Source organism: Molossus molossus, unplaced genomic scaffold (genome assembly GCF_014108415.1).
Source record: "Molossus molossus isolate mMolMol1 unplaced genomic scaffold, mMolMol1.p scaffold_m16_p_12, whole genome shotgun sequence".
In the NCBI taxonomy this organism is placed as follows: Eukaryota; Metazoa; Chordata; class Mammalia; order Chiroptera; family Molossidae; genus Molossus; species Molossus molossus.
In genome coordinates, this window is record NW_023425347.1 from 86,671,525 (window position 1) to 86,728,861 (window position 57,337).

Sequence of the window (57,337 nt, forward strand, 5' to 3'; positions counted from 1 at the left end):
TAACCGCTGAGCCAAACCAGCCAGGGCTATGCCAGTCATTTTATTATTCAGTCTATGAAAAGTGTTTGACAGAGATTGCATCTCTGACCCCTTGCAATCCATCCCTGTGGGGCTATTCAGCCACCAAGTGGGAACCACTGGGTTAGAGCTGAACTGTGATGTGAAAACAGGAAGGGATGCTCAACACATCCTTAAAGTGTTTCCAAAACCAAAACCAAAACAAACAAAAGGTCAGCAACAAAAAGTCCTTGTAGAGTTGCCACAGGTGGGTAGAAGCTGGTGGGCGGCTCCCCCTTGTCAGGTCTCACAGGCCACCAAGCCTGCCTGCCCGGTTTCCTATTTGTGGCAACTTCAAATGTAGCACCTTCCTGTCATCTCTTGCACCCGCTGGGCCTCAGCCACAGGCAGAGGCTGCCCGCTTGCCCATCTCCATCTCCGTCCTTCCCCAGCCAGAGGGGACGTCTGCAGAGCCAGGTGAAGAGCCCCATGCAGGAGGCCCCTCCTTTTAGGGTATTTGCTTTGAGATGCGGGGCAGGGTTGGGAGAAGTTGGGAAAAAGGAAAAGTGTCAGGGTCCCCAGGAGCACTTGGGGTAAAGAGAGAAGGGTAGTGATTGAGGGAAGGGGAAGAGCCTTGGGGCATGCGCTGAGCTGAGGTGGTCCCCATGCCTTGTGGCCTTCAATGAAAGGTGGCAGAGAAGCGAGGTGCTGACAGAGCAGACAGCTGAGCACTCAGGGCATCTTCCTGGCAGGCTGGTCAGGGGATCTGAGGGACTCTAAGCCCATTCTCTCAGACTGACCCCGAGAGAGCTAAGTGGGGCAGCCTGGGTGGCAGGACACGGGCTTCTTTAGCTGCCCAGAAGAGCTGTGTGGATGAGTAGGATAAAGGGACTTTGCTTGGTGAGCAGTCCCCCTTGGTGGGGAGCCTGTGGTTGGTAGAGTCATGGAGTCATGAGTCCCTCCCAGCATGGAAGAGAGTGGCCTCTCAATTCCCTTTGGCCCCGAGGAGTCTGGAATATTCCCTCAGATCTCTGAGCTCCTTTGGGAATAACCTTCATGAAGACCTTCCTCTCTCCTCTCTTTCTCAGGGATGGGAATCAGGCCAGCTCTGCTCCTCAGCTCCGAATGGCTGGTCTCCGTTCAACCCTCTTCTTGCACCTACCAGGAGCACATCATTGGCTTCTAAATGTCAGCACCAAGAGTCCTGACACATCAGCCAGTCCAACCCGCCCATTTTGCAGATAGGGAAACTGAGACCAGGAGGGCAGTGATTGGCTCAAGGTCACATGGTAATTTAATGGGAGAACCAGTCCTTGAAGTCATGCTATTTGGAGGAACTTTGCTGTTCACCTGTGATTGGCTTGTCTTCTGAGCAGGTGGTGGTGGCATAAAGGGGGACCTCCTCCAGAATTGGGTTGGTGCCACAAGACCAAGCCCCTGAGGAGCACAGGGAGCATCCTGTCCCTCAGCCTGGACTTACAGCCCTGCCAAGAAGACCGGGTAAGGTGGAATCCCAGGCCCATCTTTGAGGCCAGCCTGCTTATGGAAGGAGGAGATGTTAGGAGGAAGTGGGGAGGTATCTGAAGAGGCCTAGATTCCCATCATCCCCTGGTCCTGAGCACCCTTACCCTAGCACACCATGGGGATGGGCCCTTGAAGTGCCAGAGAACCTCTCCTGTGCCCTAGGGACAGAGTCTCCTGTGGGCCATGAGAAAGGAACAGGGCCACGCAGGAGGCTTGGTTGTACGATCACGGCCTTGGCCTTCGGGCCCATCTTGTGGGGTTTATAGTCTTTTTTTTTTGTTTAATCCTCACCCTAGGACATTATTTTTGCATTTATCTTCAGATAGAGTGGGAGGAAGAGAGAGAGAGAGAGAGAAACATCAATGTGAGAGAGAGACATCGACTGGCCGCCACCCACACAACCCCAACTGGGGCCAGGGACAAACTGCAACTGAGGTACGTGCCCTTAGTGGGAACCGAACCTGGGACTCTCTGGTCCGCAGGCTGACGTTCTAACCACTGAGCAAACTGGCCAGGGTGGGTTTATAGTCTTAATGAGGATTTTCTCCAAGTTCACACTGGCTCCGTTCAAAACAGAGTAGATGGTCTGAGACATAGTGGTACCAGGGTGAGTAGGGAGGTAGGAGGGAGAATGCTAGGTAAGGGATTCTAGGGGCAGAGGGAAGGTAATCCTGGGGTAGGCATGAAAGTCCCTGGGGAAAGAAATCGTTGAGTGAGGGAAAGGGAAGTCATTTGAATGATGAATATAGTGGGAGTGTGTGATCCTTTACTTCTCCTTCCCCTTTCGAAACCAAACCGTGGTGGGATCATCCCAGGAATACAGGAGTCTCAGCCCCAGCCCCTTGCCCCTGCCCTCCAGGTTTTCCCAACCTACAGGTCACTTCCAGAAACAGTGGACATCCACAGCCCATCCTGTGCCAGTTGTCTGTGCCCCTTGTCTCTGGCACTGACCAGGTCTGCCCTACTGGTCTGTCCCCAGGGCCTGGACTTCTACCTATGTACCCTGCAGCTGGCACCCCCAGGCACAGCCCTGCAGCATCTCAGGAAGGACTCCTCGAGCACGAGTAAGCCTAGGCCATGGGGCTGCACCTTGGTGGGGGCTGGACATGGGGGGTACTGTTAGGCTTTGGGATGGGAGGGGGAGGGGACCCAGTGTCACTGATAAGGACATAGTCTCAGGCACACTTAGCCAGCAAATTTTGGCCTGGAGTTCTGACCTAGGGGTGCAGGGGGCTTTCAGGGAGGGTGACACCTGAGCCAGAGGAGGGGGGCAGTGGTTTTCTCAGCCGTGGGTGTGGGATCTGGAGTAGGTGGGTTGAGGATGGATGTCTGTGTGTTTGAGCTAGAGGAGTCTTTATTATGAGTAAGGAGCACTGATGGGAAGTTGGAGGGAGTCCTGGTGCTGCCTTTAGCTTAAAGACCTTGGGAACATCACTGAGGCCAGTTTCTTCTTTCATAAAAGTCAGCTCTCATTATCCGTATGTTCTAGGCTTGTGTTGTAATACACCATTCCCTTATGCCACTGCCACCTCCTGGAGGGCAGGGACTGTGCTGCTGTGTCATTTATCCCCTACCCCCCACCCCCACAAGAGCACAGAGCAAAACAGCTCAGTCAAGTTCGTTGAGTGAATAAATGAAAATCCAAGCAATCTACCTTTTTTCCCCAACCCCCACTCCCCTTCAAGCCTCCCTACGCTCACAATCTACTTTTTAATATTTTGTCTTTTGAGTATTTTACTCTGTATCGCTCCTGCTTAGCTCCTACTTCACTGGCTGTTGCATCTCAGTCCCCCTTGCTAAGCTCTTCTCCACCTACCTCCTACATAGTCACCTGTTCCAAACTCAGTCCAGAGCCTTCTTCTCTCCCATCTCTCCCTTCCACTCGCCTCCTCTCCCGCTCTCTTTATTTAGAGTAGCACTGAGTGATAGAACTTCCTGCAATAGTGGAAACGTTCTATACCTGTGCAGTCTAACACCACGCCGACTGAGCTTTTTTATTTATTTTATTTTTTTCCTCACTCGTGGACATTTTTCCATTTTTTATTCAGATTGAGTGGGAGGAAGAGAGAGAGAAACATTGACGTGAAAGGGACACATTGAGTGGCTGCCACCTGCATGTCCCAACCAGTACTGGGGATAAACTGCAACCAAGGTACATGCTCTTAGCGGGAACTGAATCAGGGCCTCTCCGGACCGCAGGCCGACGCTCTAACCGCTGAGCCAAACCAGCCAGGGCAATTGAGCTTTTTTAATATGGCTAGTGCCACCCAGGAGCTGGATTTTTTATTGCATTTCTTTCTTTCCTTTTTTTTTTCCTTCTATTTTTATTTTTTCTTTTTCTAAAATTAATTAATTAATTTATTTTTGTTACAGATGTTTCTCCTTTTTCCCCTCTGGTACCTCCCTCCCCCTCCCTCCCTGCCCTGTCCCCAGCTCTGTTGTCCATGTCCATTGTTCATATTGCATTTATTTCAATTAATTTCAAAGTAGACATGTGTTGGGTGCCTATTTTGGACACAGCAACCTAGTGTCATCCTCATGTGATATCACCTGGGCCCCTAGCACCCAAATTTATATCTCCAGCTTGGACCTCTCCTTGAAACTGCAAACCAGTTCATCCAACTGCCCAGTTGACTGCTCCATGTGGATGTCTAACAGGCTTTGAATCATTTTCTCTCCCTAAAATTGTTCGGCACTGCACAAATACTACCTGCTTTTCCTGGCAAGTGCAGTTGCAGACCAGGAAAGTCCAGAGAGGGGAAACCCTTGCCCCCATCGGCCAACAGGTTTGCAGGCTAGAGATCTCTCCCAACTCCAAGTGGGGCAGGTTAGCTAGGGAGCAGGACTTTACCCCAGCCTGTGGAGCCCTGACCAGCTTCCCTTTCCTTCTCAGATCACCAGCCACCAGGGCCATATGCCCGCTCCACTGATGATGAAAGACTCACAGCCAAGTATCCTCTGAGCAGGGACAAGATGGGAAGCCGGCAGGAAAGAGCTGACGAGGGGCCCCCCTGCCCGTCCTCTTCTCCTCACAACAGCTCTTCCCCAACCCCCTGGCAGAACAGAAAGTGCCTCAGCCCCTTGGCTTTCTGCTCCTGTCCCCTACCCACTCCCATCTCCAAAGAACTCCCATTCCGCCTTCACCGGCTCTGTCCTGGGTATCCATTTCTCCTGCCTCCACATTACCTGTTCAGCTATGGGACCCCACCTTCTGCCCAATGTCACCCCCTCTTCATGTTGCCCCAAGACACCTCCTACCCCACCAGGGCTGTGCCCAGCATGCTAATGAGTGTCAGTGATGCTGGGCACTACAGCATCTGGGGGGAGACTCTCTGTCCCTACCCAGGGGCCTCCCAAGCCTCTGGCCAAACCAAACTTTCCCAGGCCTGGATTCCAGGCCCTGGAGCTGCCAGGACCTACTCCCCAGGGCCAGAGCATGCTAGTAGGGTGGCTCCAGCAAAACAGGCCCTACTGGGCAAACGGGCCCCACTGGGCTCCCGGGAAGCCCTGCCTTACCCGCTGAAGAAAGAGAACGGCAAAATCCTGTATGAATGCAACGTGTGCAGCAAGAGTTTCGGGCAGCTCTCCAACCTCAAGGTATGGGCCTCCTGGGCTCCGCTGCCCACCCCCAGCATCCTTCAATGACCTCCCACCCTTCCTGCTTCTAGCATCAAAGACCTTAAAGCCAGAGGGAACTTCTGGGCAGGGTCTAGGCTGTGACCTTGGATGGTTCGTTTGTAGAGAGAAGATACAAGATGGCTACCAAAGTCCTCTCCACCCTAAAAGACTGTCTATAAAATAATCTCATTTAAGTTTAAAATGAAGAAACTGAAGCTCCTTATGGGAAGTTTGCCCAAGGTCACTTTTATTTAATAATGGAGTTAGGCCTTGATCTCAGCCTCTCAGCATCTTGAGCAAAGCCCCTTCCTGAACATTTGTCCTTTCTGGATTCCCAGTTATGCCTCCTCGTGTTTATTTGTTTGAGGTTCAGTAGGGGGACCGGTGGATTTTAGTGAGTTTAGACCACAGAATCTGCAACTAGCCCACAGATCAGTGCCGGAGCCCTTGGTGTCCATCAGGGGGCGACCGTGGGCACACCTGTGTGTGTCAGCAAAGATGGGCAGCTATGCACAAGTTGACACTGCTGAAGTTGAGGATGGGTTATGATTATTGCGGGGAGATCCCTTCTTGATCCTCTAGGGCATGAGTTATTTAAATTTAATGAGCCTCAAACCACCAAAGGAGCTAGTAAACATGCAGATTCTTAGACCCCAGCCCAGAGATTCTTATTCAGCTGGTCAGGGTGGGGCCTGAGAATCTGCAGTTCTAACATACTCCTGCTGATGCTGCTGGTCTGTGGACCACACTTTGAGAAGGGTTGCCCCTTTACCTGGCCTTCTGACCACTGCCATTCCCCGCTCCCTCAGGAGAGCAGAAAGAAGGATTATCCTGCCGAATGGAAGAGAGGCCCTAAGGGGGGCGGGGGGTGACAGAGAGGCAAGCGGATTGAGAGGCCTTGATGCCAAAATGAGATCCTGTGGAGGTGTGGGTACAGATTCAGAGGATCCCAGGCCCTGCTGGGGGGCTTTTATCAGTTGGTATCATTTCTCCCACGTCTGGCTTAGGTCCATCTGCGTGTACACAGTGGGGAGCGCCCGTTTCAGTGTGCCCTGTGCCAGAAGAGCTTCACCCAGTTTGCCCACCTGCAGAAGCACCACCTGGTGCATACGGGGGAGCGGCCCCACAAGTGCCCGGTAAGACCCCCCCCCCCCCGTCCCTTGTACTCCTGCAGGCAGGTGAGGAAGGAGTTGCAGATTCCTGGGGGGATGGCACCTGTAGCCCCCATTCCCAATCCTCCTGAGCAAGTAGAGACTGGACAGGAGGCGAGAGTAGGAATGGGGAGGGAGGTGAAAATAACCCGTCTTAGCCTGAAAGGGCCAGGATGTGATATTGGAGGTCACTCCTGGGGTCTGGAGGGGGGAATAGAGGGACAAATCTATGGAGGGAGGATAATAAAGTTGGGGGATATTGAGGAATGGATACCCATTGCCTTCTTTCCAGCATTGCTGGAGGAGTTAAAGCTATAATGTGTGCAAAGTATACAAACACTGCTTATAAATAACATAAGCTCAATGTTAGCTCTCTCCTGCCTCTCTACATAATGTCCCAGAAGCGGGGAATGGCCCCTTGGGAGGCCAGAAGGGGAGGGACCCTTCCCTGTTTTACAAAAGCAGAAATGAAAGCAGCATAGTGGTTATATGTCTGGGGTACATGGGTTCAAATCCTTGCTCTGCCTCCAACTTGCTGTGTGACCTTTGGCTAGTGGCTTCACTCCTCTGAGCTTCTGCTTTCTCACTGTCATACAGGAGTTGTACTAGTACTTAGTCATGCTTCTCCAGGGTCCTGGGAAAGACTGTGAGACCAATTCCTAGCATGTGGCTGCTCCCAGGAAATGTTCATTATGCCCACTCAAGCTGCAGCCCTACTCATAAAGGTTCCACGTGGTTATCTCATTCAATCTATCATACCGACGAGGTTAAGTATTAATAGTTACATGTTACCAGTAAGAAAAGCAAGGCTCAGAGAGGGGAAGTCACCTATACAAGGTCATGCAGGGAGTAAAAGAACCAGGATACTAACCCACGTTTGCCTGGCTCCAATGTGCCAGACACTGGGGTCCCAGGGTGGAATCCTGGGGCAAGGGGAGCTTCTGAGCCTGCATTAGAGGAGGGTGGGGAGAGAGTAAAGAGGGGGAGCAGGGATCCTGAGCCAGCTGGGTGGGCAGAACTGACTCCAGTGCTCATTTCCATCAGATGTGCCACAAGCGTTTCAGTAGCTCCAGCAACCTCAAGACTCACCTGCGCCTGCACTCAGGGACCCGGACGATCCAGTGCAGCGTCTGCCCAAGTCGCTGCACCCAACACGTTCACTTGAAGTTGCACCATCGGCTGCACACTGCACCGCCCTGTAGCCTAGCTCATACCCACCTGCCTCTGGAGTCTCTCACCTGCCTTGCCCGATGGCACCAAGGGGCACTAAATCTTGTGATGGCGCCATCAGAGAGGCAGATGGGCTGGAGTGCAGACAAGATCAAGGTGTCCTTGGCATCTCAGGGAAAGCAAGGACAGCCAGCCTGAGCAGTGGTGTCAGGGCTGCTCTGGGGAGGGGGCAGGGGCAAAGCAATTAAAGGATTTTCTGTACAACCAGTTGAGGCCTCTTGAGCTTTAACAGTGGAGGGGGAAGCCACCATGTATTTGCCAGACATTACACCTCACCTTGGAGCAGGTCAAGAGACAGGCAGGAAGAGTGCCTGCAGTCATCTACCTCTGGCTTCGGTTTGGGTACTGCTACCTCTTGGGACCAAACCCTTCATCTCATCTCACCAATGGACAGTCCAGCCTTCCAGGACTGCAAGGTGCAGACTGTGCTGCCAAGCAGGGGGCACATTGCCCTCTCATCTGTCCAGACTTCTGTCTGCTGCTTCCCACCACCTTCTTGTCTTAGTTCTTAGGAGGCCATGGTACCCCTCAACTGGTTACTCCCTGCCATGCATAGCCTGTACATGCCAGGACTGAGCCCCTTGTGTGGGTAGACAGGCAGGAACACAGGATGTCACTGTCCATCATGACCCAGAAGCATAATGTCCCATGTGCCAGGACCAGAGGGCAAAGGGCTAAGGAGTTGTTGGGCTCATGGAAGGGGTAGAGACCCTGCAAGGACTACAGGCAAGAAGAACTGGCAAAGAGAGCCTGGGGAACTGAGACTCTCCTGATGGACTTTCTTCCTGAAATCCTAGAGGATCCCCTCAAATGCACAAGGTGTTCCCTGGCTCCACTCGAGAGTTACAGAGGCAGCAACAGGTGGGAAAGGGCACTGCCTGGGAGGCAGAAGGCCCAGGTTACATCACAGTCAACGGTAGCTGTTATTAAATAATAATAGCTGGACAACTTCCAGAAGGGGGCGCAATTCTCAAGCATGTGAGTTGCAGAGCGGTTTCTCCACCAGGGTACTGGGTGAGATTACGGCTGTGTCGTAGGTCTCCAGGACAGAGAGAGAACTCTCATAGGGAGCCCACCATGGCAGAGCAATGAGAGGGTTGGCTTCGGTCCCCACCGGTAAGCAAGGTCCGGGTTCCAAGCCCACCCGGTCACCTCTTTGGCTCCACGCCAGATGCCAACCACTGGGTAAGGCCCCGCCCACTCTCCAAGACCACGCCCCTCGCGCACATACCCCTCCTTCTTGGGGGAAGACCCTTCGCTCAGTCCCGCCTCCTGGCCCCAGCTCATCCCGGCCTCTATTTCCCGGTCCACCTCTGTTAGACCCAGCTCGGGGCTTGCCTGTGTCTGTTGGCTCCTGCGCCTCCACGAGACCTAAAGTAGCGCAAACAGGGTCTCAGGGAAAGGGGCTCAAGCGTAGCGACCTAGGGGCTGGAGCCCGGGGTGGGGGCGACCCCTGCAAAGCGCACTCCCTGCCCCCAAGTATGGGCAGCTGGGTCGTTCCCCCGCCCGCGGGCGGGGCAGCTGTTTGCTCTGGGGGACGGGCCGGAGTGGGCGGTTCTCCGCAAATGAGCGGATCCGGGTGGGCCAGGCGGTCGGGAGCAGTCAGGTGCCCAGACGCCCCGAGCCCGGGGCCTTGCCCTCGCCATGGCAGAGCGGCGCGAGGGCCTGGGGACCCGCCTGGCCCGTCGCCTGGCCAGGTTAGGGGTCCACAGGGAGCGCAGGGGGAAGCGAACCCCGGAGGAGTCCAGAGCCCGAGATAGGTGAGGGATGGAGGAGGCCCGCGTGGGGTGTCCTGGGGTGTGTGTGTGTGCCTTAGAGTGTAGTGGGTATTAAAATAAGCGTATGTGAGTGTCTCGGAGCATTAAAATATGTCGATTTTGGATATGTAAATGTGAAGACGGTCTTTATCAAGTCCCAGCGCTCTTAAAATTTTAAAACAACTTTTGCTATTTCCTCAGTCAGGCTAACTGCCTGCAGACCATGGTTTCTTCTCCGGAGGAGACAGTTTCAAGGCAAAGATAGTCCCTCCTTCCGCCTCTGTGGACTTTGATTCTCACATCACAGGCCAGTTTCCCTCTGGTTTTCGTGTCGCTTTGTCAGAAGTATGACAGGTTCCTGCGTTGTTGTAGGTTGCACTTTACTTGCCCTTAGATGCCACGGAGAGGTTTTCCCTGTCATCCCAGATTGTAATAACAACCAACCTTTATTTGCCACTTGCTTAGTGCTTTACTTGAATTATCTCATTTAATCCTTACACCAGCCCTATGAGACAGGTATTCTGTGATTCACATATGGAAATGGAGGCTCAGAGAGGTAAAGGCACCTATCCAACGTCACCACTGGGAAGTGGCGGGGCTGCAGTACAAGCTCAAGCAGTCTGAATGCAGAGCTCACCCCTGAAGCCCTGGGCGGCTCTGTTGCCTTGAGAGATGGAAGGACTGCAAGCCAGGGGGCCTGAGCTCTGTCCTAACCCTAGGTGCCACTGGCCATCCGACCTTGAACAAATTACTTCTTTCAGAGCCCATTGACCGGTAGCTGATGTTTGAGTGGGAGGAAAATGTCTCTGTGGATGGCCAGGTCAAATGACAGAGGGAATAGTGAAGAGGCTCCTGGGCTCTCTATCCGAAAAGAGGGTGGGGTGTTTGTGTGTCTGTACAGTTACCCAGCAATTTGTTCTGATTTTATCATGACAACTATCTTCAGCTCACCCTGGAAGGAATGGGGGCGTGGTGGGGGCAGAGTGAGGGGAAAGGTTTGTACTGCTTTCTCACCCCAAAGAGAGAGGGGAGGGGAGGGCTTAGCCACCCTATACTGGGAAGCCTGGGTGGCCTGGGGGGAGGTGCCCACACCCTGACAGTACCTTGCCCTACCCCACTGGAAGACACGCCCTCTCCCTTTACCCTGTCTGGCAGGAACCTGCCCTGTAGGCTCAGGTGGCACTGCCCCTCCCTTTCCACACTTGAGAGGAGGTGGGGTTGGGGATGTGGAGGGCAGGGGAGGGACTGCGTAGGCTCCTGCACTAGCATGATGACACATCCCATGTAAGCACTTGGATTCAGTTCTCACCAGCCATGAGAACGGGACTGAAGCATGAGCCTCTGATTCCTGTTGATTTCCTGGGGTGGAGGTCAGAGTGCATAGAGGAGAGAGGCAAGACACATCCTCATCTTGCCCCCCGTTAGCATGGTGATGTCCAACCAGCCTTTGAAGTGGGATGGTCCTAGTGTCTTAATTTCAAGGCTCATTAGCTGTGTGACTATAGGCAAATTATTTCACTCTCTAGGCCTCAGTTACCTTATCTGAAATATGGGGCACTACTATCCACCTTTTAGGATTATTGTGAGGCTTAAAGGAGCACAATACTTAATGCTAAGCCTGGCACAGGGAGGGCTTCAGCAAATGTCGAGCTTTTGAATTATCGGGTACTGTCCTTTTTCTGTATTCTGGCCCCGATAAGGCCTAGTCCTCACCTTCTCACAAGCCCATCCCTGTCTCTTTCTCTGTCTCTGGGGGTGGAGTGGACAGTTGGGGGAGGGAGCAGAGAAGAAGCTGCTGTATAGGCTACCCCCTTTCCCCAGGTTTCAGGAGCTCATGGACCGTGGGCTCAGAGAAGCGGGGGAGGGCCGATGGGTCGGATCTTGGGGTGGGAGAGAAGGCTACCTTTCTCCCTTCCCCCTGTGCTTCCTTTCCAGGCCCTGGGGTGGCCAGAGCTGCCCTGACCTGGCCCAGGGCCAGGGCAGCACCAACGATGTCAGCCTTAAGGTAGGAGAGAATGCAAAGGGGAGGCAAGGAGGAGCCAGAAGGTCAGGGAGGGGCAGACCCTGAAAACCCTGACTCACAAGTCAGGCAACTGGAGTTCTCTAGTCCTCCCTCTGCCACTGATTCACTGGGTGATCCTGGGCAGATCACTCCTCACCTCTGAACCTCAGTTTCTCCATCTGCAAAATGGGGACAATAATGCCTCTCAGGGCTGCTGTGAGAAATGAGGTAATGGATGTAGAACATCCTGCATGGGACCTAGATGCTCAAGAAACATGAGCTTCCTAATGCTGGGCCCCAGGAAGGCATGTAGGGTCTGCACCTGTTCTCAGGACCCCCTTTTCCACACTTCCTGCTTTAGTTTGACCTCCTCCCACCTTTGGTCCTTTTAACCACGTTCTGGCATGAACTCCTGGGGGTGACACTGGGCCAGTGGCTTAACCTCCTGGCCACAGTTTTGCCAGCTGAGGCATGGATTGGGCAATACTGGGTGTCCTCCCCTTGGAGTTGGCTCAAGCAGCCATATGTCTCTGTGGTCCGGAATAATTACTGGTGCTTAATTGAGTACTCGTTATGTGCCGGTGCTCTGCATAGATTATCTCATGAAATCTTCACAGCAATCCCAGAAAGCAGGTACTGTTATCATCGTGCCAGTTTTACACGCGGGGAAACCAAGATGGAGGAGGTATTGCATCTAGGAAGTAGCAGAGCTAGGATTCAAGTCCAAGTTGCCTCCCTCCAGGCCCCCACGTGAATCACTCTCCTCTCTGTCTCTTGAGGTGTTCTGTCCCTGGTGAATGAGAGGCTGCATCTATTCCATAAACTGAGGCATTGGGGATCAAGGGTTCCTATTAGAAGGAATTTTGACCCCAGACTTGTCTCCTCTGTTGCCAAGAGCATAAACCTGTCCTTGAAAACTGGTGATTGGGGCTGAGGGGCAGCGTCCTTATGGTTCTGGGATCCTGGATCCTTTCCCCTCACCTGGGATCCTTTCCCACAGCCAGACTTGGCCCCAGGGGAAAACAGCAGACACAGGTGGAGTTTGTCTCATTTTCAGGGGAACCCTCTTCCCTAACTCCCTCATGTCCCAGGTACAGCTCTATGCCCAGGTGCCTGGGAATCTCAGGTGGGAGGGTCCTGGGGAGGTGGCTGCAGTCTCTGGAAGCCTGCAGCGGGCAGAGGCCATGGGCACTTGTGGCAGGCTTGCCCACGAATTCCCTAATCCTCAGGGCAGCTGATTCCACAGGGCCAGAGACCTGTGAATGCCTGGGAAAGCAGCAGTTGGCCTGAGAGTTGGGCCCTCACGTGTAACCTTACTCATGTCAGTGTCCTCTTGGGGTCTCACTTTCCTCACATGTAGAATGGCAGGGAGAGAGGGAGTTAAATGCTGAAGGGCCTTCCCCAAGCTCTGCCCCTTTGTCCAGCGCTCATGGCCCTGGCAGCCTCTTCTTAGGGCAGCTCTGCTTCTCCGGTGCCAAGGAGGGCAGTCAAGTGTGATTAGAGGTCCTGGAGGGTAGGGGGAAGATGCTGTCACCAGGCCTGTCTCTGCTTTCCCTCAGACCCAAGCCCAGAGCTGCTCAGAATGGGACCTTCACAAAGGGAGCCGTGGTTCCTGGCTTTGGAAGCAACGACACAGCTCAGGAGGACTCGCTCAGCCCCTGGGGCGCCTACAGAGGCCAGCTGTGGGCAGTGCCTCCGACATGGCCAGCTGTACCTCCATGGAGCTGGAGAGCCCAGCACTGGCAGCAGACCCTGCTGGTGCCAGGCACCCCTCAAACCCAGTGCCAGCTCCTGGGCATTTGGAACAGGGAACCCCAGGCTGCACTTGCCCGAAACCCCCACACATGGGCCCAGAGGTCCCTTTGAATCCTGAGCCACCCAGCAATGTGGAAGACATGCTGCCCCGCCCAGCATCCTTCCCCAAGGCAGAGGGGACAAAGGGCGAGACTGCCACCCCAGGGCCAGCACTGCCAGAGCCAGCCCAGATCCTACCAGAGCGTCCTTCTGCCAGGAGGGCCCGCTACCACATCACTGTCATCCTGCAGGGGCGTGGGCAGACACCTGGGGAGGAGGGGGAGGAGCCCAAACTGGCCCAACCAGCTCTCCACCCCTTCTGCCCTGAGGAATTCAGGGACTGGCAGAATCTTCCCCAGCAGCCCCGCCCCATCACGGGGTGCCCAACTGACCCACCCCAGGAGCACGGGCTAAGAGCCCCACCGCAGCAGAAGAGCAAGGCCCAGCAGCAGCAGCTCCAGGCCCATTGGACACCTGGGTCCCCACACAGACGGTGAGTACAGGTGTGTCCCCACATGAGACAGTGGTGGGAGGAAAAACTGGCCTGGCTGCCCTTTCTGGGATCTCGGCCTCATCTCCAGACTTCTTCAACTCCAGGTCCATTCATTCACTCCCTGAGCATGAACTGACTGCCATCCCCTCCCCACCCAACTTGCCTTCCTCCTCCTCCCCTCACCCACAGCCTACCTCCTGGAACCCATTGCTGCTCTTCTCTGTCCACCGGAGGAGGGGGAGATCCTGTCACAGAGAGGATAGGGGAGGGGTCACCTTTTCTTCAGCAACACCCACCACTCCCTGGTTCTGTTCAGGTGACCACAGAACCCACCTGGGAATTGGCACCAGCCAAAGTGTTGGGTGTCCTGGGGCAAGCTGCTTAACCTCTCTGGTCCTTGAGTTGTCGAGTAGATTTGGTAGCTGGAGATGAGGTGGTTACAGAATTATGCTTTGAACTCCAGAGAGTTGGGTTGCCAAAATAGCTGGGATGCTTATTAATAACGCCTCGGTCGCAGCAATAATTACCCTACCAGGCTCTGTGTCAGCGGAACAAGCTGACCACAGGAACAAGCACCGAGATTCCCAAGCCTTGATTTTTGTTTTGAAATGACTCTCCCAAATCTGCTTTAGAGGTGAAAGGATGGGTCCCCTAAAACTCACCTGGGAAGGAATGAACATGGCACCTCTCTAGGACCACCAGGAAAGGGCACTGGGCCTCAAACAGGGCTCTGAAAAGTTCCTAATGACCATGGTGGTGGCTGTCATTTATGGTTTGTTTCCTAAACATAATCCTATTTCTTCCTCAAAACAGCCCCATGGAGCAGGGCTATTCCTGCTCTGCACTCCCATGCCGCAATTACAGTAGGGAAACTAAGGCTCAGAGAGGTTACATCACTTGCCCAAAGCAAACTAGAAAGTGAAGGGACCAGAATTTGAATGCGGGTGCCTGTGCTCTAACCACTTCTCTATGCTGCCTCTCAGAGGCCTGTCGGCCCTGTGCAGACCGTGGAGGGTTGCCGTGTGGACTCCAGGGTTTTCTCGGACTCTGTGGAGGTGGAATGGTGGCACTGCGGTAGCAGAGGCAGCATCAGGGATGCCCAGGCCTCTGGGCAGGAGTCAGGGTACCTGGTGCTGTGGCAAGGAAGAAAGAGATGTGGGACCTCGGCTGGCTCAGACACCTGCTCGGGTGCCCCACCTGGGGGAGAAGGGCTGCAGAGAGAGGGAAGGTGGTGGAGGAGAAAGGCCTTGGAGAGAGGGCAGAAGAAGCAGTAGGCTTAGCTGGGGGGCACTGGGGCGGTACCTGCCACTCCCGGGCTATTTTGGGTCCAGGTGGATAATGACAGACTCTGGCAGGAGGCTAGGGTTCACTTAGAGAGGAGGAAGTGGACCTCCAGGGACATCATTCTTCTATGTCCCCAGGGTTTCTGAGCCAGGATTTGCGAATATAAGGGGTGGGGAGGCGGGACACAGTTGGGTCTGCAAGTGGGAATGTGTGTGCATTCTAGGGTGTGTGTCTGTGCTCACGTGTAGGCAAATTTCAAGAGGAGGAGGCTGGGGCTGTCAATTGACAGTGTGCCTGTATTATGAACGTGTGCTTGTGTCATTGTGTCTGTGTGTTTTTGTGTGTCTGTGACTTGTATGTTGCTGTGTCTCTGAGTGTATCTGACTATAAGTCAACATAAGTGTCTGTGTTTTTGTTTTTGTGCCTGTGCTACTCTGTGGGTCTGTGCTGGTGTCTGTGACAGTGTGCGCTGGTGTGATGCAGCATGTGTTTGTGGGCATGTGAGCCTGAAGACTGGTTTGGCCTAGTTTGGGGGTGACTCACAGGTAAGCGGGGAGAATCCAGGACTTGTTGGGTTAGATGGGGCTCTTTCCCACACTACCCCCGCCCCTTCCTCAGCCTCTCCCTTCTCAGCCCCACACACCTTGTTTGGAGGTCATAGGTTACCCTGCCAACAAATTCTCTTTTGATATGGGGCCCTGGAGAAGAGAGGACTCTGGGAATGGGCACTCTGGTGGCCTAGGAAAAACATCCTGGGCCACTGGGGTGTGTCTTCAGAGCAAGGACAAAAAGGGGGAGCTATAGGCAGGCAGATCCCAGCATAATTTGAAGAACATTCTAGCAGTCCAGGCATCAGTCAGGTCAACTGTCAAATGGTGACCTCCCTGTCTGTAGAGGTATGCAAGCAGAAGTGAATGACCATGTGCTTGTGGAATGAGTGACTATGAGGGGTGTTGCCCAGGGGTTGGGTTGGGCTGAGAGAAGTATTGCATTCTGATTGTTGGGAGGTCACTGACAATATCGAATTTGATTAGCAATGGCTTCCTTTGAAGCTGCTTTCCTGTTGCTTTGTCAAAGCCTATGGGGCCTTCCCAATGTGTTCCTGTTTTTATATCTAACTCTTTTAGACTCCTAGGATACCATCTTCCATTAGAAAGTTGATTTTCAGTGAACTAATCAGGGACTAAGGCATCACCTAACACAATTAGCATTGAATAAACGAATAAGTGAATGAGTGAATAAATGAATAAATGACTTAGAACCCAGGGGCTTTGCCCCTTACTATTAATGCCATTAGGGACAGGGAATCTCATCAAATGGTAGTTGTTACTATTGTTATTCAGAAATGAAGAGGAGACTCAGAGGGACTCAGTGAGAGGGTGAAGCTCCATGTGGGGGAAATTGAAGCAAGGAGGACAGGGGTTCTGTTGGAAGAAAGTGGGCTCCCGGTTTGGCTCAGCGGTAGAGCATCGGCCCGTGGACCAATAAGTCATGGGTTCGATTCTGGCCAAGGGCACGTACCTCAGTTGTGATTCATCTCAGGCCCTGACTGGGGTCCTGCAGGAGGCAACCAGTCGATGTTTCTCTCTCCCTCCTACTCTATCTGAAGATAAATAGAAAAATATCCTCCGAAGAGGATTAAAAAAAAAGGAAAGCGGGCTCCTTAGTCAGGACAGAGGAGGGGTTAGGGCCTCAGTGAAGGGCCATGAATCCAGGGCCTCAAGTGTCTGCGTGTGTCCTGCTCTCAGGAATTCTGGCCTGGGAGAGGATCGGGGCTCTGTCTCAGCCCGCCACCTTGCCCATACACAAGGCTTTTCTGGCGCCGCTCAGACCCTGTCCTGGGTTAGGCCACACGCTGTCACAGCCACCAGTGGTCCCTGAGTCAAGTCAGGCTTCCCTGGGCCTCAGCCCCTTTCATCTCTGCCCCTCATAAAATCTGAGTCACTGCTGGGGCCACAGGGCAGGGTCAAAGTTCTGGATTCCACCAGCTTAGGAGAGAGGAAGATAGAGATGGGGGAGGGAAGTTGGGGCATGGGTCCATTTCTGGTCTTAAATTCTTTTATAGTGGTCTAGGGGCTGCCTTATGGAGAGGAGGAGCAGACCCGAAGACAGGCTGGGCCTGAGGCTGGGGATGAACAGGTTGACTTCACGGGTCCTTGGGGCCTGAGAATAGGATTGCCCTGGTCAATGTGACTTGGAAGTCAGAGTGGGGGCTGGATGGCCCCTCCAGGACTGCTGTGGTCCCCTGGCAAAGCAAACCTCCAAACCATGAGTATCTATTTACCAGGTAAGTACACTAGGGAGTTTGGTATAGTGGTTAAGCACCTAGGGCTGGCGTTCAAGTCTTGCCTCTGCTACTTTGTGACTCTGGGCAAGTTTCTTAACCTCTCTGAGCCTTTTCCCCCCTCATCTGCAAAATGGAAATGTTTGTTTATAATTTAATAATAATTTATTCTTTATGAGGTATCAAATGCATGGATTCTTTTGAGGATTCCATAGGACAGTGCATGTAAAGGAGTTAGCAAGGTGTTTGGCACAGAGTGAGCCCTCAACAGATGGCCGTTGTTGTTACTGTTGAAACAGGTTCACTTGAGAGTTTTTAGGGAGCTTAGAGGTCTTCTCAGAGAGATGTCATTATTATCCCCTATTTAGTAAAGGAGGTAATGGAGACCCCGAGAGAACAAGGAGGGTCAGAAAAAAACAAAGACCCAGGCTCCACCCCTTTAAAGAGTGAAAGTAAGCCCTGGCTGGTTTGGCTCAGCAGTTAGAGCATCAGCCCTTGGACCAAAGAGTCTCGGGTTCAGTTCCAGTCAAGGGCATGTACCTTGGTTGCGCTTCATCCCCGGCCCTGGTTGGGGTCATGCAGGAGGCAACCAATCGATGTGTCTCTCTCACATTGATGTTTCTCTCTCTTTCTCTCCCTCCCACTCTGCCCGAAAATAAATGGAAAAATATCCTCCGGTGAGGTTTTAAAAAAAAAGTGAAAGTAAGATGTGCTCTGCTGGAGAAGACCCAAGAATAGCCAGATGTGCTCAGAGCCTTGGCCTGAGGGAAGATGCCTAGACATGGATTTAGATATGACTTCACACCCCAGCTTGCAATTTGCCAGGTGCATCACCCTGGGCCAGCCACTCCTATTTTCTGACCCTTGGCTTCTTATTTGTACAATGGGGGAAATAATGATAGACAAGAAAATTGAGGGAAAGTGCGTTCAAGTCCAAAGTGCTGGGTCAGGAGGAGCTTCTTGAAGACCCACAGATGCATCCAGATAGGCACCTATGCTCTGACAGTCACACCGCATGCTGCTGCTGGAACACACGTGTGCACACCTGCTAGTGTTTGGTCACAACTGTCCAAGAGGACAGCAGGAAGTTTCTGAGCCAGCATTTTAGTTTATAAGGCGGGTTTGTGTTCTTTCTCTCTTATTGCATCCTGACAATAACCCTATGAAGCACATGCTCTTATTATTACAGTTTTGTGGCTTGGAACCCTGAAGCTTGAAGGGGGAAAGTGGGCTGCCTAGGGTTATCTAGCTAGTGAGTGACAGAGTCACAGGAAACCCAGCTCTGCTTGAGGCCAAACTCTCCCTTCCCTTCCCTTCCCTTCCTTTCCCTTCCCTCCCCTTCCCTTCCCCTCCCTTCCCCTCCCCCTCCCCTCCCCTCCCCTCCCCTCCCCTCCCCTCCCCTCCCCTCCCCTCCCCTCCCCTCCCTTCCCTTCCCTCCCCTTCCCTTCCCGTGGCAGGAACAGGGTCAGAACAATTGCTTAATTTTTAGCTTTCTGGTTTTCCAGTTTTGAGCCCCTGGAGACCTAGACCCAAGGCTTCTCGGGCATAGTCCCAGCCCCATCCATAGACCAGTGGGTCAGACCATAGGCCTTTCTCTACTCTCCCTTCCCTCTCCTTCCAGGTTCAGGCCACAGTCTCACCCCTGGAAGGACCCTGGCATAGAGGATCACCTGAAAGTGGGGAGAGGGCTGAGAGTATTATGCCCATTTTACAGATGAAAAAACAAAGGCCCAAAAGGTCAAATGACTTGCCTGAGGTTACCCAGTCTGACTTGACAGAGGTAATTATTCTGCACTACAGAGAGCCACTCTCACCACCCCTGACCCCGTCTCTTTTTTCTCGCACCATCTGCAGGGAACTGGGTCACAGTGAGCCAAGGACACTTCAGGACAGGTTGCTGGGGCCCAACATGGAGGAGGCAGGCGGGTGCCCGGCTCTGGCCGAGGCCCGAGTGGTAAGTGCCAGACTGACATGGCGGCAGCAGCCCCCTGCCCAGGAAAAGATCAGACATCGTTTTCACAAGGTGTCCCTGGTGTCAGAGGCCCAGATAGAAGCCCCCCAGGAGATGTTTGAGTACGGTCACCGTGGAGAGGAAGTCAATGGTTTTGCTGCCAGGGGAGAAGAGACTGTGAATCACCAAGGCCCCCAGATTGGGGCTGAGAGCTTCCAGAGCCATGGGCCCATCTTTTCCAAGAAGTACACACTACCCCCCAAGGAGAAAAGGCTGGTGGGAAGGCTGAAAGAGTTTGTGGACCAGGGTGATGGCATCTCCCAAGACCCTAGGACTGAGCCACCAAGCCTGGGAGCCATGGCCAGGACTGAGCTGCTGGTGCCCCTGTCTGGGCCCCGTGAACCAAGCCCCCACCCTCGTGTGAGCCGTGAGGAACGGCGGGTGACACGCACTGTGCGGACCACTGTGGTGGTAGGGGGGCGTGTGGACCGACGGGTGAGCAGCTCTGTGACCTTGGAGCCAGCGCCCCCGAGCGAGGCCCTGCCAAGGGGTCGCAGTGCTGTCCGGGCAGTGGTGGTGAGCCCCAGGGCTGAGGGCTCGCCCAGCCGCAGTCAGGCCCTGGAGCTGCTGAGCAGTCGGCTTCCCAGGCCCATGGCTCCTGTGCCAAGGAGTCCCGGTCTGGGCAGCACAGTGGGCACAGCCCTGGGGCAGCTGCCTGAGATGGGGACAACAGAACCAACACACAGATCTGCCCTGGACCCTGCAGGTATCCCAGAGGGTGCTCACCCACCTCAGAACCAAGAGGTTCCTGCAGCCCACCCAGACCAAGACCGAGCTCGGGATGCCAAGACCCATGAGGTCACAAGGGTGCAGGGAGCCTCCAACCCCACCCAGTTCCCTCTCCACACCACTCAGGGCCTCACACCAGTACCCTCTTCTTTTAGACTTCAGATCCACACCCCCTCCCTGGGTCTAGACCACCCTCCTGAGCAGCCTGTGGTACCCACTCACCCCAGGGCCCAGCTCACTCTTGACCCCAGGGGACCTCAGGCCCTGCCTTCTGTAAAAAGGGAAGGGCTCACAGATACCCCTGCTGCCACCATCATGCCCATGGTCAGGAGTGAAGCTGTTATGGTCCCTGGAGAACCTTCATCCTCTACAAGAAGGAAGGCTATCCCCAGCCCAGGAAATCTTTCTGCTCCATCTTCCCCAAGGAATAAGGTTCTTCAGGACTCCAAAAACATCCCTGTCTTCTCCCTTTCTCAGAAAGAGACAGTGCAGGGCCCCAGTGTTCCTGATGACCCACCTGCCACCCAGAAAGAGGTTGTGCAGGGTCCTAGTGCTCCTGCTTCCTCACCCCCCAAACCAACCAAGGTTGTCCAGGGCCCAGAAGACAGGTCTAGCACCCACAAAGAGGTTGTCCAGGGTATTGAAAGCAGCCTTGACCCTTCCCTCACTGAGGAAGAGTCTGCTCAAGGCCTGATCGCTCCTGCTATCTCATCCCCCCAGAAGGATAAGGTTGTCCAGGGCTCTGAAGGGAGTCCCATCTCACCTCCCACCATAAAAGAGGTTGTCCAGGGCCCTGCTGTTCTCCCTGCTCCCTCTTCCTCAGTGGGCAAGGTGCCCCCCAGCCCAGGAGGCCCTTCTGCCCCAATGTCAATGGGAGCAAAGGCCAGCCTAGAGTCCCAGCTTGTCCCTGACTCCAGTGAAGACAAGATGCTCCCGGAGCCAACAAGGGAAGAGGAGGAGGTGGCCCTGGCGGCTGACCTGGAGATTTTCCTGGACACCCTGCGGAGCATGGAGCCCCCTGAGATCCTCCGCACTCACCGGCTGCCAAGAGCCCCCCGATCCTCCTACCTGGCCATGTATGCCACACTGCCCGCTATCGAGGAGGACCAGCCCACGCCATGGGCGCTGGGACCCAGCCCCCAGGAGGTGCCTGAACTGCAAGAAAAGGAGGAGGAGGAGGAAGAGGAAGAAGAACTAGAAAACCCCTACCTGAGTGACGATGAGAAGCTCCAGCGCAGGCAGGAGAAAGCTGGGCCCAGCCCCTCCTGGGACCCCTGCCCTGCCAAGCCCTCCCAGGCCTCTTACTCTCCTCTGGAGATGATGAAGAAGCATGTTACAGATGTCAAGGGCTCCCTCTCAGAGTTAGGGCCAGAGTGGCAGGCGGGCACGAAGCCCACTTCCCGTCTTGAAGGCAGTCTTTTATTTGGTGGTCTGGTGTCTACTACCAAGGAGGCCCCCACCTTGGAACCACTGGGCACAAAGCTGTCTGCTCTGCCTCCTCATGGGGCACCAGGGCTCAGAAAGGTGCCAGGACAGCTGCCCCTGCTCTGCAACGAAAGGTCACTTCCAGAGAAGCCCGCATGTGCCAGGCCCCCTGAGGGCTGGGTGAGTGAGGCCTTGGGCGGGCAAGGGAGGGTGCCTGGCCTCACCAGGGTTTGGATGGTATGAGGACCATGGTAGTGGGAGGCAGTCTTCAAAGGCAGAGGTTTGGGCCTGAGGTATGGCTCAGTGTGCAAGCTACATCTCTCCGGGCCTCAGTCTCCCTGTCCAAACAGAGGAGGCTTGCACTGTGGATTCCAAAGGGCTTAGTAACTCCAGTCTCTTGGACGCTGGGGAAGGGGAGTGATAGGGGCCCAGCTCCTGGGACAGGGTGGGTTGGGGACAAGTGTGGTGCCTTCTATGGGGGTAGAGGCCGATAGCAAGGTTGTGGGAGGCAGTAGTGGGAGGCAGTACGAAGACAACCCTGTAGGACTTACCACTGCCTCCATTCCAGAGCCCAGCACTGAAGCCCCAGGGCAAGCTGAACACCAGGCCGGGAAAGGTAGGGGCGTGGGGGGCAAGTGTGTGGGTGGGGGCAGCAGGAGGTGGGAGCTCAAGACAGATCCTGAGGATGCCCTCTGCGTTTCCTCCAGGTGATCCTCTTCTCAGAGCCCGGCTGTCAAGGCAGCAGCAGGGAGGTTTGGAAAGACATTGTTGATGCCTCCAGCTGGGCCCATGTGGCCTCCATAAGGGTGGTTCGAGGATGGTGAGTGCAGAGTACCCAGAGAGGGGGCTGCTGCCTGTGAATCTGGGGCGACAAGCACAGCGAGTAGTGCCCAGGCCAACCTGGCAGAAGCCCCCTCAGCCACCCACAGATCCTGCCTTGTGGGTACATTCTCTCCCACCCAGTGACCATGGGTCTCTGTGCCCACAGCTGGGTGCTATATGAAGAGCCGGAGTTCCGGGGCCGGAAGCTGGTCCTGCCTGAAGGAGATGTGGAACTCAGAGCCTCAGGGCCAGCGTGGAGTATCCAAAGCATTGGCTCCCTGAGGAGGGTTGTCTGGGTGAGTGGGCTGGCATTGGGGCCAGATGTTGCCCTGTCTACCCTGGACCCCAGACCCTAAGGAGGGAGAAAGACTCAGGTGCCTAGAGTTGGAATCTCTGGGACAGATCATACTGGGTAGTGGGCCAAAGGGAGTTTATTATAGACTCACCTATAGATTCCAGACCTTGGAGCCAACTGGGGGGTGTTCCGTTTGGCTTGAGGAGGCAGGGGCCAGGCAGAGGCCAAGCCCCAGGATGGGAAAGCAGCTCTGGAGAAAGATTCCGATAGGACAGCACAAACAGGTACAGGTGGGGGTGGGTATGGGTGCTCCCCATCTCCGGGGCCTAGGCTCTTAGGCCCACACTAAGACCCAAATTGCCTTGGACGTTCGTTCATTCATGGGTTCAAGGATGCTTGATAATGTCCGCTGCGTGCCAACCACCATGCCAGGCAATGAAGGGTGGAGGAGACCTGCTGTCTGCCCGGCAGGACTCAGAGTCAATCTAGGGTCTCAGGGTGGGGTTTAAAGCAGGAAAGCCACATAATAAGATTAGGGATCTGTAAACATCCCCTGGCTGTCAGGAGAAGAGACTGGATGGGGATCCTAGAGGCAGGAAGACCAGGAAGGACTGTGATTTTCAGCCAAGGAGCACTTCTGAATTTTGAGGGAGGGATGTGTGGTTTGAAAAGGCATAGTCACTATTATAGTTTCATATCTGTAAAGTGGGGGAAAAGCAATATTGTTTTCAGAACACCAATTTACAAACTACCAAAATTAAACTTGACAAAACCATCTTGGCCACTAGGGAGAACCAGAAGAGAAAGCAGGGCCAATCAGGACTTCTGTTTTGTTTTGTTTTTACTGAGAGGAGGAATAACTTGAAGTCCAGAGCTGTTGCAATCCTCCCGATAAGAGAGGACGAGCTGCCGATTCTTAACTAGGGCAGTGGCCCTACCACGCGAAGGAGAGGACAGTTTTCAAAGCCTCTCCAGAAACACACAAATGTTTGTGGACAATTTATTGAATCTTCTCATGATAAAGTCACTGTTGTGTGGGAGGTAATGAGGCACAAGAGAAAAACAAGGGCTTTGAAGTTAGGTGAACCTGGATTCATTTTATTAATTCAGCATTGATGGGACACTTAGTGTGTTCCAGGCACATAGGAGGTGCTAAGTGAACAAAAACTGAACTTCTCTGTTCTTGGCCCTACTATTTACAGGCTGTGTGCCCTTGGGCAGACTGCTTAACTTCACTGAGCCTCACTTTTTTTTTTTTTTTAATTTTATTTTTGTTACAGATGTTTCTCCTTTTGAGCCTCACTTTTGAATGGAGTAATAACTCTCATTGAGAGGTTTAAGTGAGATGGAGTAGGACATGCCCTTAGCACTGTGCCTTGCACTCAGTAGATGCTTCGTAAACATCTAATGAAGGAGTCAATGAAAATGATTCTGGTGAGGAAGAAACACCCAGAATACAGAGAAGACCTGCTACTTCCTGGGATGGGGTGCAGGTGGAGCCAGTCTGAACAGAGGCAGGAGTTGTACATAAAGGAATGGTCAAAGTTAGACTTTAGGAAGCAGCTGTCCATCCCCCTTGTCCGTCCACCAGGCTGGAAGTAGGCTATCCACAGACAAGGAGGAGGGCATGGCACTTGGTAGGCTCCTGCTGAGAACTTTGGTCTTAGATCCTGAAGGTTCAGGGACCAACAAGGGCTTTGGTCTTGGGATTGTCTGGCTGACCTTAAGAGTACACCCCAGCCCAGCCAGTGTGGCCCAGTGGATTGAGTGTCACCCCATGCACCAAGATGTCACCGGTTTGATTCCCAGATAGGGGCGTGCAGGAAGCAGCCAATCGATGATTCTCATCGATGTTACTATCTCTCTCCCTCTCCCTTCCTCTCAAGTCAATAAAGAAAAAAAAATTAAAAAAAAAAAAGAGTACACCCCAGTCGATCTCCTGGCTTCTGGGGAGACAGTCACAGAGGTTTTCCAGAAATTCCCTGGAACCCTGGCTGGGCAGACTTGAGGAGCAGGTGCAGACAGGGGTGGTCTCCGAGGGGTGCTGTTTTACACTCTATTTTTCCACCCTTCTCGCGCAGGACTACATTACCCCAGAGATCAGTCTGTACTCTGAGGAGGGTCTCAAGGGGGAGCAAATGAAGCTAACCAAATCCTTGGAGGACCCTCAGAGCCTGAAGAGGCCCCTGCAAGTGGCATCTGCCACTGTCTCTGCAGGACTGTGAGTCTGGGCTGTTCTGGAATCCCTTCATTTAACATTCACTCTGCTGGGTGCTGGGGACACATAAGTGAAAGGCAGTTCCTGCTCTCAAGAAGTGTTCAGTCTACTGGTGGGGACGAGGAAGTAAGCAGACAGAGGCAATCCAGGGTTCCGGAATGGGGGAGCACAGAAAAGCACCAAACCAGCCTGAGGTCACAGAAATCTTCCGGGGGAGATGCCTCAGCTTGGAGGAGCTCAGAAGAATGTAAGCTCCCTGAGGGCAGGGATTGTCTGTTTAGTTCAGTACTGTGTCCCTTAGTGCCTAAAGCAGGGCCTGGAACCTGGTAGATGCCACAAATATTTGTTAAGTGAAGAGATGTGGGAAAGAGTATATTTAGCAGAGGGAACACCACCTGCAAAGGCCCAGTGCTGAGAGACCTAAGCTTTGAAAATTCAGTCTGGTCAGAGAAAGCAGCAAGTGGGGAGATGTGAGGACCAGGAGGAAGGCAGGGGGACAGGCCTCTTTGTTCAGCTGGACTGTATTGTGAGGCTAACAGGAAATTACTGAGGATCTTTAAGCAGGTGTGTGTACTAGAAAGAACTCTCCAGCTGCTGTGTGAAATGAGACAGGGTCAGGCCAGAGGACAGGACACTAATGGAGTGACTACTGTATGAGATTATGGGGAACTGAAATGCCCTCCAGAATCACCTCGACAGAGGCCTCTCCCCCAAAACCTCCTTCTTCTCTCTAAACCTTCCCTCCCATTCACCAATCTGTGTCCCTGGGCGTCTGGGGTACAGCCACCTCTCCGCCTCCCCCAGGTGGCTGCTGTACCCCAAACCCTTCTTTGAAGACACTCCCTGCATCCTGGAGCCTGGAGAGTACCCCACCTCTGAGGCCTGGGGTACATCAGACCCCAGCGTGGGCTCCCTGAAGCCCATGAGATTGGTAAGGAGTAGGTAGTCCCAAGTAGCCCCATCCTGCAGTCTGGGGAAAGAGGCAGGGCCTGTGATCTCCTACTGGGAATGGGATTACCCCAAGAGGTGGGGGATAGGGGAGACATGGGATTGACCATTTTTAGGTATCTCAGGATCAAGTATATCCTAGGTCACCAGCCCCTTCTGCATTCCCAACCTCTGGGCTGGTGTCTCAGCTCTGTCTCCTCTACAGGGTTGCCCAAGAGTGGAGAAGCCAGGGGAGCCCAAGGTAAGAGTCTGGGCTTCTGGGTCAAAAAGGACCTTTGAGTGGGTTGTGTATATGTGTGTGGCCATTGTGGCTGGAACTAGAAGACTGGACAGGAGGGTCCTGGGAGCCAGAAGCTGGGTCTTGGAGGTTGGAACCTGATGGGCTCACTGGGAACTAGATTTTCATGTGTAAGAACCAGGTCAGAGGTCAGAGAAGAGATGGGGAATTGGGGCATGGAGCTCAGTGAAGGAGTGGGAGGGCTTAGCTTGGGCTGATGCTGGGCAGAGCCATCCTGGGCTGGCTGTGTGTGTTGGTAGGTCCAGATCATTCGCACCAACCCCACCAACCTCTTTCCTCCAGGCTGTAGTATATGAGGCCCCAGGCTTTCAGGGCCGGAGCTGGGAAGTGAGCCGAGATATCTACAACCTTCAGCAGCCAGAGGACAGCCATAGCCCCCACCTGGCCTCCGTGGGGTCCCTTCGAGTTCTTGGAGGCTGGTGAGGACTCAGGACCCTTCTATCTTATCCTACCCACTGGGCTCTACCCTGGGGGTGGGAAGTGATCTGGGCTGCCTAGGGGTGGGGGCAGTTGTCTTACACATCCAGGGACCCCCTGTGATTGAGTCTGTCTTCCTCCGCCCTCCCCTAGTTGGGTGGGCTACGAGAAGGAAGGCTTCCGGGGTCACCAGTATCTGCTGGAGGAGGGGGAATACCCTGATTGGTCACATTGGGGAGGCTATGACGAGGCGCTGACCTCCCTGCGGGTCATCCGGACGGTAAGCAATGGCAATTGGGCCATCCTTCTGCCTCTGGCCACAACCATACTCCCCCAATCCCCCCCCCCCCCGCGTTCAGTTTGTTTAGAGAATTTATGTTCCATCTCCCTGTTCGCCAGAGCACCTGAAGTGTTTCCCTGAGGTGTAGCCTCTCTTCCTCTTGCTGCTTTTCCCCAAGCCACACTGATCGCCTCACCCCAGAGTTCCCTGGTGGTCTGCCTCGCTGAGGTTTAGTCACTCCCAGGGGTTTCAGTGAGTGGGTGGGAGACACCTGACTATTCCTGGGGCCCAGGACTTCGCGGACCCGGCCGTGGTGCTGTTTGAGGCCGTGGACTTCGAGGGGCACCGCGTCGAGGTGAGCGAGGCATTGCACGACGTGGAGCTGGCGGGACACGGCCCCCACACGCAGGCTATCCACGTGCTCAGCGGCGTGTGAGTGACGGCGGGGCGGGCCGGGGGCGGTTCCAGCAGAGGGGCCGGCTCCGCCCCGCTGATCCGCGTCCCGCCCTTTCTGTAGGTGGGTGGCCTATCAGGAAGTGGGCTTCTCCGGGGAACAGTACGTGCTGGAGAAGGGAGTGTACCGCAACTGCGACGACTGGGGCGCAGGCAACAGCGCCCTCGCCTCGCTTCAGCCGGTCCTGCAGGTGCGTTCCGACCGCAGGAGGCGGGGCCTCTGGGAGGGTGGGGCTCGGAGTCCGGGATGCTCCCACCTCCGCCCGGGACTGGAAGGACCCGCAGGGAGCTGGGGAAGGAGTCTGAGCCTCTGGAAGGGGAGGAGCTAATGCAGGTTTCAGACTTGGGAGAGCTGCGCCGGGGTTGGGAGTTTTGAAACCCGAGGGACTGAGGCTAGCGGCTGGTACCCTCCTGAAGTCTTGAAACTCTGGTCTCTCCTTTCAGGTGGAGGAGCACAATCTGCACTTTGTCTCAAAGGTAAGGAGCTGGTGGGGGCCTCTGTTTTCTCTTCCCTCGTTTCAAATCTCTCCGCCTCTTTCTTTTTCTCTCTGGCTCACTACATCGCCATCCTTCACTTTCATCTGTTTCCCGTCTCTGCCCCCAGATTCAGCTTTTCTCAGGTCCCGACTTCCTGGGAGATCACATCTCCTTCGTCGATGACCAGGCTTCTCTGCCCACCTCTTTCCAGCCCCAGTCCTGCCGTGTCCACGGCGGAAGGTGAGGATGTGGGGATGGGGGTGGCTAGAAGGTGCTGCCATGAGTGCGGAAAGTGGGGCGAACGTGCCCTGAAGCGTTTGGAAATATGGCTGTAGAAAGAGGGTCTTTGTAAATGATTTCCTTACTCTGGCTTCCTTGAAATGAGCAATTATACCCTGAAGCATTCAATCTTAAACAAAGCAAAATAAAGTTTTAATGGATATTTAAAATTTGTGGATAGTATAGTATAAAGAACCCCAATTTTGTTTCATCTATCCCACTGCCTTTTTTTTTTTTTTATCCTCACCCGAGGACATTTTTACATTTTTTGTTCAGGTAGAGTGGGAGGGAGAGAGAGGAAGAGAGAGAGAGAGAGAGAGAAACATCAACATGAAAGGGACACATCGAGTGGCTGCCACTCGCACGACCAACCAGGGCCAGGGGCAAACCGCAACCGAGGAACATGCCCTTAGTGGGAACCGAACCCGAGTCTCTCTGGACCGCAGGCTGATGCTCCAAGCTCCAATCACTGAGCCAAACTGGCCAGGGCTATCCCTCTGCCTTTTAAATTTTTTTAGTGGAGTATTTAAAATTCCCCACCCAACATAAAATTTCACAGGTAAATAACTTTAGCATGTATCTCTAATAAGAAAGCCCACCCCACACATATAACCACAAGTTGTGACATCTAATAAAATTAACAATAATTAATACCTAATACCCAGTTCATGTTCAAATTTCTCCTGTTGTCTCACCAAATGCTTTTTAAAATTGGTTTGTTTTTCTCAGGAGCCAAACGGGATCAACACATTGTATTTGGTCAGTTTGGTCTCTAGTATATAACATGCCCCCTTCCTCTTCATTTTGTTTTATACCATTTATTTGTTTGAAGAAACCCAGTAATTTGCCCTGTGAGTTTCCCATCTTCTGTATTGGCTGATTGCTTCCTAGTAGTGTCTTTTAACTTGTTCCTGTGTGCCCTGTATTTCCTGTAAACTGGTAGTTAGATCTGGAGGCTTGATGAGATTGAGGGTGTTTTGGTGGCATGACTTGTGTAGATGGTGCTGTGCACTTCCCACTGCATAACATCAGGAGACTTTTGTCTGCTTGTCCCACTTTTTTGTTGTTATTGTTAATCCTTGCCCTAGTACCTTTTTTCCACTGATTTTTAGATAGATTGGAAGGGAGGGAGGGGGAAAGAGAGAGAGAGAGAGAGACAGACAGACAGACAGACATGTGTGAGAGAGACACACCAACTGGCCTCCCGCACAACCCCAACTGGGGCTGGGGATGGAACCTGTAACCCAGGTACTGCCCTTGTTCAGGAATCGAACCCAAGACTCTTCAGTCCATGGGCCCACACTGTAATTGCTGAGCCACAAGGGCTAGGCTGAGCTTGGGTTTTATATCTGTGAAACAAGGATGCTAACATGGCCCTAATTTCTTTTCTTTTCTTTTCTTTTTGAGAGAGAGGGGAAGAGAGAGAGAAACATCAATATGAGAAACATTGATCTGCTGCCTGCTGCATGCCTCCTAACAGGGATTGAGCCTGCAGCCTAGGCATGTGCCCTGACCTGGAATGGCACCGGCGACCTCGGTGCTCAAGAGGACACTCAGCCAACTGAGTCACACCACCGGGCCCCAATAGTTTTTTTTTTTTTTTAAATAATGTCCTTGTTTTTCTGGTACAATAAGATGCTCCAGGATAATTTTGCCCTCCTCCCCCACATTTGGAATTGGCCATTTCCCAAGGAACTCTGGCTCCTTTTAGTGGGAAATACTATTTAGAGACCAAAATCTGCATGCTAGGTGTTTTAAAATTACAATACTAATATTGCTACTAACAGTGAAAACCAGTGAATGCTGTTTGAGGTTTCTCTGTGGTTCTTTTTGTCCTCAGGATATTCACCTACATCCCATGCAGCATGTACAGTTCAAAATATTGTGGTTTTTTGTTTTTTGTTTTTATCCTCACCCGAGGACATTTTTGCAATTTTTGTACAGATAGAGTGGGAGGGAGAGAGAGGAAGGGAGAGAGAGAGAGAAACATCGACGTGAAAGGGACACATCGAGTGGCTGCCACCCACACGACCGACCAGGGCCGGGAACAAACTGCAACCGAGGTACGTGCCCTTAGCGGGAACCGAACCCAGGTCTCTCAGGACCGCAGGCCGACGCTCTAACCGCTGAGCCAAACCGGCCAGGGCCAAAATATTGTGTTTTTAAGACATTTGAAGTAATGTATGGTTTTTTTTTTAATATAAAGTTAGCCTGGTTTATTTAATTTATTTTAATTTTTAGGAATATTTTTTATTTTTATTTAATTCTGTTTTTTGTTGCTTTTTTTTTTTAATCCTCATGTGAGGATATGTTTCTATTGCTTTTTAGATAGAGTGGAAGGAGGGAGGGAGAGAGAGAAAGAGAGAGATTGATGTGAGAGAGACACATAGATTGGTTGCTTCCTGCACGACTCTGACCAGGGCGGGGCTTCAACCCGCTACCCAGGTACGTTCCCTTGACTGGGAATTGAACCTGAGACCCTTTGATGCGCAGGCTGATGCTCTATCCACTGAGTCAAATGGGCCAGAGCTAATTCTGTTTTGTTTGTTTTTTTCCAATATGTTTTTATTGATTTATTTAGAGAGAGAGATAGAAACATCCATGTGAGAGAGAAACATCAATCAGCTGCCTCCTGCATGCCCCCTACTGGGGATCAAGCCCACAGCCCAGGCATGTGCCCTGGCTGGGAATTGAACTGGGACCTCTGAGTCCATGGGACAGTGCTCAATCCACTGAGCCACACCAGCCAGGCCTAATTCTGTTTTTTAATTATGTAACATATTTATAGTGTTTCTGTATTAGCTTGGGATGCTATAACAAAATACCATACACTGGGTAGTTTAAACAACAAGAATTTATTTTCTCACAGTTCTGTAGGCTGGGAAGTATTGGCCAATTCAGCTTTCTGGTGAGGGCTCTCTTCCTAGAAAGCAGATGGCTGCCTTCTACTGTGACCCCACACATGGTAGAAAGAGATCTTCTTTTTATAAGGACACTAATCCCATCATGGCTCTGCCCTCATGACCTCATCTAAATCTAATTATGTCCCAAAAGCCATTATTTGAGATTAGGGCTTCAACATAAGAATTTTGGGGCCCTGGTCGGTTTGGCTTAGCGGTTAGAGTGTGGGCCTGCGGTCCAGAGAGACCCGGGTTCGGTTCCTGCTAAGGGCATGTACCTCAGTTGCAGTTTGTCCCCGGCCCTGGTTGGGTTGTGTGGGTAGCAACCACTCGATGTGTCCCTTTCACGTCGATGTTTCTCTCTCTCTTCCTCTCTCTCCCTCCTACTGTATTTGAGAAAAATGTCCTCGGGTGAGGATATATGAAAAAAAAAAAAGAGAGAGAGAATTTTGGGGAAACACAAACATTCAGTCCAAGCAGTTCCAAATTCAAGACTTAAAACTTTCGCTTCTATCTTTGTCCCTGCTACCTTTTCTCCTCCTTCTCCTGTAGGTGATTTTTGTTTAGGGTTTAGTTTATTCATCCATTGTTTCTTTTTGAAGGTATATGTAAATATACACTCGTAAATTTACATATAACTGTAGAAACCAAAAAGGGGACAAACGGGAGGCAGACAATTGATGTTTCACTCTCACAATGTTTGCCTCTCCCTCTAAAATCAATAAAAATAAATAAATATTAAAAAAAAATTTTTTTTCTTGCCTTGGCTGATTTGTCTCAGCAGTTAGAGCATCGGCCTGCGGTCCAGAGAGACCCGGGTTCGGTTCCCGCTAAGGGCACGTACCTCAGTTGCAGTTTGTCCCCGGCCCTGGTTGGGTCATGCGGGAGGCAGCCACTCGATGTGTCCCTTTCTCGTCGATGTTTCTCTCTTTCTCTCTCTCTCTCTTCCTCTCTCCCTTCCACTCTATCTGAACAAAAAATGTCCCCAAGGGAGGGTAAAAAAAAAAAAATTTTTTTTTCTTTATTAATATTTAGAGAGAGAGGAAGGGAGAGGAATATAGAAACATCAATAAGAGAGAACATTGATCAGCTGCCTCCTGCATGCCATCCACTGGGGATCGGACCCACAAATTGGGCATGTGCCTTGACCAGGAAACTAACCAGCAACCTCTTGGTGCATGGGTCAATGCTCAACCACTGAACCACACCAGCCAGGCTAAATAAATAATTTTATTTATTTTTTATTGTTATTTAAAAAAATTTTTTTCTTTATTGATTTTTTTTTTTTTTTTTAGAGGGAGAGAGAGATAGAAACATCGATTGGCCACCTCCTGCATGCCCCCCACTGGGGATTTGACCCACAACCAGGGCATGTGCCCTGACTGGGAATCAAACCAGTGACCTCTTGGTGCATGGGTCGACGCTCAACCACTGAGCCACAGCAGCTGGGCAATAAATACATTTTAAAAAGGAAAAGAAAAGCATACTATAAATTACAGTGATACACTTTGTATTTTTACTTAACAATTTGGAGATCACTTATATCTCTTTAAGAGGTTGAGCTCATTCCTTTTTACTGCTGTGTTATATTTTACATTCTTAGTGTATTGAACCAGTCCCCTGCTGATGGATATTTGGGCTGCCTCAGTGCTTTGCCATTGCAGGCAGTGCTGTAATGAATGGTCATGTGTACATGTGTCATTTTATGTTTTTGGCAGTGTCGTTGGGATAGATTTTAAAAAATAGGATTGCTGAGTAATTAATTGTACATAGAATTTTGTTTGATATTGCCAAATTTCTTTCTTTTTTTGGTGGGGGGGGTGGTGGTTAATCCTTACCTGAGGATATTTTTCCATTGATTTTTTTTTTTTTTTTTTTTTATCCTCACCCGAGGATATTTTTCCATTTTTTGTACAGATAGAGTGGGAGGGAGAGAGAGGAAGGGAGAGAGAGAGGGAAACATCGACGTGAAAGGGACACATCGAGTGGCTGCCACCCGCACGACCAACCAGGGCCAGGGACAAACTGCAACCGAAGTACGTGCCCTTAGCGGGAACCGAATCCCGGTCTCTCCGGACCGCAGGCCGATGCTCTAACCGCTGAGCCAAACTGGCCAGGGCTTCCATTGATTTTTTAAGATAAAGTGGAAGGGAGGGAGAGAAAGAGAGAGACAAACAGAAACATCGATGTGAGAGAGACACATCAATTGTTGCATCCTGCATGACTCCAGTTGGGTCCAGGGATCAAACCTGCAGCCCAGACACATGCCCTTGACTGGAAATTGAACCTGTGACCCTTTGGTCCATGGACCAATGCTGTAACCTCTGAGCCAAACCAGCCAGGGCACTCAGTCCTTTTTTAAAAAAATTGTTTAAATATGTTAATATGTTTTTATGTAGCAGGTTCTTTTTTTTTTATTATTTATTTTTTTGGTACATGCCCCTAGCAGGAACCGAACCCAGGACTCTCTGGTCTGCAGGCCGACGCTCCATCCGCTGAGCCAAACTGGCCAGGGCAATATGTTTTTATGAATTTTTAGACAGAGCGGAAGGGAGAGGGAGAGAGAAAAAGACACATCGATGTGAGAGCAGGACATCGATCAGCTGCCTCCTGCACATCCCCTACTGGGTATTGAGCCCACAACCCCGGGCATGTGCCCTGACCAGGAATCATACCGGCAACCTCTTGATGCATGGGATGACACTCAACCAACTAACCAACTAAGCCACACCGGCCAGGGCTCAGTCAGTCCTTTTTTTTTTTTTTTTAAGTCCAAATAAGAGCCTTTTATTAGTTGGCCAGCGTCTCATTCCGAACACGCCTGTGACAGTCTTCAGAGTCAGCTCAGTCAGTCCTTTTTTAAGTCTGACTTCAGTCCTCGCTGCTTCAGTGCCTGTTCATCCTTGACTTCCTCTGATCGAGGGCACGGATCATGATCAAGTGTGCATTCATTCTGCTGTATCTCAGGGGGCCTAGGCAGGCTGAAGGCGGGACAGATTCAGATACCCGCCCATTCATGTCCTCTCACCCTTCCCCTTCCCCAGCTGGATCCTGTTTGATGAGAAGAACTTTGAGGGTGACCAGCACATTCTCTCTGAGGGCGAGTTCCCCACTCTCACGGCCATGGGCTGTCTGGCCTCCACAGTCCTGGGCTCCCTGAGGAAGGTGCCCCTGGTGAGTGCCCCTGTCCAGTTCCAGGCGATCCCTGAGGTGGGGGTTGCTGCTGGGGCTTCCTCTTCTCACTGCGGGTGGGCTCTTGGGGCTTGAATCCAGTCTTCCTCAGAACCTCCCAGGGCTTCAAATCCAGTTCAACTTACTAGAGATTTATTGAGCACCTGCCAAGATAGGTCCTGGGGACAATGAAATAAAGCAGAAACAGCCCCACCTTGAAAGAACCCATGGTCATATTGACATCAGATTATAATGCAGAATGGTGTGTCCACGTACGGAAGTGGTACACGGACAGGAGGGACTAGCACTCACGTGGGCTGGGGGGCAGGGACCAGACTGCTGAGGCTGTGGCCTGTGCAGGGAGGGGTGACACAGAAAGATGGCTCTGCTGTCATGGGAGAACGGATGGGCGGGGCAGGCAGTGGGGTTGCAGCTGCAGTAAGCCAGGATGAATCACGATGTCTTGGACCAGGGAAGAGATGGAGAGAGATGACATGGGCCATATTAAAGAGCTCGAGTCTGCAGGACTTGCTGACCAGCACTGGGTGGGCAGCAGTGGGAGCACCGGCGGACGCTCACTGAACACACACCATGCTCCAGGCTTAAAAAAAATTCTTTTTCTTTATTGATATTAGAGAGAGGAAGGGAGAGGGAGAGAGATAGAAACATCGCTGTTCTCTCTTATCGATGTTTCTATCTCTCCCTCTCCCTTCCTCTCTCTCTAAAATCAATAAAGAAGCCCTGGCCGGTTTGGCTCAACAGTTAGAGCGTCGGCCTGTGGTACAGAGAGACCCGGGTTCGGTTCCCGCTACGGGCACGTACCTCGGTTGTAGTTTGTCCCCAGCCCTGGTTGGTCGTGCGGGTGGCAACCACTCGATGTGTCCCTTCACATCGATGTTTCTCTCTCTCTCTCTTCCTCTCTCTCCCTCCTGCTCTGTCTGAACAAAAAGTGCAGCCCTGGCCAGTTTTGCTCAATGGTTAGAGCATCAGCCTGCGGTCCGGAGAGACCCGGGTTCGGTTCCCGCTAAGGGCATGTACCTCGGTTGCAGTTTGTCCCCGGCCCTAGTTGGTCATGCGGGTGGCAGCCACTCGATGTGTCCCTTTCACGTCGATGTTTCTCTCTCTCTCCCTCTTCCTCTCTCTCCCTCCCACTCTATCTGTACAAAAAAAATGGAAAAATGTCCTCAGGTGAGGATAAAAAAAAAGCAAAAATGTCCTCGGGTGAGGATAAAAAATAAATAAATAAATAAATAAATAAATAAAAAAAAATAAAATCAATAAAGAAAAAAATATTTTTAAATAAATAAATAAATAAAAAGGGCTCTCCATATACTAAGGTGTTCAGTCTTCACCTCAACCCTGTATGGTTTGTTACTATTCCCATCTCCCTTTTCCAAATGTGAAAACTGAGGCATAGAGAGGTCACGTGACTTGCTCCAGGTCACTCCGCTGGTAACAAGCAGAGCTGGGTTCTTCCTGAGGCGGCCCAGGTCCTGAGTCCAAGCTCTTTACAACTACACTCTGGGCTCTGAAGGCAGATAGATCTGGTTCTCAAGCCCAGCTTTAGAGGTTTAATCTTCTCCAGCCTCAGTTTCCCCTGTGCTAAGCAGGGATAAAAAAGCACCTACCTTCTAGGGTTGTTGAGAAGTTATAATGAAATCAGGTAAAGTGCTTAGCACAGAATCTGGCGTGTGGTAAGCCTCAAATATATGAGAACTGCTATAATGAACAGTATAATTAGTACCCTATTTTTTTTTAAGTCTTTTTTTTAATTGATTTTTTAGAGGGAGAGGGAGAGAGAGAAGCATCAATGTGTGGAACATTATTTGGCTGCTGCTTGCCCATCCCCTTCCCTCAAACTGGGAATCGAGCCTGCAACTCAGGCATGTGCCCTGACCAGGAATTGAGCCAGCAACTTTTTGGTGCCCAGGGCAACATCCAACCAACTGAGCCACACTGACCAGGACTAGTACTGGGGAGAAGGTTTGAGGGGCAGTGGGGGGCCTAGTCTGGCACATGCTGTATCTGGGACTGGGGAACACCCAGCTGGCAGTATACAGGAGTCAGGAGCCTGTGGGGTGACCTCAGGAGGGAAGAGGGCCTGAAATACCCATATGAGAGTCGGAGGGCTGAGTCTGGGACCAGGGCTCGTGTGGTTTCACTGTTTCTCCATGTCCCTGGGTCCCCAGCACTTTTCAGAGCCCTCCATTTTCCTGTACGGACTGGAGTGCTTCGAGGGAAAGGAGATTGAGCTCAGTGGAGAGGTGCGGAGCCTGCAGGCGGAGGGCTTCAACAACCATGTGCTGTCCGTGCGGATCCAGGGGGGCACGTGAGTGGGTTGTGAGGAGGCACAAGGGATTGGGGGCTACTAGTAAGTGAGGGCTGGGTCCCTGGTTTCTTCCCTTCTGTTCTCTCCCCTCCCAGCCAGGAGGGAGGGAGAAATGGACTGAGGAGGGTCATGGATTCTCAATGAGCCCAGGGAGGAAGGGGCTCTTCAGGATCCTCCTCTGCCCTGCAAACCCCAAATCCACTGCCAGCCTCTCTCTCCCCCTGGGGACCCTAACCTCAGGCAGAGGAGCCCCAGCAGGAGAGAAAAGGAGGTAGAGAAAGATCTGACATTCCTGCCTTCTCTGTCTGTTTGTCTGGCTCCTCTCTGTGTCTCTGGCACTTGCTGGGCCCAGCTGGGTGCTGTGTGAACACAGTGACTTCCGGGGCCGCCAGTGGCTGGTGGGCAGCTGCGAGATCACCAACTGGCTGACCTACAGTGGCACTCAGAGGGTGGGCTCCCTCTACCCCATCAAACAGGTGGGTAGCATGGCAGGTTGAGTGTGTCCATGACGGCCTGTCTGGGTGTATGTCTGTCTGTGTTTCCCACGTTTCCCAAACTCAGCATTTGTGTGCTTTTGACAGAATTTTTACCACATTGTCATTCCTCTTGAACCATTAAGTACTTAATATTTTTCTCTAAATCAACTCACCATTTTTTTCTACTCTATCCTTATCCCAAAGAATAATATTCATGAAATCATGGGTTTGATGTGGGTGTATGATTTTTCCTTATTAGACAATATAGTAAATACATTATCATTAAAATTTTAACAATAAGTTTATCCATGTAGGACTAAAAATGATCTGTGTACTACCCAGCAGTAGTAAGCACACCTCATTTTGGGCAGCCCTGTGCCCACATGTCTGGACTTGGGTCTGATTTCTTAATGTGGCAGCATGGCCCTGGAGTCTGTGTGGGTGTGCATGTGCTGTCAGGGTGTTCCTGTGTCTATGAAGTCATTTGTGACCAGTGGTTTGTGTGTTTATGACTACATGTGCCTATGACACTGTTGAGAGTGTGTGAAGATATTGTGTGTCCCTACATTCACAGACTCTTAGAACATCAGCGTTAGAAGAAATGTTGGAGTTTATCTCCAACTCCCACATTTTACAGATGGGGAAATAAAGGTCCAGATAAGTGGACAAGGATTTGTTCTCTAATCTTGGACAAGTACTATACCTTTATGGACCTCAGCTTCCTCATCTTTAAAATAGGGGTAATAGAGCCCTGGCTGGTTTGGCTCACTGGTTAGTGTCAACCCGTGGACCAGAGTTGCGGGTTCGATTCTGACCAAGGGCACGTACCTGGTTGTGGTCTGGTCCCCAGCCGTGGTCGGGCCGTGCGGGAGGCAGCCAGTTGATGTGTCTCTCTTATGTCGATGTTTCTCTCTCTCTCTCTCTCTCTCCCCCTCCCACTCTATCTGAAGATAAAAGGAAAAAATATCCTCGGGTGAGGATTAAAAAATATAATGAAAAATAAAATAAAATGGGGGTCATACATATATGGTGGAGTTGGTTTGAGGAATGAAGATAAATACTGTGTGTAAAGTCCTTAGAACAGCGCTGGAGTGGGTAAGCACTCAACAAACGTTAGCTGATTCTCATTACTATTACTGCCATCATCAGTATCCAAGGTCTCCAGCTGATTTGAGGCAGAGCCTGATCTGATGTCTGACAGTGCATTGTCAGCCCCGCCATGGTACCTCTTCAGCATGGGTGTGTGTGCTCATCTGTGTTTCTATACGTATCCATCCTTTTAGCAAACAGAAGTGCTTGATGCGTAGTAGGATGGGGCGATGGGTGTATTGGTTAGGAAGTATGAGTTTGCATGGCTGTGAGTAACCTGTGCAGCCACATGGTCCTTGGGTGTATCTACCAGTGTGTCCCTCTGCACACGTCTGTGGGTATCTATGGACATGGAACTGTGTGGGTGTGGATGTGTGCTATGGATGTGCCTTTGGTATTTGTGTGGGAAACAAGGGGTGACTTAAAGGAAGGCCAAGGAAGGTATAGGGGCAGAAATGAGGGCTTGGGAGGTTGGGATACTGGAGGGTCCAGAGTTATGGGTGTTGGGGGCCCAGGTGGGAGCACCTCTGCCCTAGGAGCCCTGACTCTCAGTTCCCTCTGCTCACCAGCGCCGGGTTTATTTCCACCTCTGGAATGTGGCACTGGGGGGATTCCTGGCAGTGCCAGATCACGTGGAAGACATGAAGGCAGGCCGTGTGGTGGTCTCTGAACCTGGAGCTGGAGGTAGCTGCATCTGGTACTATGAAGATGGGCTGCTGAAGAACCAGGTACTGGTTTAGTGGCTGTGACAGGGCCCCAGGCTTACACAGACTCACCTCGGGGAGTCCCAGCCCTGTCAGCAACAGGACCCACCCTTGGGCCAGGGAGACAGAGAGACACACACAGATACCAAGACCCGGAGGAGGTGGAGAATGCAGGCTGTGCACGCCTGGGCAATTCAGGCTCTTCTCTGGGCCTCAGTCCCTCATCTGCAAAACAAGAGCATTGAACCAGATACTTCTAAGGGACTTCCCAGCTCTGATATCCTGTGACAGAACTTGGATCCTAGTAATAATGATAGATTCACTCCACAAATATTTCCTGAGCACCTACTGTGTGCCCGGCCCTGTTCTAGGTGCTGGGAATACAGCAGTGACAAGACAGAAACGACTCTTGCCCTCCTGAGCTTATGTCCTAGTTGGGAGTGGCAGAAACAGCTTAAATGAGTAAAATATCTTAGTACCTTAGATGATAGAAAGTGCAATAGAGCAGTGATTCAACCTTTTTCATCTCATGGCACACAAACTAATTACTAAAATTCTGCGTCACACCAAAAAATAAGTATAATTTTGATATAAAAAAATGATAGTAATTACCTACCTTTTTTGCTCCAAAGTGACTTTTTTTTTCCTCACCCGAGGATATTTTTCTATTTATCATCAGATAGAGTGGGAGGGTGGGAGGGAAAGAGAAACATCGATGTGATAGAGCCACATTGACTCGCTGCTTCCTGCACAGCCCGACCAGGGCTGGGGATGAATTGCAACCGAGGTACATGCCCTTGACCAGAATCGAACCCGTGACTCATTGATCCACGAGCTGATGCTCTAACCGCTGAGCCAAACTGGCCAGGGCTCCAAAGTGACTTTTTAAAAAAAATCAGGTGTCTATAAGGGTTTAAGGCACCAAGGGTTTATGTATAAGGGTTTTTGGTACCAAGAATTAACCAATCAGTTGCAAACTTATTATGCAACATGACCAATAAGATGCAACTCTGTTATATGACCTATATATTTATGATTCAAGACAGGGCATTCACACCAGATGGCTATTGTTGTGTTGGCTGTTTTCATTTTTTACTTGGCAATCTAAGGGAAAAGAGGTCAGTACCCCTGACTAAATAGTCAGGTATTGCATGTTTTAAAAGTCTTGTGACAACCCGGCCTATGTGGTTCAGTGGTTGAGCGTTGACCCATGCACCAGGAGGTCGCTGATTTGATTCCCGGTCAGGGCACATGCCCAGGTTGTGGGCCCGATCCCCAGTTGGGGGCATGCAGGAGGCGGCCAATCGATGTTCTCTCTCTCATCGATATTTCTATCTCTTTGTGTCTCCTGTCCTCTCTCTTTAAAATGAATAAAGAAAAAATATTTTTAAAAAAATTCTTGTGACAGCCCTGGCTGGTTTGGCTCAGCGGTTAGAGCGTCAGCCTGTGGCCCAGTGAGACCCCGGTTCGGTTCCCGCTAAGGGCACGTATCTCAGTTGCAGTTTGTCCCCGGCCCTGGTTGGGTCGTGCAGGTGGCAACCACTCGATGTTCCCTTTCACGTCGATGTTTCTCTCTCTTCCTCTCTCCCCCTCCCACTCTGTCTTAACAAAAAATAGAAAAAAGTCCTCGGGTGAGGATAAAAAAAAATTCTTGTGACAAACAGGTTGAGAATTGCTGCAACAGAGGAAAAAACAAATGACTAAAAGGAATAGGAAGTACCAGTAGCTCTGACAAGGGGAGCCCTTTCTGAGGAGGCAGGCATGCGGATATCTGAGGGAAGTGTTCCAGGTAGAGGGAACTGCCGTACAAAGGCCCTGAGGTAAGACATGCCTGGCATTTCCCAGGACTAGCAAGGCCACGTGAATGGCTGGAGTGAAGTTAGTGAAGAAAGAAGTAGCAGGAGATGATGTCAAAAAGGTTACGGGAGTATAGGTTTGTAGGCTATTAAAAGGGGTTTGTCTTTTAATTGAAATGAAAGGGAACACTGGCTATGTACTAGGTGCCATGTTAAGCCCTTCACATGCATACCTCATAAAATCCTTAGAGGGCATTATGGGCAGGTTCTGTTTTACTATTCATTTTACAGGTTAGGAAGGCAGAGCACAGAGAAGTTAAGTAAGTGGCTGAAAGTCACACAACCAACACGTGTGTCAAGGCTTATCTAATGCTAAAGCCTGTGTTTTGGGAGTCAGTCATGGAAGGTTTCCTGGAGGAACTAATGTTTGCAGCCCTTTTATGACTTCTCATGTTGAACCCTCACAACAACCGGCACTCAGGGATTCTCCAAGGAAACCGAAACTCAGGAGGATTAAGAGATTTGCCCAGGGTCACAGTCCATAAGGATTCAAAGCTGGGTGTGTTGAAGGTGTCTTTCTTTGGTGGGATCCCTGTGGAGGGGATAGTGCCTGATGACCTCCTGGGGCCTCAGGTGGCCCCCACCATGAGCCTGCAGGTGATCGGGCCCCCTAGCCCAGGCTCCAAGGTGGTGCTGTGGGCCGAGAGCCGCCTACCCCGTCAGACGTGGAGCATCAATGAATCGGGCCACATCTGCAGCCAGATGTTTGAAGGTCGGATCCTAGATGTAAAGGGTAAGGTGGGGATGTGTGTGGGAGAAGTCACCTGAGGGGGCTGAGGGCAGTGGAGTCCCCAGCTTGCTCTGACCATCTGTCTCTCATCTCTTACTCCTCCCCTAGGTGGCCGGGGCTACGACCGGGACCATGCAGTGCTGTGGGAGCTGGCCAAGGACAGGGCTTCCCAGATCTGGGCAGTCCATGTACTTTGACACACCCTCCCAGCCCTAGAGGCTTTCTCTGGCATGAAAAAAATTTTATATTTTTTTTGTTGTTGTTGTTCTTGTAACTTAACTTTTCTAATATCCTCCTGGGTATCCTCCTCTCTGTACACTTGATATGTGAGAGTGGAATAGGGTTCGTTCACTCTCCTTCCCCCTACACTCAGGCTGGCTTTCCTCTCAGCTCCAGTTCTGGGGCTCAGACGTACGGCCTCCCTCTGCCACCAGAGGGAGCCCTGGGACCAGACTAACTGGTGAGTGTGGTCTTTCATGCAGTCACCCCAAATGATGTGTTCTGAGAGCCTGCTCTGAGCCAGGTCTGGCACTGGGCTGTGAGGGCACGCCCAGGAACCAAGCCCCTTGGTCCCTGCCCTCAGGGGACTCACAGGTCCAGTGAAGGATTCTTTTTTGTTGTTAATCCTCACCCTAGGATATTTTTTCATTAATTTTTAGAGAGGAAGGGAGGGAGGGAGAGAGAGAAACATCAATGTGAGAGGGAGACACATTGATTGGTTGCCTGCTACATGACCCCAACTGGTGCTGGGGATCAAACCTGTGACCCTTCAGTTTGTGGGCAGACGTTCTAACTGCTGAGCCAAACCAGCCAGGGCTAGTGAAGAATTCTGCTGGTGGCAGGTCTCTGCAAGGTGGTCCTAAGGGGACAGTCTCAGCATTTGGATTTTGGAGCAGGGAAGCTGGGTGGGATGCTCCCCGGCACCACCTCCTGCTGATGGGGCCATGGGAGGCTCCTTGGTGCTGTTGCAAACCTGGCTTTTGGGGGCCCGTGATGTCCAGTGACCACACAGGACATCTGCTCCAAGTACAGGAAAACTTTATTGCTAACACCTTCACATCTGTACCTCCCTGTGTTGGCCATTGCCCCCAAGGCACTTCCTATCAGTACAATTCCCACACCTGGTGATATCTGGTATCAGCCCCTTCCAAGGATTGAGGATGGGGAGGTTGCCTGCTAGTGGTGGTGGCAGTTATCTCAGGGCTAGGGCTGAGGCATATCACCTCAGCTGAGGTGGAAGACATAGATGAGGGTGTTGCTCAAGAAGATAAGGACACTGCCACGGCCCAGGCTGCTGAGTGCTGGGGCTGAGCCCTTGGCTCTCTTGGTGGTGATCCTGGCACGAACAGTGGTATCCAAGAAGACGGTGACATCAGGTTTGCAGGTGGTTTTGGAGGTGGCTGTGGAGATGTTTTCGAAGGTGGTGGTGGTGGTCATGGTGGGGGTCATGGTGGGGGTCATGGTGGTGTTCATGGTGGTGTTCATGGTGGTGTTCATGGTGGTGTTGCTGTTCACGGTGGTGATGGTGGTTTTCATGGTGTTATGGGGATTGGTGGTAGCTTCCGGTGTGCTTTGTAAGATTCCTCTTTGTATCTGCAAGAGAAGTGGGGCAAGCTCAGGGGGCTTTTGAATCTCATGTTTGTTTAGAGGCATAGTTCCCCTACCCAATACAATAGTCCTCACTTCTCTGTCCCACGATCACGACTTCTGCCACCAGGTCCTGTGGACATGATTGGCTGCTTCTTGCCTTGACCCAGGCAGGGTCAGAGGCGGTCCCTAGCCCACCTCCCACAGAACCTTCCTGTCACCTCCAGGCCACCAGCTCTTCCAGCATGTGGAAGATAGGGGAGCCTGAGGCCCCAGCCCCTGACCTTATCAGTTGGAGCAGGGGCTTAGCCTATCTGAGCCTCAGTTTCCTCATATTCTGAATGGGGAGAACAGCACATCACAGTTGCAGGGGGGTAGGGGATCACATGAGACAAGGCTTGTGAGAAGGCACCTAGCAAAGTATGGGTAGATGGATGGATAGGTGGGGAAGAGACTGTTTCCTCCCTGAGGACATGGCCAGATGGTGATCAAACTGTTCTCAATGCTCGATCAAGCTGCAACTAAAGCTGCTCTTGATGGAGATGAAGCTGTTTTTGATGGTGCTCAAGCTGTTCTTGATGCTTGATCAAGCTGCTCTTTATCAAGAACTTGATGACTCCTGCTGTTATGCTGACTAGAGCCCTCAGGGTAGGGGATGCTGCTGAAGCTGCCTCCTGGAATAGCAGTTGGTTTTGAGACCTCACCTGTTTCTTGAGTGGGCGATTTTTACCTCCCCACATTCCCGAACACCTGGGCTTCTCTCCCTGGGGGTTCCCGCCACCCCCAGAACAGGAACAGGTTCTCCCTGAACATTTCCTGGCCCCCTCCTAATAAGACCATTTCCCTAGGTTCCTTGTGGGTTGATGCCATCCTCGCTCAGAGCTGTCTTCCCAGGCCTCTAAATTCACTTATTCCACAGCACCCCTTGGGTGCCTCAGTGTTCCTGGTACCCTGAAAATGCTCCCTAGCCTTGGGTACAGGCTCCTGTTCAAGGGCAGCCCTCAAGCAGTCTGAACCCAACTGGAAGGGCTGGAAGGCTGGGAGACAGGCCCCCGCTTGGTCCTTGGTTTGCCTTCTGGAGCTTTCTGCCTCTTTCCATGGGAGAAGACTGGGTGCCTAGGAGTCTGCATTCCCTTCCTCCCATGCAGGCAGGTCTGGGGAATCGGGCTCGGAGGGGCTGCTCTTACCTGAATCATAACCAGGAAGCTGATGATGGATAGGAGTAAGAAGCAGCCCTTCATCTTGGGAGGATCTTGGTAGCAGCTTTTGGAGATGAGCACAGGGCTGTCTGCAGGCTCCTTTTAGCTTGGATGCTTTTGAACCAGGGAGGTGGGGTGAAAGGGAAAGGAAGGAGGGCCTATGGGGGGGGGGGGGAGTGTTGCTTCCTTTTTACAGATTTCAGGGTTGAGGACACCAGGCCCTAGGTTCTAGTGCCCTGGCTGATGTATTCTGGGTTGGGACCCATCCAAGTCCCAAGGGATAGGAGGTGGGCAAACCAAGGGGCAGCTGTGGGGCAGCAAATAGGACCCTGGGCTTGGAGTCATGCCTACTGAATCTTGGTTTAATCACCTGTCAACTCTGCAACCCTGGGCCAGACACTATACCTCTCTGAGCCTTTAACAGAAGAGTAGCCAGAGGATTAAGTGCAATATAACCCATTTAAATGTGTGAACACATAGTAAATAATGTGTGTGTGTGTGTGTGTGTGTATAAAATAAAGATATATATTTTATACACACACACACATATATAAATTTTTTTAAGAAGATTGGGGCAGGGTGCAGGAGCTGAAGGAGAAAAGGTTGGGATAGATTTAGATTTCAAGGTAAGGTTGTAGATGGCACCACAGGTTTAGAACATTGATATTTGGGGTTGGGGTGGGATAGTGGATTTCTGTGAACAGTAAAGAGCCCTGCATTAGTAATCTGGGAACCTAGTTTCTAGGTAGGCCCCTTTCCTTTGGGCCTCATATTTCTCATTTCAATTAGGAAGCCTACAGTGAATTATTTCTGAAGTTTCTTAAGAACTAACATTTTGTGATTTCGGTAAAGAAAAGAGCAGATGCGTTGTCTGTGATTATCTAGGATGGATGGAGAGGGCTAGTTGGGAGACAAGCAGGTGACTAAACCAGTCAAAGTGATTGGGGTGGGGGTAGCTGTAAGTCCCAGCCAGGGCTGGGGGATGAGATGAATCACAAAGCTGCTTGGACTGTGCTCCATTCTCTATTTTTTTTTTTTTTTTTTTTTAGAGAGGGAAGGAGAGAAACATCGATCTGTTGCCTCCTGCACGCCCCCTACTGGGGATCAAGCCCGCAACCCGGGCATGTGCCTTGACCAGGAATCGAACTGGTGAGCTCTTGTTGCATAGGATGATTGATGCCCAGCGAACTGAGCCATACCAGCTAGGGCCCATTCTCTACTCTTTGTACATTCTCTTATTTTATCTTCTCAGTGGGGCTCTGTAGTAGGTTTTATAACTATTCCCATTTTCCTGATGAAGAAACTGAGGCTTAGCTATTAACTAACTTATCCAAGGAAATAAATGGTGGAGCTAGTCTCATTTGAACTTGAATCCAGGTCATGTCATGTCATGTTTGTAACCTGTGGAGCTGCCCTAGAAGTCTTGATTCCCTGCTCCTCTCCCTCGGGGAGGAGCCAGGTGTTGGCTCTACAGCCCAGCTCCAAACTCAGCCACTCTCCCTTTCTCTGTCTGTTTTGTGTCTCATTTGCATATCAGTAAAAGAAAACCCCTTCTCACTTCCCTTCTATGGTTTTGAGCCTCCTGTTGCAAGCCTCAGAACAACCTGAGTAGGACCTCAGGGGCTAAAAAGGCTAAAAAGGACTGAGAGTCCACTGGTGAGAAGACTTGCAGAGGGAGAGGCCAGGAGTCTTGCGGGCCTTGGGGGATGTGGGGAGGAAAATGGGAGGAGGTCTCCACTACCAACCACTGCCCATTCCTATCAGCTCCTTCCCCAGAAGTCTCTCCTGACCCTGACTCAAGTATCAGCTGCCTTTGGTACACTTATGGGAGTGAGTGATTCCTGGAGTTTATAAGAGTTGGGGAGGGCGGCCATCGTAGAAGCACCAGTGGTCAAAATGAAGTTTAATCCCTTTGTGACTTCCGACTGGAGCAAGGACCATAAAAGGCATTTCAGTGCACCCTCCCACATTCGCAGGAAGGTTGTGTCTTCTCTTTCCAAAGAGCTGAGACAGAAGTAGTGTTCGGTCCATGACCATCCAAAAGGATGATGAGGTTCAGGTTGTTCGAGGACATTACAAAGGGCAGCAAATTGGCAAAGTAGTTCAGGTTTACAGGAAGAAACGTCATCTACATTGAATGAGTGCAACGGGAGAGAGCTGATGGGACAACTGTTCGTGTGGGCGTTCACCCCCGCAAGGTGCTTATCACTAGGTGAAACTGGACAAAGACCGCAAAAAGATCCTTGAACGTAAAGCCAAATCTCGCCAGGTAGGAAAGGAATAGGGCAAATACAAGGAAGAAACAATTGAGAAGCTGCAGGAATAAAGTAATCTTACATACAACTTTCATTTAAACTTAAAATGGAAGAAAATAAAAGAGTTGGGGAGGCAGCATGTGCTGGAAGGGCACTGGCCTGAGACAGGAGGCCCGTGTTGAAGCCCAAGATCGCTCTGCTGAAAATGGGCTCCATCACACTGGGCAATCTTTCCTCTTTTGAAGAGGCAGCTGGACAGGCTAGGCCTTGGGGCCAGTCGTGTTCACTTTTCCGTGCTGGGGATGCGTGTGAAGATATTTAAATGCTAGGCTCATATTTGTAAAACTTACCCCAGAAATTTCATTTTCACATCCTAAGCCTCTGCTATGGTGTGAGCCTGAGCTGCTAGTGGTGGTGGGGCCATGTAGGTGCTGGAAGGGTTTTTAAGGCATCAGAACTTGGGGTATGGATGTCTGGAGTCTCAGTACCTAAGAGAAGTAGGGCTTCACACCGTTACCTCTCCTGCCCTCCGAGCAGTTTAATCTGTCTTGGCAGCATCTGAACAGACATCACCCTGGTCACAAAGCTTGAAGACCCAAAGAAACCCCCATTTTACAGATTGGAAAACTGAGGGCCCAAGAAGGGCAGATTAATGGTAGAGCTGGAGATAGAACCTAGTCTACCCTCAACTTCAGTGTCCTACTGTACACCTTCTCCAAACCTGACTTCTGAACCTTAACTAGCAAAATGGGAAATCTCGGTCCACACCCCTTACAACTCTCCTCAGGGATCATGGCCAGCCTATTTAGTGTGACATTCAAGGCCCCTGCCTTCTTCCTCAGTCTGGTGTTTTGGGTCACATAACATCCCTACCCCACACCCTAGTCATTGGCCATACCCAACTTCCATCTCCTCAGCTGCTCCAGACTTTTTCTCTTTTTAAAATTTAATCCTCACTTGAGGACATATTTTACTGATTTGTTTATTTTTTTATCCTCACCCGAGGACATTTTTCTTTTTGTTTTTATCCTCACCTGAGGACATTTTTCCATTTTTTTTGTTCAGATAGAGCGGGAGGAAGAAAGAGAAACATCGATGTGAAAGGGACACATCGAGTGGCTGCCACCCACACGGCCCAACTAGGGCTGGGGACAAACTGCAACCGAAGTACATGCCCTTAGTGGGAACTGAACCCAGGTCTCTCTGGACCACAGGCTGACACTCTATCCGCTGAGCCAAACTGGCCAGGGCTGATTTTATTTCTTAAACCAACCGCTGTGGCTTAGTGGTTGAGCGTGGACCCATGCACCAAGAGGTCGCCAGTTCGGTTCCTGGTCAGGGCACATGCCCAGGTTGTGGGCTGGATCCACAGTGGGGGGTACGCGGGAGGTGGCCAGTCAATGTTCTCTCTCATGATGTTTCTATCTCTCTCTCCCTCTCCCTTCCTCTCTCTAAAATCAATAAAGAAAAAAAAAGATTTATTATTTTTAGAGAGAGAAACATTGATTGGCTGCCTCACTCACGACTGGCAACCTTTTCGGTGCATGGGATGCCGCCCAACCAGCTGAGCCACACCACACCAGACTGGGCTCCAGGTGGGTTTTTTTGTTTGTTTTGGTTAATCCTCACCAGAGGATATATTTTCCATTGATTTTTAGAGAGAGTGGAAGTGGAAGGGGTGGGGGAGAGAAAGAGAGAAACATTGATATGAGAGAGAGACACCCATTGGTTGCCTTCTGCACACACCCAACTGGGTCTAAGAATGAACATGCAACCCAGGTACGTGCCCTTGACCCAGAATTGAACCTGTGACCTTTTGGTGTGCAGGCTGATGCTCTAACCACTGAACCACACCAACCAGGGCTCCAGGTTTTTGTTTGTTTTTTTAATCTTCACCAGAAGATATTTTTGTTTATTTTCAGATAGAGTGGGAGGGAAGGCGAGAGAGAGAAAAACATCTACGTGAGAGGGACACAACAGGCTGCCTCCCGCATGACCCCCACCAGGGCTGGGGACAAACCACAACCAAGGTACGTGCCGTTGGTTGGAATCAAACCCAAGACCCATTGGTCCACAAGCCAATGCTCTTACTGCTGAGCCAAACCGGCCAGGACTCTCCAGGTCTTTTTATACCCCATTTTCTCTGCAAGGAATGCCCTTCTCTAGTTTTTTTTTTTAGTCTGGTGAAGTCATTTCTTTAAGAGTTAGTTCAGGCTCTGCTGTTGTGGCTCAGTGGATTGAACATTGTCCCATGGACTGAGAGGTTTGGGTTTGATTCCCGGTCAGGGCACATGCCTGGGTTGTGGGTTCGATCCCCAGTGGGGGCCATGCAGGGGGCAGCCAATCGATCTTTCTCTCTCACATTGATGTTTTTATCTCTCCCTTCCTCTCTCTCTAAAAAAAATCAATAAGCCCGGCTGGTGTGGCTCAGTGGTTGAGTGTTGAGCCATGCACCAAGAGGTTGCCGGTTCGATTCCCAGTCAGGGCACATGCCCAGGTTGTGGGCCAAATCCCCAGTGGGGGCATGCAGGAGGCAGCTAGTTGATGTTCTCTCTCATCAATGTTTCTATCTCTCTCCCTCTCCCTTCCTCTCTAAAATTGATAAAGAAAGAAAATTTTTTTTTAAATCAATAAAAGCATTTTAAACAAAGAATTGGCTCAGGAGCCCCTTCCCCTGGTAAACTTTCTACTTCCTCTAGGAAATTCCTTCAAAGAGAGGGAGGTCCTCAGTATTGCAAGAGCCCCTTCTGTTGGTCTCTGCTCTAAAGATTGTCTCGCCCTGGCCAGTTTTGCTCAGTGGTTAGAGCATCAGCCTGCAGTCCAGAGAGGCCCGGGTTCGGTTCCTGCTAAGGGCATATACCTCGGTTGCAGTTTGTTCCCGGCCCTGGTTGGGTCGTGCAGGTGGCAACCACTCAATGTATCCCTTTCACGTCGATATTTCCCTCTCTCTCTCTCTCTCTCTCTCTCTCTCTCTCTCTTTCTTTCTTTCTCTCCCTCCCACTCTATCTGAACAAAAAATGAAAAATATCCTCGGGTGAGGATAAATAAATAAATAAATAAATAAAGATTGTCTCTTCTTAGAATATGGTCTGGTCCTCTGAAGGGTTACTAGGTCTTGGCACCGCTTTAACTCAGCATAGCACAGAACATGGCACACAGTAGGTGTTAGGGACAGCCGAGTGAGTGAATATGAGCTGACCACTCCCACCTCCAAGCCTTGCATGCCTATATTCATTCAGTTAGTAAAGATGTATTACGAGCACCATGAGGCAACAGCAAACTAAGTATTGGAGAGTTACTAATGGAGAATAGAATTAAGAGGAAAAGGGTCCTGGCCAGTGTGGCTCAGTTGGTTGGAGCATTGTCCAACTGAAGGGTTGCGGGTTTAATTCCAGGTCAGGGCACATGCCCAGGTTGCGGGTTTGATCTCAGGTTGGGGCAAGTACGGGAGGCCACAAATCAATGTTTCTGTCTCACATCGATGTTTCTCTCTCCCTCTCTCTAAAACAATCAATTAAAAAATATATATCCTCGGGTGATGATTAAAAAAGGGAGGGAGGTGAGCCCTTCATTTGGGACTACTCTTTCTCTAAAGGTATTTGCCACTTCAAGAAGAGACAGCTGAAACACTGAGCAGAGCTTTCTACAAATTTATGGCACTAGGGGGAGAAAAACTATAGTTCAAGACCCACTAAGAAACGGGGGCCCTAGTAAATTCTCTCTTCCCCCACTAGGGTTTGGGTTGGGACCATGAAAAATGACATCTGAGGAGTGAGAGTGAATAGCAAACAACAGCCCAGCCCTCACAGAAATAATCATAGAAAAAATTACATGGAAGAGCCAGATAATAGAATTATCAACTAAACTTTCAAATAACAATGCTTAGTATATTCAAAGACATATAAGACACGATCACAACTGAAATTACAGAAAAGAACCAAATGGAATTTCTAAAACAAAAATAAAATAATAAACCCTGGGTGGTGTGGCTCAGTTGGTTGAAGTGTTGTCCCATACAACAAAAGGTGGCGGGTTCTAGCCATGGCCAGTTTGGCTCAACGGTTGGAGCGTTGGCCTGCGGTCCGGAGAGACCCGGGTTCGGTTCCCGCTAAGGGCATGTACCTCGGTTGCAGTTTGTCCCCGGCCCTGGTTGGTCGTGCGGGTGGCAGCCACTCGATGTGTCCCTTCATGTCGATGTTTCTCTCTCTCTCTCCCTTCCTCTCTCTCCCTCCCACTCTATCTGTACAAAAAAATGGAAAAAATGTCCTCGGGTGAGGAAAAAAAAAAAAAGGTGGCGGGTTCTATTCCCGTTCAGGGCACGTACCCAGGTTTTGGGTTTGACCCCCAGTCAAGGCTCATGCAGGAGGCAACTGATAGATGGATGTTTCTCTCCCCTCCCCCTTTCTTCTCTCCGGAAACAGTTAAAAAAAATAATAATAATAGCCCTGGCCGGTTTGACTCAGCGGTTAGAGCGTTAGCCTGCGGTCCAGAGAGACCTGGGTTCGGTTCCCGCTAAGGGCATGTACCTTGGTTGCAATTTGTCCCCGGCCCTGGTTGGGTCGTGAGGGTGGCAACAACTCAATGTGTCCCTTTCATGTCGATGTTTCTCTCTCTCTCTCTCCCTCCCACTTTGTCTGAACAAAAAATGCAAAAATGTCCTCGGGTGAGGATAAAAATAAATAAATAAATAATAAAATAATAAAAGTAATAGAAATTAAGAACTCATTACATAGGTTTAACATCAGACTGGACACAAATGAGAAGAGAATTAGTGAAGTGGAAGCTAGATCATAAGAAAATATTATTTCTTAAGCGCCTACCATGTGTCGGTCTGGTCTAGGCGATGGGTATACTGAAGTGAACAAAAAGAGTCCCTGTGCTTATGGAGCTGACGTTCGAATGGGGGTGTGAAAAATAAAAAATAATGGTAATTTGAATTTCAATAAATGCTATGAAGAAGTCAAGAGGGTAATGTGAGAAGAGAGAAATGAGAGGAGGACATATTCTAGGTAAATGTTGGGAGAAGACTACTCAGAATAAATGTTCATATTGAGACCTGCAGAACAAGAGGGACCTAAGCATGCAAAACACCTCAGCCCACTCCCTGTCCCAGTTTCACAGTGTTCTTTGATGACTGTCCCCAGGGCCCATCACAGTCCCGCATTGGGCAGGTGCTCAATATGTACTTGAGCTCAATGACGGAATGGAATACTGCAAGCATGAAGGGAGGGGAAGGGGGTTGCAGCGTGTATTACAGGATGATCAGCCTGCATTTTTCATCCCCACTTGAAAGAGGGCTGTGATCCAACCATAGAGAGCTCTCCATGGTAAATCTTCATCCATCCATCTGTTCATGCATCCATTTCAGGCAGTTTATTGATACCCACTGTGTCAGGCAAGATGAAAGAGTGAGGGTCCCTTCCCTGAGGAGTTCATAGTCCAGGAGGGAGACTCATACTAAAATAATCACAAAACTGAGTAAGAAATGCTATAATGGCAGCAGGACTATTAGAATGTAGAGTGTAATTCTGCTTGAGGGGAGAAGGATTGAGGGGGATTTTCCCAAGGGAAAAAGGCAAAGGAGGATGCTCCCATTGGAAGAAGGGGCCTGAACATAGCATGGTAGTTTCTGGAACATTGAGAAGGGTGGAGAACATAATATGAAGGCCTGAAATGTCATACTAAATGATGGCTTGATCCAAGGGGGCAGTGATGTGAGTGGAGAAGGTGGGAGAGCTAGGTGTTTATTCTGAGGGAATGAATGGGCTTACAGGACCTCTTTGTCCTTTATTTACTTTTTCCTCATGACCTCCCAAAGGGATCGTGACTGATAAGGATCTTTCAGGAAATGACCTAAAAGCAAAGTGGACTATGTCTATTCTCAAGAACAGGGACTTCTAGAGCCATCTAACTCCAGGGCTGAGGTCTCCCTCCTCATCCTACAGGTGGGAAAACAGGCTTGGAAAGACCCTCATTTGGGACCTCCCTCCTCCCAGTCCAGGACCTTTTCACCATTGTCAGGCAGTGGACATCCACGTGGGATGGAATCAAGAAGCCAGTGGCCACCATCCCAGAGGTTGAGGGAATCCTGGATGATCTTGGAAGTAGAACAGATTGGCCTCCAGTGTCCTCCCAAAACTCAAATCTTATGTGAGCTCAGAGACCTAGGAAAGATTTTCAGAACCCTTTAAAATGGAGTAGAGAGCCCTGGCCAGTTTGGCTCAGCGGTTAGAGCATCGGCCTGCGGTCCTGAGAGACCTGGGTTTGGTTCCCGCTAAGGGCGCGTACCTCGGTTGCAGTTTGTCCCCGGCCCTGATTGGGTCATGTGGGTGGCAGCCACTTGATGTGTCCCTTTCACATCAATGTTTCTCTCTCTCTCTTCCTCTCTCTCCCTCCCACTCTATCTGAACAAAAAATAAAAAATGTCCTCGGGTGAGGATAAAAAACAAAAACAAAAATAGATTGCCCTGGCCGGTTTGGTTCAGCGGTTAGAGCGTCGGCCTGCGGTCCTGAGAGACCCGGGTTCGGTTCCCGCTAAGGGCGCGTACCTCGGTTGCAGTTTGTCCCTGGCCCTGGTCGGTTGTGTGGGTGGCAGCCACTCGATGTGTTCCTTTCACATCAATGTTTCTCTCTCTCTCTCTGTTCCTCTCTCTCCCTCCCACTCTACCTGAACAAAAAAAAATAAAAATAAAATAAAATGGAGTAGAGAAATATAGGTAAGAAAAATAAATATTAGATGAGATTAGACTCTTGTTTTCATAACTTTGTTTTGGAGAAACATGTTTAAAAATAATAAGGTGGCAAGGTTATGAAAATTTTAATTTAAACTTTTTTTTTTGGTACGTGCCCCTAGCAGGAACCGAACCCGGGACTCTCTGGTCCACAGGCCGATGCTCCAACCGCTGAGCCAAACCAGCCAGGGCTGAAAAATTTAATTTAAACAATAATCCCTTGGGTAGGTTTTTATTAGAATCTCTATTTACAAATACAGAAACTGAAGCTCAGATAAGTGAAGTACTTCAGCAGGAACAGCTAGCTAGTAAGTGACAGAGCCCAGCCTCATAGACTTGTTAAGTTATGCTGACCCATAATATATTCTCAATAAATGATAGCTATTATTATTTTGCAAGTTTCTACAATGAAAATGTATACTTCTAGCCCTGACTGGTTTGGCTCAGCAGTTGGAGCGTCGGCCTGCTGACCAGAGAGTCCAGGGTTCAGTTCCCGCTAGGGGCATGTACCAAAAAAAAAAAAAAAAGAAAGGAAATGTATACTTCTATAATAAGGCTCTGACTTCCCCCAGTAAATTGTTAAAAAGTAATAAACTGGCTCACCAGGTTAGAGGGCTCCCCTCTCCCTCACACACACTAGATGTTTGCTGAGTGCCTGTTGCAGAATATCAGCAGGATCCTGGGCAGGAGGAAGGTATGTGGTAAATCTTGATGCCTGGGAAAATTCCAACTCATGCTTCCTAGTCTTGCTGAGGCAGGATACAGCGGACTGAACATAGCAGGTCTCATGAGGCCAGAGCCCCCTGCCTCCTATGCTGTTGGTCCTTGCTGAAGAAACACGAGCAAGGTGACAGTATAAGGTTGCTAATCCCCTGACCATGGCTCCAAACCCCCCAAAACACTTGGCCCCAGCATGACCTCAAACTTTCTCATCTCATTCATGCAGCCTCAGAGAACTTTCTGGGAGCAGCTCAGCCGTAAAATTCTCCCACCTCCAACTTTCAGTCACACTTTCTACCTGAACCCCTTCCTTGGCAGTGGGCATGTACCATCTACATGTTTACTAAAGTGGAAGCTCCAAGAAATAGCCCAGATTCTAAAGACAGACAGTTCTGGGTTTTAATCTACTTCTATTGCTTTCTACCTGCATAGTCTTAAGCAAGTCACTTCACTTCTCTGAGCTTCAGTTTTCTCATCTGTAAACATAATGTTGGCATTGGGCACTTGGATGGCACTCATTAATTGGTAGCTCCCGTCAGCCTCCAATTGGTGTGTAAAGAATGCATCAAAGAGCCCGGTAGGTGTGGGACTGAGAGGTCCCAGTTTGATTCCGGGTTGGGGCGCATGCCTGGGTTGTGGGCTTGATCCCCAGTGGGAGATGTGCAGGAGGCAGCCATTGATGTTTCTCTCTCACACTGATGTTTCTGTCCCTCTCTCCCTCTCTCTCTGAAAAATTAATAAAAACATATTTTAAAAAATAAAAAAAAATAAAAATACTGCCTCAAAGAGCCTGCCCTCCCCTGAAAGCAGTGGATTAGAATGTCAAATGGGCCCTGGCAGGTTTGGCTCAGCGGTTGGAGCGTTGACCTGCGGTCCAGAGAGACCGGGGTTCAGTTCCCGCTAAGGGCATGTAACTTGGTTGCAGTTTGTCCCCGGTCCTGGCCCTGGTTGGGTCGTGCCGGTGGCAGCCAATTGATGTGTCCCTTTCACATCGATATTTCTCTCTCTCTCTCTCTTCCTCTCGCTCCCTCCTGCTCTGTCTGAACAAAAACTGGAAAAATGTCCTCGGTGAGGATTAAAAAAAATAAAAAAAAGAATGTCAAATGGAAAATACTGAAAAGTGCAGTCTGAGACACCCAGAGGGTTTTGGTGATTGAGCCCAGGCATAAAGAAGTAGGTGCCTGCCCTGGTCAGTTTGGCTCAGCAGTTAGAGCATCCGCCCGTGGTTTGATTCCAGTCAAGGACATGTGCCTCAGTTCCAGTGTGGGGGCAACCAGTCAATGTGTCCCTCTCCTGTCAATGTTTTTTTCTTTTTCTCTCTCTCTCTCTTCCTCCCACTCTATGTGAACAAAAATGGAAAAATATCCTCAGGTGAGGATTAAAAAAAAAAGGTGCCTAAGATCAGAAGTCATAGAATCCCAGACCATCACAGCTGAAGGTTGAGGGATAAAGTTAATGGCAGTTAAAAGCAGGAAATGTTTCTTAAAGTTTACTTTGCATGGGTGTTGGGACAGGTACTTTGTATTAATTATCTCATTTAATCCTCATAGAAACCCCATAGGGTGGGTATTATCCCCATTTTATAGATGGAAAAACTAATAACTTGTCTAAAGGCATACAAATCAGGAGCCAGGACTCCTGAGGCCAAAGTCATGCTCCATGCTCTCAACTAAACTGCCTAGTTGCTCTAATCTAACACCTTAATTTTACAGATGAGGCTCAGGAAAGGGCAGTGTCTCACCCGAACTTTTACACAAAGGAACTATAATTTGAGCGTCCCTTCAGAGCGCCATCTGGTCAAGAAGTTTTCAGAGAAATTCGGATGCAAGAAACATTTCTTAGGAGGGTGGGAGCGGGAAGGAGAGAGTCAATGGGGGGAAAGGGAGGGACATCTGTAATACTTTCAACAATAAAGATGAGAGAGAGAGAGAGAGAGAGAGAGAGAGAGAGAGAGAGAGAGAGAGAGAGAGACCCTTTATTAAGTACCTGCATCATTTCAATTAATACTCAAAATTGCCCCCACCAAATATTGTACTGATTAGATGGGGAAAGAGGCTCAGAGGGATAATTTCCCCCCAAATAAACTTGACAAAACAGTGGCATTATCAGAATTACACATTCAGATCCAGACGCTTCCTGCGGCTTCATGAATCTAATCCCAGGTTGCCTGCTTTCTGCGCCTCCGGGTGGTACTAGGTACCTTCCATTTCCCCAAACCCTGAGCAGGCTCAGCGCGGTGGATTCTGGGATTTACTATATCCCGCGAAGAGTTTAGACTCTGTGGGCCAATAGAATTCGAGCACAGAAGGCTGTTACCGCCTCCGCTGCCTGCTGGTTGCGCAGAGATCCCCTCGAATTAGCCAATGAGAAGCGGACAGGTCCTGGTCGCCTGGGAAACCGTGTGACAACAAGATGGCTACGCCGTGGGACGGCTCAGTGGCCCTGCGTGGTGAGTCCCGACCCGAGGCCTTTTCGCCCGCGGAGTACCCCACGCATTCTGGGGCGGAGCCCCAAGAGCCCCGAGGGCCCACTCCCCCAGCTAGCCGAGTCCCCCAGCAAGCCCTCCCAGCTCTTGGAATCGGATTCGGGCCGCTGCCTACTTTGGCTACGCGTGGAGGCAGGAGGAGGCGACGCGGCTCTCAGGGCGGGGTTAGGTGATGAAATACGTCTCGCCGAGAGCGCTTCCAGCTGGAGATGTCGGGAATGCTAGCGTGCGGCTTGCAGGTCCCTGTGGGCACTGGAGAGTATCCGGGCATTGGGGAGAGCCAACAGGTCGAGTAGGTGTGACGAAAGATGTTGAAAGTCAAGCACAATCCTGACTTGGGTCCCAAAAGTGCAGCGGCAAAGGACACAGCTTTCCCCTCAAAGCCCAAGCCTTAAGGGAGAGACAGTGCAACCTTGTGGTGCTCCAGGCCTGAGGGGGGAGACATAGTTTGCCCCTGGAAGCCAAAGTGACATGGCTCTATCCTCAGGGACCCCAGGTCTGAGGGAATAGGCGACACAGCCACGCGCGCTCAGGAGTCCCCAGACTGATGGGAAGATACAGTCGTCGCTCCTATAATCCATGGGAAAATTGATCTGGAGACAGTGTGTTGTTGGTTTGGCCTGGAATAAGACGGGAAGAAGGGAAGTCAATTGTGGGCCATTGTGACAGCCCCAAAGAAAAACAGTGAAAGCCCCACCAGGATGGCCAACAGTGGGCATAGAATGGAATAGCTATGTGTGAGAGACATTACAGAGTTTTACCTGCAGGATTTGGTATCTGATGGGATGGGATTAAGAGGGAAGGAAGGAGAGAAGATTTTGTGGTTGGATGATGGGTCCCATTAAGAAGGGGGAAATAGGAAGTATTTTGAGGGAAAGATGTTGGGTTGGGTTTGGAGACCAGGTCCTTTTTTTTTTTTTTCCTTCTATGATTGTTTTATTGAGATATAATTCACCCCTTTAAAATGTAAACATCAATAGTTTCTAGTATATTCATAGGGTTGTGCAACCATCACCACAATAAATTTTAGAACTTTTCATCAGCCAGAAAGGACACTTTAGCAGTTACCTCTCATTTACTCCACACCTGTCCCCAACCGCAGGCAATCACTAATCTATGTGGTCGCTATGTGAAATGCACATTCTGGACATTTCATATAGATGGAATCATAACAATATGTAGAATTTGTGGTTGTCTTCTTTCCCTCAGCATAATGTTTTCAAGGTCCATTCACATTATAGCATGTATTTCATTCCTTGTTTTTTAATTGTCAAATAATATTCCATTGTAAGGATATACCATATTTGTTTATTCATTCA

The 57,337-nt window shown here is 50.7% G+C and overlaps 2 protein-coding genes across 2 annotated transcripts in view; both read left to right on the plus strand.

Annotated features, from left to right (window-relative positions):
- Window positions 1–7,708, plus strand: part of ZNF683 (zinc finger protein 683) — a 9,072-nt gene extending 1,364 nt beyond the window's left edge. The window contains 6 exon segments of the mRNA XM_036256821.1: window positions 1,426–1,497; window positions 2,381–2,585; window positions 4,415–5,118; window positions 6,147–6,275; window positions 7,335–7,638; window positions 7,641–7,708. Of these exon segments, the coding sequence (XP_036112714.1) occupies window positions 1,426–1,497; window positions 2,381–2,585; window positions 4,415–5,118; window positions 6,147–6,275; window positions 7,335–7,638; window positions 7,641–7,708 (1,482 nt within the window).
- A 5,781-nt stretch (window positions 7,709–13,489) lies between these two features.
- Window positions 13,490–41,293, plus strand: CRYBG2 (crystallin beta-gamma domain containing 2). The gene is made up of 20 exons (XM_036256171.1): window positions 13,490–13,566; window positions 18,989–21,479; window positions 21,868–21,915; window positions 22,007–22,119; window positions 22,288–22,417; window positions 24,498–24,637; window positions 25,439–25,565; window positions 25,788–25,823; window positions 26,163–26,299; window positions 26,451–26,577; window positions 26,870–27,009; window positions 27,095–27,221; window positions 27,475–27,507; window positions 27,635–27,747; window positions 33,731–33,860; window positions 36,047–36,186; window positions 36,539–36,662; window positions 38,321–38,479; window positions 40,885–41,044; window positions 41,150–41,293. Exons 2-20 carry the CDS (start codon window positions 19,044–19,046, stop codon window positions 41,236–41,238), a joined length of 4,509 nt encoding a protein of 1,502 aa, XP_036112064.1. The 5' UTR covers window positions 13,490–13,566; window positions 18,989–19,043; the 3' UTR covers window positions 41,239–41,293.
- Window positions 41,294–57,337: the final 16,044 nt, after the last annotated feature.

Excerpts from the sequence above, each read along its gene's own strand:
- CRYBG2 (XM_036256171.1), top strand. The coding sequence starts at position 19,044 with ATGGAGGAGGCAGGCGGGTGCCCGGCTCTGGCCGAGGCCCGAGTGGTA. Across the intron at positions 33,861-36,046 it reads CCCTGAGGAAGGTGCCCCTG|CACTTTTCAGAGCCCTCCAT; the intron begins GTGAGTGCCCCT and ends CTGGGTCCCCAG. Across the intron at positions 36,663-38,320 it reads CCCTCTACCCCATCAAACAG|CGCCGGGTTTATTTCCACCT; the intron begins GTGGGTAGCATG and ends TCTGCTCACCAG.